The following is a 72089-nucleotide window of genomic DNA, read 5'->3' on the forward strand; positions in this document are numbered from 1 at the left end:
TAGATAATCAAGGGGAACTAATTAAGAGTACACGATACACACCTGAGACCAATCCCCTACAATAACAAACCAACTATAACAACAAAATGATATTATAGCCACAAACGAGAATACTAAAAACATAATAAAATCACTCTGATCTGATTGATGACGGCGAACCATATATTTTCCTTACATTGTAGCAGCTGAAAGGTCGATGGGGACATTGATGGGATGCAGATGTTGTATGTGCTGCTAATGGAATGAAGATCAATAGAGTTAAAACCAAATGCACATTGAATCCGAAATGGAGACCATCCATAGTACCTGTTTTGATCATTAAACCATTGAAATAAAATAATCAGGGTTGGAGACATGTTGTATAGCAAATATAAAATGCAAAAACAAATCGCAACTTAGACAAAAATATGCAAAAAAGACAGTCAAACGATGTTCAAAAGGAATTGGAAGAAATGTAAATAGAAGAAAGCAATGTATGATCGAACACTACAAAACAAATTAAAGGCATATAATCAGAATAAGATGGAGAAAGAAAAAAAAAAGTAATAAAAGGAAAATTCATTGAATCTGATATCACGAACAGAGCAAAAGTGAATCGTAGGACTAAACGAGGAAAATGGAGACAACAATTCAAAAGAAATGTCAGAATTAAGAAATCATGTTTACTATTGCACAAGAGAGGGGTTGATGTTGCTAAAAGCAACCCAACTCCCTCAAGGGTGCGTTAATGGAGATCAAAACGAAAAGGGAGAGAAGTTAATCAGAAAAAAAAAAATGAAAGAGGAAAGAAGAGGGACTCACTGAAGCGCTGCAGAAATCCGGATGAAGGAGCCGAGCTCTTCTCTTCTACTGTGGGGGCCTTCTAGCTTTTGCAGGGATTTTGATAGTGAGAAGAGGGTCTTCTTCGTTCTGGAGTGGAAACCTTCTACTACTAGAAAAGGGGACAAGGAAAAAAATAAGAGATCGAGAGGAAGATGATGGAATTCTGATGGAGAGAGAATGGTGAGAGGCCGATCGATAAAAGAGTGATGGGGTCGAGGATCGATCCCCACCTTCCTCCTACGTCCCCTTTTTAAAGAGGAGGGGAAGGCTCTGGAAGAGGCAGATGCCGTTGGGGATTGAATGGCTGAGGGAGGTGGGTTAGGGATCGATGGTGATCCGAGTGAGCGAGAGGGGAAGAATGCATAGGCTGTTGGTGATGGAGGACGGCGATTGAAAATGGCGATCGAGTGTGGCAATTGACGAATGGCCATCGAGCAGGAGAGAGAGCGATGGAGATGAGGGTCAAGCCTTTCAGGAAGGATCGAGAAGGATCGATAGAGAGAGAGAGCAGCTTTCTGTAACAGAAGTCGTTACGAAATGGTCCCTTTAATTTTCAATATTTTCATAATAGCGGTTTCTTCAAAAGCTTTCCCAAAAAGAAGGTTTTAACTACGCAAATTTTTACAAAAGAGGTTTTCATGCTATATATATATATATATATATATTTTTTTTTAATCTCTTTTTTTTCTATTTTTGTTCTTTTCTTGGCATTTTCTACATTTTTTTTTTGTATTTTTGAAATAGAAACTCTAGAACTAAAAGATTTTAAACTAATTTTGAGAAATTTAAAAATATTTACAAAAGAAGTGTTTCTTTGAAAATTCGGGTTTAAATTTAGAAATTTCTTTAGAAAACGGGTTTAAATATGGATTTTGAGGAAATATTCAAGTTTTTTGGACCTCAAATCGAGAAATATAGAACCATGGATCCAAATGGATACCGGATGGATTGTATGAGCCTTTTAGAAATTATTTTGATATTTTTGTAATTTCAATTTGAAAATTGGATAATAAGGCTCAGAATTGGATTCTGATATTGGATCCAGATCCGAAATTGAGCTAGATATAGAAAATTGATATGGTTCTGGTAAATCCAAGAACTAAACCAGAATTTTGAGCCAAAATGACTCAATTTGCTTAGAAAATGGGGTTAGGGACAAAGAGGAAATATTTAAAAAATTTTGAAAAATTTGGGGTGTTCACAGGTATAGACATGTGTGAGCTCACTCACGAACATGGGGCCATCGCCCAAAGACAACAGTTGAGTCGAAAAACCACAACAAGTGTATTGCTCATACCCTATGGTGTTCAAGCCTTTATCATTCTTTATATCACATGTGTAATGTGCACTTCACGCACTCATCTATGCCTCAAGCATGAGACCAAAGTGTACCTCTTGAGGTATGTACTAAATAGTACATGTGTCGAGATGTGTGAAGCTAAATGCCACATTTCTCAAGTCCTTTGCACAAGTAATGATACAGAGGTGAGATACGTATGCATATCTACAAAAAACACATTTCAACAAGTGATAATGTGCAAGTGAGTGTACCAGTTCACATTCTTAAGAGATATGCAAGTCTAATAGCAGAACGTAATTAGGATTGCATGAACATCATGCTATATTAAGTATCACATACTTGAGTGCGAACCAAAATTACAATTTTCCAAGCAAATGAACCTCAAATGTCATACATTGACAATTTCGCATAGCAGGACCATTTTCATAAGAAAGATCCATGATTTCGACACACTCACATATTGAGATTGAAATTTCAACTAATTCCATACTTATGGGAATTACATTGGCATTTCCATGGTGGATCGTCGCTCTTGCGAAAACCAAGGATGCCAAAACGATGGTAAAAAAAAACCTAAGACGAAGAAAAATTCTATATACATGTGGGCAAGGTACTGCTCACCCAACAACTTCAAATTAATGCTATCAAGATGGGACAACGAAGGGCCACGAGGTTTGCTCTGGGCCCACCACACATTCGGCTACCCGAATGTCTTAAACACGAGGCACAAAGTGCTGACAATCCCGAAGCACCAACGGTGATTTGGTAGGGCATAATCCATGGTCTGGACACTACACGAACCGTGCCAACTGTCCAACTGGGGCTGCTGGACAACGAACACGGAGCACCTAATTCACTAAGTTAAGGTTCTCATAACATGCTTTATTATTTTTTTAAAACTCACAAAAACAACCTAGCGGTTAGGGAGGAAGTTAATGCGAGCTAGGTGACTAAACAGCTAGAGAGCCCACCTTGACTTGGACCACACTGGAATCAGGTCCAAAGGGTTCACCCATGCCTCAGACCTGAACCGAGATGCTTCAGCCTGTTGGGGCCGCAAAGAAGGGAACCAGTGGACACTTGCCACAAACCGGTTATGATTCTAGAGGACCGCCCCTGAGTCTCTAAGGTCTATCCCTCTGACCAAACCTTATAGGTCTGACAAGGTACTGCAGATCTGAACTAAATACGTTCAGTCCGGTGCTGCATATTTTGTGCAGCAGGTTCAAAGACCAACACTATGGCCAACTAGGTACCTGGGTGTTCTAGCACCCGATGCCTACACCACACTAAGGCGTAACAGAGTGGAGAAAGGAGATCACGGGTCTAGTCCTCTGGACCAGACCACGGCCAAGGTATGGCCCTAGTCTGAACCCATGGGTTTAGACCAGGCTCTGTCGTGGGACAGAGGTCTGAACCAAACGCCCAGGATGGCAGGGCTACCCGGGTGCTGCTGGCACCCGGTGACCTACCACGCGCCAAGAGGGGGAAGCTATGTCAGACTGGGTGCACCTGGCCGAGCCCTGCTCGGACCAAGGTGCACCTGATTGAGTCTGTCTCAGTTGGTAATAGACCGACCAAAACAAGACAACCCTGCAACAAAAAAAAACTTAAAGACAAGAAAAAAAACAAAGAAAACCAAGCAACACTTTGGTGTTGCATGGCTAGGAAAGTAGGCATGTCGGACTGGGCTACAACCGAACCTAGTCTAACACTACAACCACCTCCAGGGCTCAAGAGATGCCCCAGCCAACCTCATAACAATGAGAGGGGTTGGGGGCAAGACACACACACACAAACACACACACACATACACACCGATTAGGGGAAAAAGCTAAAAGAAACCCGAAAATGCCTTTCGGTGGAAGGCAAATGACATTCAACAAAAGAAAATATTGCATTTTCAGATTGCATGCAACACCAGTAAAAAAAAATTAAAGAGAAGGAAACCCAAAAATGCATTCATCGGTTATAAGGCCTTTACAAAAGAAGGTCATAAGTTACACACACATATTTTTTTTTTTGCACTTAGCGTGGAACAAAATAAAACGTAAAACCAAAAGGGGAGATTCAGTTGCCTAGAAATCCCTCACATTTCATGGATTGAAATATAGGGGTTTTAAGCAAGAACCAGTCCAAACGTAATGCATGCCAAGATAGAGAGAAGAAAACAGATGCATTCACATTGTAAATGATTGCTTAAACAAACCGAGTGCATGGGTGCTCATGGTGAGAAGAAAAAAAAAACTATATGCATTTCATCAATGGAAGCCACTAATCCGCCTATGGTCCGTGCATGCAATGGATGCATAAGGATGCCAATGGATTCATACTCCATATCACATGTCATTTTTTCTCAAAAGAATGAAAAACATAAAGTTGAAGTCCTCACCTTGCTTCCGGATAGAGATGAAGGAGGAGACTTCAATGGAAGTGCTTAGGAGCTTCACGAAGGGGGTGTGCTAAACTCCTAAGCACCCACACCCACACGGTTTGGGGAAGAAGAGAATGAGAGGGAGAGAGAGAGAGCTCAAGAAAAAATCACTCTTTTGGGCTTCTCTCTCTTTCCAAAAAGCTTAAGTAGGGAGGGAACAACATGGAGGGTGGAGATCGAACAAGGAGGATGGAGGGTTGGGGATGATTCACACCCCCCATGGCCATGCATGGTCGCCCAGCTCCACCACTTATCCCTTAGAGTTCAAAAAGTCTCAAAAAAATTACAAGGGTGCCATGGGGCTGCCCCCCCATGCACCCAGTGAAGGCTCACCCCTCTCATAAATTCTCCCTCTTGAAAAAAGCTTTAGGGATTTCAAAAATCCCATGGGGCGCAGCCCCAAGCAAGTGCCTTGGAGGGGCGCCCCACCCTCATGATGATGCCCCATGCATCATCGTGAGGTCAGTTTTGGGTAAGGCCAATTGTGGCCCTCCCTTTAGATCTTGCTCCATCTCTTACGAAATTGCCACCACCCCAGCTGGTCAACTTGACCAGCTGGTCTTCGTGGTTAGGGTCGTCCAACGCAACACAAAAGGGTCGACCAAGGGCTTGGGTAAACCCCTAGGTCGTGTCTCAGGCTAAAACAATGTAATGCGTAATAATTACAATTTTATTTACACACTTGATTTCAACAAAATTTTAAGACAAATTCTTGCTTAAATTTTTAATTACAACTAAATTCTCAAAGCACAATCTTTAAATTTTCATTCCTTGCCAAAATCGCTCTCGTTATGTCCCATATCCTATCGATATACGTTTTCCAGTAATTCACATAAAATAACAAGGTTTTTTTCCTCGTTTGGGTCCCAAATTTGGGGATTGACTAGTCTTATATATTATGAAATTAACTTAGGATTCTCAGAAGTTGATTCATCATAAATTGTACTCATGTCCCTTCGTACATCTTACTTACGCGATTTTCGGACCTCACTCATCAATAGGTATATATATATATATATATTATGAAAAATCCTCGTAATCTTTCAAGAAATTTCATCTACTGAAACACATCATATATTATATTATCTCAGAAATATCATGGGCTTTACAATTTCAACCCAAGGTCCCATCAAAATTAATGTTGAGTAATTGTTTCATAAAGAATTCTTAAACATTTTGCCAATTTGCTAAAAACATTTGTTGATTCTAATATTTTACTACACAAAAGAATCACCTCAGATTATCTCTAGTATTCTTTCCTAAAAGGTGAAACTTGCTGAGAAAAAGAGCAAAATTCAAACATTTTCCCTTTTGATCAACCAAAAGGATAAGAAAAATATCCCTGGCATGATGAGCGAAGAAATTTTCAATGATTTTGAAAAGCCAGAAGCAAATTGAAATTGATTATGGCTATGGTGCATTTTGAAAGATGATTCTTCTGGCAAGAAAGCATTGGAAATATCTTGAGCAATAAAAAAAATCCACTCAAGTTCCCAATAAAGCAAGTATAATTAATTATCTGAAGAAGGGATCTCTCAACTATCGCTAAGTTGAAGACGAATATGCGAGTTAGACCCTTGGGGATAAAGAAGATTCGGATAACCTCAAAGTTGAAGGAGTGTGTGACATATCCTTCTAGGGAAAGTTCATATCATCGCCAAGTTCAAGGCCGATGCGATGATCCTCCCAACCGACCCTAAAAGATATTTGATTCATACTATCAAAAGATTTCAATCAAAAGAGACATCTTTATCAATTTCTGGGGACAAGGAAGACCTTGAGTACCTCCAAGTTATTCTTTGAGGGAAAATTGAAACATCTCCAAATTGAAGGTTGATGTGATGAAATTCTCGCCAAACCCCAACAAAAGAATTCATTTCTATGTCTCAGAAAGTGCACAAAGTATATCTCGGATATCAAATTGCCAAAATTGCAAGGAATCATCTTTTCTCATGCAAAATTCTTTTATCAATATCTTTTCACTACTTGCTTTTATGAAAATTGAGAATATCTCTTTTCTTTTCACATCAAGGAAATGGATAGCTTCCTTGAAGAAAATCATCAACACTAAAATTTGAATTTGACTCTTAAATCCATAGAGTTAACCTCGTTGGAGGAAATACTCTAGGTAAAAGAGGGAATATCTTTTGCACATACATGCACATTTTCAAGCATTTGAATCAACTACAGTTCCATCTTATTGGCAAAATTTTCTGGCTATTCAAAAATGAAATAAATACCCAATGTCTATCTTGATGGAACCTGGCATGGTTTACATCTTCAAAAAGAGTTGCCTCATTCTGATGAGGTATTTCTTTCAGTCCCATCATGGTTGTATCTTGACCTCGTCTCATAAGGTATTTTTCAAAAATGTCTCATCATGGTTTTCCTCATTCTGATGAGGAATTCATGTATTTTCATTTCCCATTCAGGTAAGGGTTAAAACCTGAGCCTCATTCCAATGAGGTATTTTCATTCCCCGTTCAGGTAAGGGTTAAAACTTGAGCCTCATTCCGATGAGGCATTTTCATTTCCCGTTCAAGTAAGGGTTAAACCTAAACTTCATTCTGACATATTTTTGTCCCATTCAGGTCAAGGGCTAAACCTGAGTCTTTTCAAAAAAACTTATTTTTGTCTCAGCCATGAGACTTCATCAAAATCTCTCTTTGTTACAATTTTGGGATATTCATCCAAAAGTCCCATCACGATTTTCTCATTTCCACTTATCCAATTATTTCATTATCGAGGATTTCATCTTTTTCCAAGCTATTCAAGACAAGGTGCTAAACCTGAGAATCTTTTTCACAAATCACTTCTTCCACACCCAGTTCAGATTTTCTCACTGGGCATTTTTGTTTTAAAAATTTGGTGTGTTTTCTTTGCTACTAAGTTCGGCTTTCAACCGGCCTAGCAGCAAAGAGGGGCATCTGTGAACACCCTAAATTTTTCAAAATTTCAAAAATTCCCTTCTTGCCCCTGGCCCTACCTTCTGAGCAATTAGGTCAATTTCTATTCATTTCTCGGATTCACTTCCTTGTTAAAGATCTGAAATCCAATTTCAGTTTCCATATTTGACCCAATCTCGGATCCAGATTTGATATCCGAATCCAATTCTAAGCCTGAATCTTCTATTTTTCAAAAATCAATTCTTTGTATTGACTCAGATATTTTATCCAGATCAGATCTCATCATGTTTTCTCAATTCGAGATCCAAACTCGGTATTTTTCTCAAAATTTCGGATCCAGATCCGTTTTGAAACCCAAATTTTAAAATCAATATCGCTATTTCATAAAACCCTTCTGTTTTTAAAACACTCAAAATTTCATATTTTCGTAAAACTTTTAAAAAAACCTCATCTGGATCCCATTTTCTAAATCCCTCGCATTTCTCTCATATTTTAGGGTTTTTCTTTCAAAAAACATAAAAGAAAAAATTCAGAAAAGCAGCTTTTACCCCCCCTTTTTTAAAAAACCTTATAAAGGAGCCCTCTTTTTAAAAATTTTGAAAACTTAAGGGACCCTTTTGAAAGATTTTGTAACGGCCTCTTCTTATTTAAACAGCCATCGCAGAGACCTTCGAGGATCCACTTCTCGCATCTCTCTTCTTCCTCCTCTTTTTCTTCATTTTCCCTCTATCTCTTCCTCGTCAGGGAAAGAAGTCGACCCAGTATTGGCATAAGGGCAAAGACTCCCTCTCTTTGGAATTCACGGTAAGGACTTCTGCTCCTCTTCTTATTCCCTTTCTTCTCTTCTTTCTATTTCTCTTTTACAAATTTTCTAGTTTTGTTCTTCATTGTTTAATGGCAGGCATCTTTGTAGTATCAATCTGCATATAGGAGTATCGATCTACATGTTGTAATATCATCAGAATGTTTATTCCAACATTTTCTTTTCTTTTCTTTGCAATTTGTTATTGAATTTCTCTACTTTACATATGTTTATACTGTTAAATTCGGTGTTCTTCTATAGCAGCACCCAACACTTCATTTGTAGCATAGCAGTCAAATTTGTTGTATTTTACTCCATGGATCATGTTGATTTCTGCATCAATCATGTTTCGGTTTTCAATTTGCATCCTCTGCGCTTCATTTGATCATCGTTTCATTTTTTTGGTGTTGCACACACTTACTGCGTGTTTTTTGTCTCTCTGCAATTTCATTAAGCTATATCTCTGTATTAGCATCAGATCACCAGCATCACTTCATTTTCCAACTTATCTGCATGTTAGTGATTCATGCTAAGTCTTTTTTTTTATCTCTGTTTTATATTTTCGCATAACATATTCAGCATCCCCATTTCATAAGTATTGCAGTTCATTTGCAATGTCCATAGCATCAATCATCCCTTTATTACGTTTGGGTAAGCATCAATGTATATCGTATTGCAATAATCATGCATATTGTTCATCAATTGCTTACCATCTTTTATATCATTGCATTTCATTTGTTACATGTTATTCTAATATTAGCTTATGTTGTGAGAATTCGTAATTGAATCGTATTCAATCCAAACTACTGGGCATCGATTGATCTGATGAGGATTCGCATGATTGAATCACATTCAATCTAATTTGTTGAGTATCAATCGATCTTATATTGTGAGGATCCATGTAATTGAAGCATATTCAATTCCATTTACTAAACATCTTCCCCCATCTGCAACACAACACTACATCCATTTCTATTTTCTGCATCCTCTGTGCATTTACATCCATTTCCTTAACAGTTGTATGCTTTAATTCGGTATAGTATCAGCTGCAACCTCTGTTTATTATATATTAGCTTTTCTTTCTTATACCCATCGTAGTTTTGTTCTTTATCTACCTGCATGCTTCGGTTGATGAATTCATTGTGTGTTGCATTTGCATTACATGTATATATCATACATTGTTCCTCTATGATTATCATTGGATTCCCTAGCACTTGTGTTGAGGCATCGTCACCTACACATTTGTGCATTTCAAACAGCACTACATCCATATTATATCTTGCATCCCACCACCCTCAACGAAGAATGCTTAGTGAGCTCATTAAGTTTTTGGGCAAGACATACAGTGTGTGGCACATTTCTTTGACACTTTTCGAAAGCCATGTTATTCGTGAATGAAATTTGGTGTGCTGAGGCATTTGCTGAGTTGTACCGATTACTAAATGAATAGGATATGAGGTGTGGTCTACGAAAGAAATGATCAATCACTGCAGAAACCAGAGCAAGACTTTTATTAATCCAGCATGGTTACTGGCGATGTACCCAGAGTCTGTTTCACTGGTTCAGCATAAGTGCTAGTTGATTCATTATTCTGCACAGTACCTTTGCAAGTGCGTATGCACAACACCTATGCACTAGTATGCCAGTCACAAAAACAACACATGCTACATACCATGTTCAACATCTCCTTCACCCAGAATATATACCTGTATTGCATAACCCCTTAACTCATTCGATTGTGTGTCCAAAATCTTCATTATATGTCATAATTCCTCTACATTTGCATATTAATAATGCATTTGCATTTATATAGCTACTGTAGTACCTTCACATTTTGCATTTACATGTCAACAACACGCCACTTACTACATACCTATCCCCTGCTTTTCCATTACATTCATTTTTTGTACATCCTTCACAAATGGATATTGTAAAGTGGAAACGAACAAAAGATGAGTGGTGGATAATGGTTGCTCCAGCCATCCTATTTCCTGCACTCTGTTATGCTGTTTGAAAAAGCACCTGGATGTGCTGACTGAAATAAGACTCGTTGGCACTGCTGATATTGTCAAATCTCATTCATTGATGCTATTGAAAGTGACTTGCTGAATTCAACTAGCAGAAATCAGTTGGCTGCAATTGATTTGCTGCAACTCCCAAGGCTGTTGCTCATGAAGTATACTAATCTACTATGGATTGATTCAGAAATTTGCATGGCTATGTGTTGCATCTCATCAGTCACCTTCACATTTTCCTGTAGTTTCATGTGCACACATCACCTTCACATCTCCCTATAGCTTCATGTGCACACAACACCTTCACATCTCCCTATAGCTTCAAGTGCACACATCACCTTCACATTTTCCTGTAGCTTCACATACACACAGCATCTTCGCATCTCCCACCTCACCTTCTTTATATTCACTACATTTTATTTTCCCCTATGTTACACATAGGTGTGTGCATTTTGCTCATTTCCTTCACACTCCTATAGCACCTATGCTTCTTCTATACCCTTCTGCACTTGCATATCAGCAACACATGTGCACTTGTATGACAGTCACCCTACAACATATCACTTACCTGCACTCCCAGCATATCATCTCAATGCACACGTTCACCTATACTTCAGTTTCGCAGCCGATCCATCGGCTGTTGTGTTATTCATCTACATTTCAGTTTTAACATAATATAGGCACATCATACCAAACTTTCACAGTGTATTGCTGTGAAAATGCACAACATATCACTCAAGTTTTCATAGTGAAGTGCTTGCATTTTCACAACATCTTTCATTTCCACACAGCACCTTTCACTTCTTCACAACATTTAATTTCATCTCTTCACATCATTTCACCACCTACCACTCCATTTCCACTGGTAACCAGTCACAATAGTGACTTTGTTTTACAGAGATTAGTTTGTAGCAAATCGGTTTGCTGTGTGCAGTCGATTTGCTGTGAATCAATTTGATTTTGTCAGAAGCAATTCAACAACTCATCATATGTAATCATCTGCTATACTCCACTCCCTGTAGTGTCATTTCAATGTATATCGATATGCATTTACCTCATTCACATCCAGCACCTATACACCATCATTTCCTGCAATTTGCATATTACCTATACATCGCACATTGCCTGCATATTGCTATTCACTACATTTGACTCATTTCTTGCAACTTATATATATACGGCCGTATGCACTACATCATATGCACAAATATCTTCCATTTTCATTTCAGTAAATACATCTTTATAGGCAATTTAGCAGATATAGTCTCATTCCAGCATAGATATCACATATACATTCTCACATGCATTCCTTCATGAGCATCTTACTTAGATGCATATGCTTTATCTCATTAGCGCAAGTGCTCTATTTAGGTATATTGCATGAGCATTGCCCTTAGGCAGTCTCGTGTGTATTCCCTCATTAGCATGAACATTCTATTTAGGTGTATTACATAATCATCCCTCCTTAGGCATTCTCATATGCAATTCTCCATTGGCATTACATGTGCATTATTCATTTAGCATAAGCATTGCACTTAGGCAAATGCATGTGCATTCTTCATTTAGCATAAGCATTGCACTTAGGTAATGGCATGTGCATTCTTCATTTAGCATAAGCATCACACATAGGTAGATGCATATGCATTTCTCTTATAGCATAAGCATGGCACTTAGGCAAATGCACATGTATTTTACTCATGCATTAAGCATTGTATCTTCAATAACATGTGCATTTTCATTATAGTTTAAGCATAACCACATGCATATTAGCTTTAACATGGTATTTTCAATTTCTTTTCTATATTTGGCATTTCTTTTGCCTTGTGTTATCTTGTGTTTGTAGGGAAACTTATAAAATGCTGATTTCTTTTCCTAGATTAGGAATTTAATATTTCAATTTCAATTTAAAACTGTAATAATCCTAAGATCAATGAGAATTTTCATTTTTTTGTTTAGAATAGAATGTATGAGCATATAGTTGCAATTTTATATTCTCATAAATTGCTTATGGCATTTCATTTTATTTTATTTTTTAAAGAAAAGCACTATGAGATAACATGAATGCCACATGCACCATTCTAATAAGAGGTAATTAGCCCTAAGTAAATGATTCACATTTATGGCCATAGTCAGAATGTGAACAATACTTAGAATTTTTATCTTTTATGGAATAACATTTGACCTATAGTTTTGGTCTTTTTCTGAAAATCATCATATTTTTCAAAAATACCTTTTCTTCTTTTATCAAAATTCAAAGTAAAGACTAAATCAAGATATATTTGCGGCCATAGTCATGGATATAATGAAATTTAATCTTGCCTTAAATTCTATAAAACACATTAATTTTATTCTTTCTTGGAATTTAAATGAAAATTAAATCAAAATATATTTGTGACCATAGTCATGAGTATATTTAAATTTAAATCTCATTTCAATTCTATTAAACAACGAAATTTACTTTTAAAATTCCAATTTTAAACAAATTCTTTCAAGGCATTCATCATTTTGCAACATTAATTGTCATCTTCTCAAATTATTTTCAAAATTCCAAGTGATATTTGAAATAACTTTCAAAAATAAAGTTTCATTTCTAAATTCAAAACAATTTTCAACTTCCATTTATATATTCAGATTCATCTTTTTATTTTTTTTATTTTATTATTATTATTATTATTATTATTATTCGGTTTTAAATTTTATTTCTAATTCCAAATTTCAATTTTTGAACTTTATATTCTTGGATTTCACATTTTAACTTCAAATTCATTATTTTCATTTCAAATTTTTGAATTTTATTATAAATTCAAATTCTGAGCTTTAATTTTCAATTCAATTCTAAGTCAAAGTTTTGAAATTCACTTTGAAATTTCAAATCAAAATTTTGAGATTTATTTTGAATTTCTAATCCAATTTTCAAACTCAATTTTGATTTCAAATTCCAAGTCAAATTTCAAAATCAATTCAAGATTCCATTCAATTTTCAAAATCAATTCTGATTTCAAATTCAAAGTCTAATTTTGAAATCTAAATTTCAGAGTTTATTTTTAAATTCCAAGCTTTCAATCTTTAAATTCATTTTTAAATTCTAATTTTAATTCCAAATTCTGAGCTTATTTCAATTTTCAATTTAATTATTGGCCAAAGTTTGAAATTCACTTTGAAACTCCAATTCAATTTCCATGTACAATTCGGATTTCCAAATACAAAACCCCAAAATCAAATCAAAGTCCCATTCTGATTCCATTTCAAGTTTTCATTTCAGAAACAAACTCAATTTCCAAATTCCAACTTCAAAATTCAATCTTTTAATTTCCAATTCCATTTTCAGGTTCAAATATTCACTTTCAATTCCTGATATCAAAATTTCAAATCCACTTAGTTTGAGTCAAATTTCAATCTTTTCAGGTTCAATTTCTGAACCACTTCTTCAAGGATGTTTTCAAAACCTCTTTCAAAGTCACTTGGGAAATCCAAATTTCTGAAATATTACCAAAACATGCATCATATTTCAAATCATCATTTTTGAAAATCATTGCCCAATATATGCATGATTGAATCACTATGATTTTTTTTACAACCTTAGAACACATATATCCATGATTGAATCACTATGAATTCTTTTTTAGAAAAAAAATAGAACACATATATGCATCATTTAATCATTATGAATTTTTTTGACAACCTTAGAACACATATATGCATGATTGAATCACTATAAAAAAAATTTGACAGCATAAGAACACATACATGCATGGTTGAATCACTATGATTTTTTTTGACAACCTTAGAACACATATATACATGATTGAATCACTATAAATTATTTTTTGACAATCCTAGAGCACATATATGCTTCAATGAAATCACTATGAATTATTTTTTATAGTCTTAGAATGCATATATGCACGATTGAATCATTATGAATTTTTTTTGAAAGACTTAGAACATATATGCTTGATTGAATCACTATGAAATTTTTTTGACAGCTTGAGAACACATATATATGATTAAATCACTATGAAATTTTTTTTACAACTTTAGAACACATATATGAATGATTGAATCACTATGAAATTTTTTTGAAAGACTTAGAACACATATATGCACCATTGAATCACTATAAAACTTTGTTGACAACTTTAGAACACATATATCCATGATTGAATCACTATGAATTTTTTTTGACAGCCTTAAACCTCATATATGCATGATTGAATCACTATAAAGTTTTTTGATAGCCTTATAACACATATATGCATGATTCAATCACTATAAATTTCTTTTGACAATGTTAGAACACATATATGCATGATTAAATAGTTATAATTTTTTTTTGAAAGACTTAGAACACATATATGCATGATTGAATCATAATGAAATTTTTTTGACAGTATTAGAACACATATTTTCATGATTGAATCACTATGATTTTTTTAATCAGCCTTAGAACACATATAAGCTTGATTGAATCACTATGATTTTTTTTTAACAGCCTTAGAAAACATATATGCATGACTGAATCACTATGAATTTTTTTTGACAGCTTTAGAACACACATATGCATTATTGAATAACTATGCTTTTTTTTTTAACATTCTTAGAACGTATATATGCATGATTGAATCACTATGAAATTTTTATGACAACTTTAGAACACGTATATGCATGATTGAATGACTATAAAATTTTTTGGACAGCCTTAGAACACATATTTGCATGATTGAATCACTTTAAATTTTTTTTAACAGCTTTAAAACACATATATGCATGATTGAGTCACTATAAAAAGTTTTTGACAACTTTACAACATATATATCCATGATTGAATCACTATAAATGTTTTTGAAAACCTTAGAACACATATATGCATGACTGAATCCATATATATATATTTTTAACAACCTTAGAATGCATATTTACATGATTGAATCTCTATGAAATTTTGTTGACAACCTTAGAACACATATATGCATGATGGAACCACTATGAATTTTTTTTGACTGGTTTGCAACACATATTTGCATGATTGAATCAGTATGAAATTTTTTTGACTGGTTTGGAACACATATTTGCATGATTGAATCAGTATGAATTTTTTTTTACAATATTAGAACACATATGTGCATGATAGAGTCATAATAATTTTTTTTTGACAGCCTTTGAACACATATACACGTGACTGAAATTTTTTTGACAGCCTTAGGACACTTATATGTATGATTAAATTACTATGAAATTTTTTTGACAGCATTAGAACACATATATGCACGATTAAACCACTGTAAAATTTTTTGACAACTTTAGAGCACAATTATGCATGATTGAATCACTAAAAATCATTTTTAACAATCTTAGAACACATATATGCATGAATGAAATCACTATGAAAGTTTTTTGAAGGCGTAGAACGCATATATGCATGATTGAATCACTCTGATTTTTTTTTGACAACCTTAGAACACATACATGCAAGATTGAATCACTATGAATTTTTTTTACTGCTTTAGAACACATATATGCAAGATTGACTCACTATGAATTTTTTTTGACAACTTTAGAACACATATATGCGTGATTGAATCACTATGAATTTTTTTTGACAGCCTTGGAACACATATATGCATCATTGAATCACTATAATTTTTTTTAGACAACATTAGAACACATATATGAATGATTGAATCACTGTGAAATTTTTTTGACGGCCTTAGAACACATATATGCATCATTATATCACTATAAAAAAAATTTGACAACTTTAGAAAACTTATATGCATGATTGAATCACTATCAAATTTTTTGTCAACGTTAGAACACATATATGCATGATTGAATCACTATGAATTTTTTTTAACAGTTTTATAACACATATATGCATGATTGAGTCACTATGAAATTTTGTTGACAACCTTAAAACATATATATGCATGATTGAATCACTACGAATTTTTGTTGACAACCTTATAACACATATATGCATGATTGAATCACTAGTAAATTTTTTTGACAGCCTTAGATCACAAATATGCATCATTGAATCACTATAATTTTTTTTTGACAATGTTAGAACACGTATATGCATGATTGAATCACTATGAAATTTTTGTTACGACAATGAAGCTGTACATGATACTTCAAGTACAAGGTTTTGATGATGAACAAGTGAATCAACTGCATTTCAGCTAAGGCAATGAAAAAAGATGACAAGCATTGAAGAATTCGATGAAGAATCTTTAAAGACTAGTGAGCAAATGTTAAATTCATTAAAAGTCTTAGATTCTTGTAAGAGCCGTACTTAGAGTGCATATTTCGGTTGCATTTCACCTAAAAAGTCTTTAGAAAAACTTTTCTAAAAGAACTCTTCAGGAAAATCTTTTTAGAAAACTCTTTATTTAATTTTTCGTGTTTATTAGTCAGCCAATAGACTCACCAGTCGACTAATCCTTTCGCGTCAAATTTTCTAAACAAAATGTCATTTTTGTCAAATTAGTCGACTTATGATTTTATCAGTCGACCAGACAGAATGTCTGTTTTCTGGAAATTTAGCAGCAGTCGACTAATGATTTTATCAGTCGACCGGACAAAACATGTATTTTCAGAAAAATTTAACAGCAGTCGACTAAAAAGTTTTTCAGTCTACTGATGATATTATCAGTCGACTAACTTTTTCTCTAGTCGACTAAGTTTCAAAACTTCAGATTTTCAAACGACTTGATAAACACATTAGTCGACCGACGATAACTCTCAGTCTACTAATAGCTAATTATCAGTCGACTAACTATTGTTCCAGTCGACTAATTTTGCTATTTTTTCTGAAACTTTTCAAAGGTGTGTCTTTTCATTTTTCAAACATTTTGATCGTTCAAAATGGACTGTTTTGACACCCTTTCATACCCTTAATGTATGAAATCTTGCAACTATAAATATGAGTGCATTCTACATTAAAAAAAACATCAAATTGAATGCAATTACATTGAATTACTCTTTGCTTTTCACTCATATTCATTTTCTCACTCACTTGATATTTTTCACTTCAGCTTTTCACTCAAATTCCTTTGAGAGACAGTGAATTCGTGAGTAGAGTATTTCAACAACCTCAAAATCCAATTGCATCTCATTTGCATTCATAAGAAGGGCTCATAGGTTGTTTTGTAAGTTGTTACTTATTTCATTTTTCTGTAAAAGGAAGGAATTCGTAGTTTAAAGGAGTTGTTTGCTTTCAGTAGGTGTGTTATTGAAAGTTGGACCAGATTTGGTCTGTAAGATCTTGTAGTTACACAAGCTTGATAGTGGAAATCTCAAGCTGGTTTTGCTTGGGGACTGGATATAGGTCGGGAAAGACCGAACCAAGATAAATTATTGTGTTATTTGTGTGTTTGCTTTGTGAATTACAAAATCCGTCAAAATTCTGAAGACGATATTAAAAAGCACTATTCACCCCCCCTTTAGTGCTCGTTGCCTCGATCCTACTGCACTTTCAATTTTGTTGACCACATTAGCACACATATATGCATGATTGAATCACTATGAAATTTCTTTGACCGCATTAGAACATATATATGCAAGATTGAATCTCTATGAATTCTTTTGACAACCTTAGAACACATATGCATGTTTAAGTCACTATGAAATTTTTTTGACACCCTTATAACACATATATGGATGATTGAATCACTATGAATTTTTTTTTACAACCCTAGAACACATATATACATGATTGAATCACAATGAATTTTTTTTTAGAAAATAAATAGAATACATATATGCATGATTTAATCACTATGATTTTTGTTTGACAACCTTAGAACACATATATGCATGATTGAATCACTATGAAATTTTTTTGACAGCATAAGAACACATATATGCATGGTTAAATCACTATGATTTTTTTTTGACAACCTTAGAACATATATATACATGATTGAATCACTATAAATTATTTTTTGACAATCCTTGAGCACATATAAGCTTGAATGAAATCACTATGAATTTTTTTTTATAGCCTTAGAATGCATATATGCATGATTGAATCACTCTGAATTTTTTTTGACAACCTTAGAACACATATATGCATGATTGAATCACTATGAAATTTTTTGACTGCCTTAGAATACATATATGCGTGATTGAATCACTATAAAAAAAAATTGGCACCCTCAGAACACGTATATGCATGATTGAATCACTTTGAATTTTTTTGACAACCTTAGAACACATATATGCATGATTGAATCACTATGAAATTTTTTGACTGCCTTAGAATACATATATGCGTGATTGAATCACTATAAAAAAAAAATTGGCACCCTTACAACACGTATATGCATTATTGAATGACTCTGAATTATTTTGGATAGCTTTACAACACATACGCATGATTAAATTACTATTAAATTTTTTGAAAACCTTAGAACACATATATGCATGATTGAATCACTATGAATTTTATTTCAGAACCTTAAAAAACATATATGCACAATTGAATCTCCATGAAATTTTTTTGATAGCCTTAGAATACATATATGCACGATTAAATCATTATGATATATTTTTGACTGCCTTACAACACATATATGCATGATTGAATCACTATGAACATTTTTGGATTGCCTTAGAACACATATATGAATGACTAAAACACTATTTATTTTTTTTGACAACCTTAGAACACATATATACATGATTGAATCACAATTTAATTTTTTTAATAGACTTAGAATAGATATATGCATGATTGAATCACTAATTTTTTTTTTTGACAGCCTTAGAGCATATACATGCATGATTGAATCACTATAAATTTTTTTTACAGCATTAGAACACATATAAGCATGATTGAATCACTATACATTTTTTTGGACAGCCTTAGAACACATATATGCTTGATTGAATTACTAATTTTTTTTTTGACATCCTTAGAACACATATTATATAAGATTGAATCACAAAGAATTTTTTTTGACAACCTTAGAATACTTATATACGTGATTGAATCGCTAAAATTTTTTTTGAATTGCTTTAGAACACATATATGAAAGATGGAATCACTATGAAATTTTTTTGACAGCGTTAGAACACATATATGCATGATTCAATCACTATAAAAATTTTTTGACAGCTTTAGAACACATATATGCATCATTGAATCACTATGATTTTTTTTTGATAACGTTAGAACACATATATCCAAGATTGGATCACTATGAATTTTTTTAGACAACTTTAGGACACGTATATGCATGATTGAGTCACTATAATTTTTTTTAGATAACCTTAGAACATGTATATGCAAGATTGAATGACTATGAATTTTTGTTGACAGCCTTAGAACACATATATGCATGATTGAATCACTATGAATTTTTTTTATAGCCTTAAAACACATATATGCATCATTATATCACTTTAAAAAAAATTTGACAGCTTAAGAAAACATATATGCATGATTGAATCACTATCAATTTTTTTTGACAACGTTAGAACACATATATGCATGATTGAATCACTATGATTTTTTTTTGACAGCTTTAGAACACACATATGCATGATTGAGTCACTATGAAATTTTGTTGACAACCTTAAAGCACATATATGCATGATTGAATTACTATGAATTTTTGTTGACAACCTCATAACACATATATGCATGATTGAATCACTATGAAATTTTTTTGACAGCCTTAGATCACAAATATGCATCATTGAATCACTATAATTTTTTTTTGACAATGTTAGAACACGTATATGCATGATTGAATCACTATGAAATTTTGTTGACCATATTAGAACACATATATGCGTGATTGAATCACTATGATTTTTTTTACTGCATTAGAACACATATATGCAAGATTGAATCTCTATGAATTTTTTTGACAACCTTAGAACACATGCACGTTTGAGTCACTATGAAAATTTTTTGACAGCCTTATAACACATATATGCATGATTGAATCACTATGAATCTTTTTTGACAACCTTAGAACAAATATATCCATGATTGAATCACTATGATTTTTTTTTGAGAAAAAAAATAGAACACATATATGCATGATTTAATCACTATGATTTTTTTTGACAACCTTAGAACACATATATGCATGATTGAATCACTATGAATTTTTTTGACAGCATAAAATACATATATGCATGATTGAATCACTATGAATTTTTTTTTACAGCATAAAATACATATATACATGGTTGAATCACTATAAATTATTTTTTGACAATCCTAGAGCACATATATGCTTGAATGAAATCACTATGATTTTTTTTTATAGCCTTAGAATGCATATATGCATGATTTAATCATTATGATTTTTTTTTGAAAGACTTAGAACATATATGCTTGATTGAATCACTATAATTTTTTTTTGACAGCTTTAGAGCACATATATATATACGATTAAATCACTATGATTTTTTTTTGACAGCTTTAGAGCACACATATGCATGATTGAATCACAATGAATTTTTTTTGAAAGAATTAGAACACATATATGCACCGTTGAATAACAATAAAACTTTGTTGACAACTTTAGAACACATATATCCATGATTTAGTCACTATGAATTTTTTTTGACAGCCTTAGAACTTATATGTGCATGATTGAATCACTATAAATTTTTTTGACAACTTTAGAACACATATATGCAAGATTGAATCACTATAAATTATTTTTGACAATCTTAGAACACATATATGCATGAATGAAATCACTATGAATTTTTTTTTTGAAGGCTTAGGACGCATATATGCATGATTGAATCACTCTGAATTTTTTTTGACAACCTTAGAACACATACATGCATGATTGAATCACTATGATTTTTTTTTTACTGTTTTAGAACACATATATGCAAGATTGAATCATTATGAATTTTTTTTGACAGCCTTAGAACACATATATACATGATTGAATCACTATAAATTTTTTTTGATAGCCTTAGAACACATATATGCATCGAGTCTCTATAAATTTTTTTGGACAGCATTAGAACACATATATGCTTGATTGAATCACTATTAAATTTTTTTGACAATGTTAGAACACATATATGCATGATTGAATCACTATAAAAAAATTTTAACAGCTTTAGAACACATATATGCATGATTGAGTCACTATGAAATTTTTTGACAACCTTAAAACACATATATGCATGATTGAATCACTATGATTTTTTGTTGACAACCTTATAACACATATATGCATGATTGAATCACTATGAAAATTTTTTGACAGCCTTAGATCACAAATATGCATCATTGAATCACTATGATTTTTTTTTTGACAATGTTAGAACACATATGCATGATTGAATCACTATGAAATTTTGTTGACCACATTTGAACACATATATGCATGATTGAATCACTATGAAATTTCTTTGACTGCATTAGAACACATATATGCAAGATTGAACCTTCATGAAATTTTTTTGACAACCTTAGAACACATATATGCATGATTGAATCACTATAATTTTTTTTGAGAAAAAAATTGAATACATATATGCCTGATTTAATCACTATGAATTTTTTTGACAACCTTAGAACACATATATGCATGATTGAATCTCTAGGATTTTTTTTTGACAGAATAATAATATATATATGCATGGTTGAATCACTATCAATTTTCTTTGGCAACCTTAGAATATATATATACATGATTGAATCACTATAATTTATTTTTTGACAATCCTAGAACACATATATGCTTGAATGAAATCACTATGAATTTTTTTTATAGCCTTAGAAGGCATATATGGTTGATTAAATCACTATGAATTTTTTTTGACAACCTTAGAACACATATATGCATGATTGAATCACTATGAAATTTTTTGACTGCCTTAGAATACATATATGCATGATTGAATTATTATAAAAAAAAGTTGACAGCCTTAGAACACTTATATGCATGATTGAATGACTTTGAAATATTTTGGATGGCTTTATAACACATACGCATGATTAAATCACTATTAATTTTTTTGAAAACCTTAGGACACATATATGCATGATTGAATCACTATGAAATTTTTTTGACAGACTTAGAACACATATATGCATGATTGAATCACTATGAATTTTTTTTGACAACCTTAGAAAACATATATGCACGATTGAATCTCAATGAAATTTTTTTGATAGCCTTAGAATGCATATATGCACGATTAAATCAACATGACATTTTTTTGACTGCCGTAGAACACATATATGCATGATTGAATCACTATGAACATTTTTGGATTGCCTTAGAACACATATATGGATGATTAAAACACTATTTAATTGTTTTTACAAACTTAAAACACATATATGGATGAATCACTATTTAATTTTTTTAACAGACTTAGAAGAGATATATGCATGATTGAATCACTAAGAAATTTTTTTGACAGCCTTAGAGCATATACATGCATGATTGAATCACTATAAATTTTTTTTACAGCATTAGAACACATATAAGCATTATTAAGTCACTACAATTTTTTTTGGACAGCCTCAGAACACATATATGCTTGATTGAATTACTATGAAATTTTTTGACATCCTTACAACACATACTATACAAGATTGAATCACTAAGAATTTTTTATGACAGCCTTAGAACACTTATATGTGTGATTGAATCACTATGAATTTTTTTGAATTGCTTTAGAACACATACATGCAAGATGGAATCACAATGAATTTTTTGTTAAAGCCTTAGAACTCATATATGCATGATTCAATCACTATAAAATTATTTTGACAGCTTTAGAACACATATATGCATGATTGAGTCACTATAAATTTTTTTAGATAACCTTAGAACATGTATATGCAAGATTGAATCACTATGAATTTTTGTTGGCTTCCTTAGAACACATATATGCATGATTGAATCACTATGAATTTTTTTTGAAAGCATTAGAAAACATATATGCATGATTGAATCACTATGAAATTTTTTTAACAACGTTAGAACACATATATGCATGATTGAATCACTATGAATTTATTTTTGACCACATTAGAACACATATAACCATGATTAAATATGTACATTTTTTTTTTAACAGCCTTATAACACATATATGCAAGATTGAATCACTGTGAATATTTTTTGACAACCTTAGAACACAAATATGCAAAATTGAGTCACTATGATTTTTTTTTACAGCCTTATAACACATATATGAATGATTCAATCACTATGAATTTTTTTTTGACAACCTTAGAACACATATATGCATGATTGAATCACACTGAAATTTTTTTGACAGCCTTAAAACACATATATGCATGATTGACTGACTATAAAAAAAATTTGACAGTGTTTGAACACATATATGCATGATTGAGTCACTATAAAAAAAAATTGACTGCCTTAGATCACATATATGCATGATTGAATCACTATGAAATTTTTTTGACAGCCTTAGAACACATATATGCATGATTGAATCACTGTGCAGTTTTTGTGATAGCCTTAGGACATATATATCCAAGATTGAATTACAATGATTTTTTTTTTGCAACCTTAGAACACATATATGCAAGATTACAACACTCTGAATTTTTTTTGACAGCCTTAGAACACATATATGCATTATTGAATCACTATGAAACTTTGTTGAAAACCTTAGAATGCATACATGCATGATTGAAACACTATGATTTTTTTTTACAGCCTTAGAACACGTATATGGATTATTGAATCACTATGAAATTTTTTTCTAGCATCAGAACACAAATATGCAATATTGAGTCACTATAAAAAAATTTGGACTGCCTTAGAACACATATATGCATGATTGAATCACTATAAAAAATTTTGACAGCCTTAGAACACATGTATGCATGATTGAATCACTATAAAAAATTTTGACAGCCTTAGAACACATGTATGCATGATTGAATCACTATGCAATTTTTTGGATAGCCTTAGAACATATATATGCAAGATTGAATCACACTGAATTTTTTTTTGCAACCTTAGAACACATATATGAAAGATTGCATCACTATGATTTTTTTTTCACAGCCTTAGAACACATATATGAATTATTCAATCACTATAAAAATTTTTTGACAGCCTTAGAATACATATATGCATGAATGAATCACTACAAAATTTTTTATGGCTTTTGAACACATATATGCTTGATTGAATCACTATGATTTTTTTTTACAGCATTAGAACACCTATATGCATGATAGAATCACTATAGATTTTTTTGACAACCTTAGACCACATATATCCTTGAATAAAACATTATCAAATTTTTTGAAGAGCCTTAGACCATATATATGCATGATTGAATCACTATAAAAAAAATTGACAACCTTAGAACACATATATGCATGATTGAATCACTATGACTTTTTTTTGACAACCTTAGAACACATATATGCACGATTGAATCTCTATGAATTTTTTTTGACTGCCTTAGAACACAAATATGCATGATTGAATCACTATGAATTTTTTTGGATTGCCTTAGAACATATATATGGATGATTAAAACACTATTAAATTTTTTTGACAATCATAGAACACATATATACATGATTGAATCACTATTTAATTGTTTTAATAGACTTAGAACACATATATTCATGATTGAATCACTAAGAAATTTTTTTGATAGACTTAGAACACATACATGCATGATTAAATCACTATAATTGTTTTATAGCATTAGATCACAAATATGCATGATTAAATCACTATAAAATTTTCTGGACATTTTTAGAACACATATATGCTTGATTGAATAACTATAAAATTTTTTGACAGCCTTAGAACACATATTATACAAGATTGAATCACCATGAATTTTTTTTGACAGCCTTAGAACACATATATTTACGATTGAATCACTATGATTTTTTTTGAATTGCTTTAGAACACATATATGCATGATTGAATCACTATGAAATTTTTTGGACAGCCTTAGAACACATATATGCATGATTCAATCACTATAATTTTTTTTTGACAGCTTTAGAACACATATATGCATCATTGAATCACTATGATTTTTTTTTATAACGTTAGAACACATATATGAAAGATTGGATCACTTTGAAATTTTTTGGACAGCTTTAGAACACATATATGCATGATTGAGTCACTATAACATTTTTTGGACAACCTTAGAACACGTGTATGCAAGATTGAATCACTATGAATTTTTGTTGACAGCCTTAGAACATAAATATGCATGATTGAATCACTATGAATTTTTTTTTACAGCATTAGAACACATATATGCATGATTGAATCACTATGTTTTTTTTTTAACAATGTTAGAACACATATATGCATGATTGAATCACTATGAATTTATTTTTTACTGCATTAGAGCACATATAACAATGATTAAATCTCTACAAAAATTTTTTGACAGCCTTACAACACATATATACAAGATTGAATCACTATGATTTTTTTTTGACAATCTTAGAACACATATATGCAAGATTGAGTCACTATGAATTTTTTTTATAGCCTTATAACACATATATGCATGATTCAATCACTATGAATTTTTTTTGACAACCTTAGAACACATAAATGCATGATTGAATCACAATGAATTTTTTTTGACAGCCTTAGAACACAAATATGCATGATTGAGTGACTATAAAACTTTTTTGACAATGTTTGAACACATATGTGTGATTGAGTCACTATAAAAAAATTTTTGACTGCCTTAGGTCACATATATGCATGATTGAATCACTATAAAAAATTTTTGACAGCGTTAGAATACATATATGCATCGTTTAATCACTATGCAATTTTTTTGGTAGCCTTAGGACATATATATGCAAGATTGAATCACAATGATTTTTTTTTGCGACCCTAGAACACGTATACCCAAGATTACAACACTATGAATTTTTTTTGACAGCTTTACAACACATATATGTATTATTGAATGACTATGAAACTTTTTTGACCGCCTTAGAAAGCATATATGCATGATTGAATCACTATGATTTTTTTTTTACAGCCTTAGAACACATATATGCAAGATTGAATCACTATGAAATTTTTTGATAGCAATAGAACACGTATATGCATGATTGAATCACTACAAATTTCTTTTGACTACCTTAAAATCAACATCTGCAAGATTGAATCACTATGAATTTTTTTTCACAACCTTACGACACATATGCAAGATTGAGTCACTATAATTTTTTTTTTACTAAGAATTTTTTTTGACAACATTAGAACACATATATGCGTTTTTGAATCTCTATGAATTTTTTTTGGCAGCTTTAGAACACATATATGCATGATGGAATCATTATGAATTTTTTTTTGAAAGACTTAGAACATATATGCTTGATTGAATCACTATGAAATTTTTTTGACAGCTTTAACACACATATATATATGATTAAATCACTATGAAATTTCTTTGACAGCTTTAGAACACATATGCAATATTGAATCACTATAATATTTTTATGAAAGACTTAGAACACATAGATGCACCATTGAATCACTATAAAACTTTGTTGACAACTTTATAACACATATATCCATGATTGAATCACTATAAATTTTTTTTGACAGCCTTAGAACTCATATATGCATGATTGAATCACTATAAATTTTTTTGACAGCCTTATAACACATATATGCATGATTGAATCACTATGAAATTTTTTGACAGCAGTAGAACACATATATGCATGATTAAATCACTACAATTTTTTTTGACTACCTTAGAACACACATCTGAATGATTGAATCACAATGAATTTTTTTTCATAACCTTAAGACACATATATGCAAGATTGAGTCACTATAATTTTTTTTTTACAAACTTAGAATGCATATATGCATGATTGAATGACTATGAAATGTTTTTCGACAACATTAGAACACATATATGTGTTATTGGATCTCAATTAAATTTTTTTGACAGCTTTAAAACATATATACTCATGACTGAATCATTATGAATTTTTTTTGAAAGGCTTAGAATATATATGCTTGATTGAATCACTCTAAAAATTTTTTGATAGCTTTAGAACACATATATATATGATTAAATCACTATAATTTTTTTTTTGATAGCTTTAGAACACATATATGCATGATTGAATCACTATGAATTTTCTTTGAAAGACTTAGAACACATATCCACTATTGAATCACAATAAAACTTTGTTGACAACTTTAGAACAAATATATCCATGATTTAATCAGTATGAAATTTTTTTGACAGCCTTAGAACTCATATACTCATGATTGAATCACTATAAATTTTTTTGGCAACCTTGTAACATATATATGCATGACTGAATCACTATGAAATATTTTGACAGCAGTAGAACACATATATGTATGCTTCAATCACAACAAATTTTTTTGACTACCTTAGAACACACATCTGCAAGATTGAATCACTATGAACTTTTTTTGACAACCTTAGGACACATATATGCAAGATTGAGTCACTATAATTTTTTTTTACAACCTTAGAATGCACATATGCATGATTGAATCACTATGAATTTTCTTTGAAAGACTTAGAACACATATCCACTATTGAATCACAATAAAACTTTGTTGACAACTTTAGAACAAATATATCCATGATTTAATCAGTATGAAATTTTTTTGACAGCTTAAGAACCCATATATGCATGATTGAATCTCTATGAAATTTTTTTGACAGCTTTAGAACATATATATGCATGATTGAATCATTATGAATTTTTTTTGAAAGACTTAGAATATATATGCTTGATTGAATCACTATGAATTTTTTTTATAGCTTTAGAACACATATATATATATGATTAAATCACTATGATTTTTTTTTTACAGCTTTAGAACATATATATGCATGATTGAATCACTATGATTTTTTTTTGAAAGACTAAGAAAACATATATGCACCTTTGAATCACTATTAAACTTTGTTGACAACTTCAGAACATATATATCCATGATTGAATCACTATGAATTTTTTTTGACAGCCTTAGAACTAATATATGACAGATTGAATCACTATAAATTTTTTTGATAGCTTTATAACACATATATGCATCACTGAATCACTATAAAAATTTTGACAGCAGTAGAACAAATATATGCATGATTAAATCACTACAAATTTTTTTTTACTACCTTAGAACACACATCTGCAAGAATGAATCACTATGAATTTATTTTCACAACATTAGGACACATATATGCAAGATTGAGTCACTAAACTTTATTTTTTACAACCTTAGAATACATATATGCATGATTGAATGACTATGGTATTTTTTTTACAACATTAGAACACACATATGCGTTATTGAATCTCTATGAAATTTTTTTGACAGCTTTAGAACATATATATGCATGATTGAATCATTACGATTTTTTTTTTAAAGACTTAGAATATATATGCTTGATTGAATCGCTATACAACTTTTTTTATAGCTTTAGAACACATATATATATATGATTAAATCACTATGAAATTTTTTTGACAGCTTTAGAACACATATATGCATGATTGAATCACTATGAAATTTTTTTGAAAGACTTAGAACACATATATGCACCATTGAATCACTATAAAAGTTTGTTGACAACTTTAGAACCTATATATCCATGATTGAATCACTATGAAATTTTTTTGACAGCCTTAGAACTCATATATGCATGATTGAATCTCTTTAAATTTTTTTGACAGCCTTATAACACATATATGCTTGACTGAATCACTATGAAATTTTTTGACAGCAGTAGAACACATATATGCATGATTGAATCACTAATAAATTTTTTTGACAACCTTAGAACACACATCTGCAAGAATGAATCACTATAAAAAAATTTTCACAACCATAGGACACATATATGCAAGATTGAGTCACTATAATTTTTTTTTATAACCTTAGAATGCATATATGCATGATTGAATGACTAAGAGTTTTTTTGACAACATTAGAACACATATTTGTGTTATTGAATCTCTATAAAAAAATTTTGACAGCTTTAAAACATATATATGCATGATTGAATCATTATGATTTTTTTTTGAAAGACTTAGAATATATATGCTTGATTGAATCACTATGAAATTCTTTTGACAGCTTTAGACCACATATATATATATATATATATGATTAAATCACTATAAAAATTTGTTGACAGCTCTAGAACACATATATGCATGATTGAATCACTATGAATTTTTTTGGAAAGACGTAGAACACATATATTTACCATTGAATCACTATAAAACTTTGTTGACAAAATTAGAACATATATATCCATGATTGAATCACTATGAAAATTTTTTGACAGCCTTAGAACTCATATATGCATGATTGAATCACTATAAATTTTTTTGACAGCCTTACAACACATACATGCATGACTGAATCACTATGAAATTTTTTTACAGCAGTAGAACACATATATGCATGACTGAATCACTACAATTTTTTTTCACAACCTTAGGACACATATATGCAAGATTGAGTCACTATAATTTTTTTTTTACAACAATAGAACTCATATATGCGTTATTGAATCTCTATGAATTTCTTTTGACAGCTTTAGAACACAGATCTGCATGATTGAATCATTATGAATTTTTTTTGAAAGTCTTAGAACATATATGCTTGATTGAATCACAATGGAATTTTTTTGACAGCTTTAGAACACACATATATAAGATTAAATCACTATAAAATTCTTTTGAAAGCTTTAGAACACATATATGCATGATTGAATCACTATAAATTTTTTCTAAAGACTTAGAACACATATATGCACCATTGAATCACTATAAAACTTTGTTGACAACTTTAGAACACATATATCCATGATTGAATCAGCATGAAATTTTTTTGAATGACTTAGAACACATATATGCACCATTGAATCACTATAAAACTTTGTTAACAACTTTAGAACACATATATCCATGATTGAATCGGTATGAAATTTTTTTGACAGCCTTAGAACTCATATATGCATTATTGAATCACTATAAATTTTTTTGACAGCCTTATAACACATATATGCATGATGCAATCACTGTAAATTTCTTTTGACAACATTAGAACACATATATGCATGATTGAATCGCTATGAATTTTTTTTGAAAGACTTAAAACACATATATGCATGATTGAATCATTATAAAAAAAATTTGACAGCTTTACAACACATATTTGCATGATTGAATCACTATGAAATTTTTTAGACAACTTTGGAACATATGTATGCAAGATTGAATCACTTTGAAATTTTTTTGACAACCTTAGAACACATATATTTATGATTGAATCACTATGAAATTTTTTTTATAGCCTTAGAAAACATATATGCATGATTGAATCACTATGAAATTTCTTTAACAGCCTTAGAACACATACATGCATGATTGAATCACTACAATTTTTTTTTACAACATTAAAACACATATATGCATGATTGAATCACTTTAAAAAAAAATTGACAAACTTAGAAAACATATATGCAAGATTGAATCACTATGATTTTTTTTTAATAGCCTTAGAACACACATGTGAATGATTGAATCGTTATGAATTTTTTTTGAAAGCCTTAGAAAACATATATGCATGATTGAATTTCTATAAAAAAAAATTTACAACCTTAGAACTTATATATGTAAGATTGAATCACTATGAAATTTTTTTGACAGTTTTACAACACATATATGCGTGATTGAATAACTATGAATTTTTTTTTATTGCCTTAGAACCCATATATGCATGATTGAATCACTATGAAATTTTTTTCACAGCTTTACAACACATATATGAATGATTGACTCACTGTAAATTTTTTTTGATAGCCTTAGAACCCATATATGCCTGATTTAATCACTATGAGATTTTTTTGACAGCTTAAGAACCCATATATGCATGATTGAATCACTATGAATTTTTTTTGACAGCTTTACAATACATATATGCATGATTGAATCACTATAAAATTGTTTTGATAGCCTTAGAATCCATTTATGCATGATTTAATCACTATGAAATTTCTTTTAACAGCTTTACAACACATATATGTGATTGAATCAGTATGAATTTTTTTTGACGGCCTTAGAACCCATATATGCATGACTGAATGACTATGAACTTTTTTTTACAACATTAGAACACATATATGCGTTATTGAATCTCTATAAATTTTTTTGACAGCTTTATAACACATATATGCATGATTGAATCGTTATGAATTTTTTTTGAAAGTCCTAGAACATATATGCTTGATTGAATCACAATGAATTTTTTTTTATAGCTTTAGAACACATATATATATATGATTAAATCACTATAAAATTCTTTTGACAGCTTTAGAACACATATATGCATGATTGAATCACTATAATTTTTTTTTAAAGACTTAGAACACATATATGCACCATTAAATCACTATAAAACTTTGTTGACAACTTTACAACACATATATCCACGATTGAATCACTATTATTTTTTTTAATGACTTAGAGCACATATATGCACCATTGAATCACCATAAACCTTTGTTGACAACTTTAGAACACATATATCCATGATTGAATCACTAAGAAACTTTTTTGATAGCTTTATAACACATATATGTTTGACTGAATCACTATGAAAATTTTGACAGCAGTTGAACAAATATATGCATGATTGAATCACTACAAAATTTTTTGACTACCTTAGAACACACATCTGCAAGATTGAATCACTATGAATTTATTTTCACAACCTTATGACACATATATAAAAGATTGAGTCACTAAATTTTTTTTTTACAACCTTAGAATGCATGTATGCATGATTGAATGACTATGGAATTTTTTTGACAACATTAGAACACACATATGCGATATTGAATCTCTATGAATTTTTTTTTACAGCTTTAGAACATATATATGCATGATTGAATCATTACGAATTTTTTTTGAAAGACATAGAATATATATGCTTGATTGAATCACTATGAAATTCTTTTGACAGCTTTAGAACACATATTTGTGTTATTGAATCTCTATAAAAAAATTTGGACAGCTTTAAAACATATATATGCATGATTGAATCATTATGAGTTTTTTTTGAAAGACATAGAATATATATGCTTGATTGAATCACTATGAAATTCTTTTGACAGCTTTACAACACACATATATATATATATATGATTAAAACACTATAAAAATTTGTTGACAGCTCTAGAACACACATATGCATGATTGAATCACTATAAAACTTTGTTGACAACATTAGAACATATATATCCATGATTGAATCACTATGAAATTATTTTGACAGCCTTAGAACTCATATATGCATGATTGAATCACTATAAATTTTTTTGACAGCCTTATAACACATACATGCATGACTAAATCACTATGATTTTTTTTTACAGCAGTAGAACACATATATGCATGATTGAATCACTACAATTTTTTTTCACAACCTTAGGACACATATGTGCAAGATTGAGTCACTATAAATTTTTTTTACAACATTAGAACTCATATATGCGTTATTGAATCTCTATGAATTGATTTTGACAGCTTTAGAACACAGATCTGCATGATTGAATCATTATGAATTTTTTTTATGCTTGATTGAATCACAATGCAATTTTTTTGACAGCTTTAGAACACACATATATATGATTAAATCACTATAAAATTCTTTTGACAGCTTTAGAACACATATATGCATGATTGAATCACTATAATTTTTTTTTTAAAGACTTAGAACACATATATGCACCATTGAATCACTATAAAACTTTGTTGACAACTTTAGAGCACATATATCCATGATTGAATCTGTATGAATTTTTTTTGAATGACTTAGAACACATATATGCACCATTGAATCACTATAAAACTTTGTTGACAACTTTAGAACACATATATCCATGATTGAATCGGTATGAAATTTTTTTGACAGCCTTAGAACTCATATATGCATTATTGAATCACTATAAATTTTTTTGATAGCCTTATAACACATATATGCATGATGCAATCACTGTAAATTTCTTTTGACAATGTTAAAACACATATATGCATGATTGAATCGTTATGAGTTTTTTTTGAAAGACTTAGAACACATATATGCATGATTGAATCATTATAAAAAAACTTTGACAGCTTTACAACACATATTTGCATGATTGAATCACTATGAAAATTTTTAGACAACTTTAGAACATATGTATGCATGATTGAATCACTATAAAAAATTTTTGACAACCTTAGAACGCATATATTTATGATTGAATCACTATGAAATTTTTTTTATAGCCTTAGAAAACATATATGCATGATTGAATCACTGTGAAATTTCTTTAACAGCCTTAGAACACATACATGCATGATTGAATCACAAATTTTTTTTTTACAGCATTAGAACACATATATGCATGATTGAATCACTTTAAAAAAAATTTGACAACCTTAGAACACATATATGCAAGATTGAATCACTATGATTTTTTTTAATAGCCTTAGAACACACATGTGAATGATTGAATCGTTATGAATTTTTTTTGAAAGCCTTAGAACACATATATGCATGATTAAATTTCTATAAAAAAAAATTTACAGCCTTTGAACTTATATATGTAAGATTGAATCACTATGAAATTTTTTTGACAGCTTTACAACACATATATGTGTGATTGAATCACTATGAAATTTTTTTGATTGGCTTAGAACCCATATATGCATGATTGAATCACTATGAATTTTTTTTTACAGCTTTACAACACATATATGCATGATTGACTCACTGTAAAAAAATTTTGATAGCCTTAGAACCCATATATGCCTGATTTAATCACTATGAGATTTTTTTGACAGCTTTAAAACCCATATATGCATGATTGAAACACTATGATTTTTTTTTGACAGCCTTACAACACATATATGGATGATTGAACCACTATAAAAAAAATTTGATAGACTTAGAACCCCTATATGCATGATTTAATCACTACGAAATTTTTTTAACAGCTTCACAACACATATATGCGTGATTGAATCACTATGAAATTTTTTTGACAGCCTTAGCACCCATATATGCATGATTGAATGACTATGAATTTTTTTGACAACATTAGAACACATATATGCGTTATTGAATCTCTATAAATTTTTTTTGACAGCTTTAGAATACATATATGCATGATTGAATCGTTATGAAATTTTTTTGAAAGTCCTAGAACATATATGCTTGATTGAATCACAATGAAAATTTTTTGACAGCTTTAGAACACATATATATATGATTAAATCACTTTAAAAAAATTTTGACAGCTTTAGAACACATATATGCATGATTGAATCACTATGAACTTTTTTATAAAGACTTAGAACACATACATGCACCATTGAAATACTATAAAACTTTGTTGACAACTTTAGAAAACATATCCACAATTGAATCACTATGCATTTTTTTTGAATGACTTAGAGCACATATATGCACCATTGAATCACTATAAAACTTTGTTGACAACTTTAGAACACATATATCCATGATTGAATCACTATGAATTTTTTTTGAATGACTTAGAACACATATATGCACCATTGAATCACTATAAAACTTTGTTGACAACTTTACAACACATATATTTATTGTATCCATGATTGAATCAGTATGAATTTTTTTTTACAGCCTTAGAACTCATATATGCATTATTGAATCACTATAAATTTTTTTGACAGCCTTATAACACATATATGCATGATGCAATCACTGTAAATTTCTTTTGACAATGTTAGAACACATATATGCATGATTGAATCGTTATAAATTTTTTTTGAAAGACTTAGAACACATATATGCATGATTGAATTATTATAAAAAAAATTTGACAGCTTTACAACACATATTTGCGTGATTGAATCACTATGAAATTTTTTAGACAACTTTAGAACATATATATGCATGATTGAATCACTATGAAATTTTTTTGACAACCTTAGAACGCATATATTTACGATTGAATCACTATGAATTTTTTTTTATATCCTTGGAAAACATATATGCATGATTGAATCACTGTGAAATTTCTTTAACAGCCTTAGAACACATACATGCATGATTGAATCACTAGAAATTTTTTTATAGAATTAGAAAACATATATGCATGATTGAATTTCTATAAAAAAAATTTTACAACCTTAGAACTTATATATGTAAGATTGAATCACTATGAAATTTTTTTGATAGCTTTACAACACATATATGTGTGATTGAATTACTATAAAATTTTTTTCATTGCCTTAGAACCCATATATGCATGATTTAATCACTATGAAATTTTTTTGACAGCTTTACAACACATATATGCATGATTGACTCACTGTAAAAAAATTTTGATAGCCTTAGAACCCATATATGCCTTATTTAATCACTATGAGATTTTTTTGACAGCTTTAGAACCCATATATGCATGATTGAATCACTATGAATTTTTGTTAACAGCTTTACAACACATATATGCATGATTGAATTACTCTAAAATTTTTTTGATAGCCTTAGAATCCATATATGCATGATTTAATCACTATGAATTTTTTTTAACAGCTTTACAACACATATATGTGTGATTGAATCACTATGAATTTTTTTTGACGGCCTTAGAACCCATATATGCATGATTGAATGACTATGAACTTTTTTTTATAACATTAGAACACATATATGCATTTTTGAATCTCTATAAATTTTTTTGACAGCTTTAGAACACATATATGCATGATTGAATCGTTATGAAATTTTTTTGAAAGTCCTAGAACATATATGCTTGATTGAATCACAATTAAATTTTTTTGACTGCTTTAGAACACATATATATATGATTAAATCACTTTAAAAAAATTTTGACAGCTTTAGAACACATATATGCATGATTGAATCACTATGAACTTTTTTAAAAAGACTTAGAACACATACATGCACCATTGAAATACTATAAAACTTTGTTGACAACTTTAGAACACATATATCCACTATTGAATCACTATGAATTTTTTTTGAATGACTTAGAACACAGATATGCACCATTGAATCACTATAAAACTTTGTTGACAACTTTAGAACACATATATCCATGATTGAATCACTATGAAATTTTTTGAACAGCCTTATAACACATATATGCATGATGCAATCACTATAAAAAAATTTTGACAGCGTTAGAACACATATATGCATGATTGAAGTGTTATGAAATTTTTTGGAAAGACTTAGAACACATATATGCATGATTAAATCATTATAAATTTTTTTTAACAACTTTAGAACACATATTTACATGATTGAATCACTATGAATTTTTTTTGACAACCTTAGAACACATATAAGCATGATTGTATCACTATGAATTTTTTTTTACAGCCTTAGAAAACATATATGCATTACTGAATCACTATGAAATATTTTTTGACAGCTTTAGAACACATATATGCATGATTGAATCACTATGAATTCTTTTTAGCATTCTTAGAACATATATATGCATGATTGAATCCCTATGAAATTTATTTGACAGCTTTAGAACACGTATATGCATGATTAATTCACTATGAAATTTTTTGGACAGCCTTAGAACACATATTTGCAAGATTGAATCACTTTAAATTTTTTTAACAGCTTTAGAACACATATATGCGTAATTGAGTCACTATGAAAAGTTTTTAACAGCATTAGAAAACATATATGAATGATTGAATCACTATAAATGTTTTTTGACAACCTTAGAACACATATATGCATGATTGAATCCATATAAATGTTTTTGGACAACCTTAGAATGTATATTTGCATGATTGAATCTCTATGAAATTTTTTTGACAAACTTAGAACATATATATGCTTGATGGAATCACTATGATAATTTTTTGATAGGTTTGAAACACATATTTGCATGATTGAATCACTATGAATTTTTTTTAATAATGTTAGAACACATATGTGCATGATAGAGTCACAATATTTTTTTTTTGACTGCCTTAAAACACGTATATGCAAGATTGGAATTTTTTTGACAACCTTAGAATACTTATATGTATGATTGAATTAGTATGATTTTTTTTACAGCATTAGAACACATATATGCATGATTGAATTACAGTAATTTTTTTTGACAACTTTAGAACACATATATGCATGATTAAATCACTAAAAATTATTTTTGACAATCTTAGAACACATATATGCATGAATGAAATCACTATGAAATTTTTTTGAAGGCTTAGAATGCAGATTTGCATGATTCAATCACTCTGAATTTTTTTTGACAACCTTAGAACACATACATGCATGATTGAATCACTATGATTTTTTTTTTACAACCTTAGAATACATATAGGCATGATAGAATCACTATGAATTTTTTTTGATAGCCTTAGAACACATATATGCACGATTGAATCACTATGAATTTTTTTTTACAACTTTACAACAGATATATGCATGATTAAATCACAATTAAATTTTTTTGACAAACTTATTACATATATATGTTTGATGAAGTCAGGATGAAATTTTTTTGATAGACTTAGAACATATATATGCATGATTGAATCTTTTTTATAGCCTTAGAACACGTATTGCTTGATTGAATCACTATGATTTTTTTTTACAGTATTATGACACATATATGCGTGATTGAATCATTATAAATTTTTTTTTACAACCTTAGAACACATATTCATTATGAAATTTTTTGGACACCTTAGAACATATATATGCATGATTGAATCACTATAAATTTTTTTTGACAACCTTAGAACACATATATGCATGGTTGAATCACTATAAAATTTTTTTGACAGCCCTAGAACACATATATGCATGTTTGAATCACTTTAAAAAAAATTTTATGGCCTTAGAACACATATAGGCTTGATTGATTCACTATCATTGTTTTTATGACAACGTTAGAACACATATATGCATGATTGAATCACTATAAAATTTTTTTGACAGCTTTTAAAATACATATATGCTTGATTGAATCGCTATGAATTTTTTTTTGACAGCCTCATAACCGATATATGCATGATTAAATCACTATGAAATTTTTTTGACAGCGATTGAACACATATATGCATGATTGAATCACTCTGAATTTTTTTTTACTGCTTTAGAACACAAATACACCTGATTGAGTCACGATAATTTTTTTTGACAGCCTTAGATCGCATATATGCATGATTGAGTCACTATAAATATTTTTTGATTGCCTCAGAACACATATAAGCATGATTGAATGACTATGAAATTTTTTTGACAGCCTTGGAACTCATATATGCAAGATTGAATCACTATAAATTTTTTTTGACAACCTTAGAAGACATATATGCATGATTGAATCCCTATACTTTTTTTTTGACAACCTTAGAATGCATATTTGCATGAATGAATCCCCATGATTTTTTTCTCACATCCTTAGAACACATATATGCATGATTGAATAACTATGATTTTTTTTTTGATAGGCTTGGAACACATACATGAATGATTGAATCACTTTAAATTTTTTTTGACAACGTTAGAACACATATATGCATTATAGAGTGACTATGAAATTTTTTTGATAGCCATACAACACATATATGCAATATTGAATCACTATGTTTTTTAGAGCTTTAGAACATATATATACATGATTTAGTCACTATGAAATTTTTTTGACACCCTTAGAACACATATAGGCAAGATTGAGTCACTACAAATTTTTTTGATAGCGTTATACCACATACATGCATGATTGAATCACTATAAATTTTTTTTTACAGCATTAGAACACATATATGCATGATTGAATCAATATGATTTTTTTTTTGACAACCATAGAAGACATATATGCAAGATTGAATCACTATAAAAATATTTTGACACACTTAGAACACATATATGCATGATTGAATCAATATGATTTTTTTTGACAGCTTTAGAACACATATATGCATGATTGAATCACTTTGAAATGTATTTGAGAACCTTAGAACACATATATGCATGATTAATTTTTTTTTGACAGCATTAGAATACATATATGCATGAATGAATCACTACAAAAAAAATTTGGCAGCATTAGAACACATATATGCATGATTGAATCACTTTACTTTTTTTTCACAAGCTCAGAACACATATATGTAGGAATGAATCATAATGAAATTTTTTGGACAGCCTTAGAACATATATATGCATGATTGAATCACTATGAAATTTTTTTGACAACCTTAGAACGCATGATTAAATCACTATGAATTTTTTTTGACACCCTGAGAACACATATTTGCATGACTAAATCAATATGACATTTTCTTACAGCCTTAGAACACATATATGCATCATTGAATCACTATGAAATTTTCTAGAAAGCCTTAGAACACTTATTTGCATGATTGAATGACTTAAAATTTTTAGACAGCCAAAGAACATATATATGCTTTATTGAATCACTATGAAATTTATTGGACAAACTTAGACGGATATTTGCACGATTGAATCACTATTAGATTTTTTGGACAACCTTAGAACACATATACGCATGATTCAATCACTATGACATTTTTTACACAGCCTTAGAACACGTATATGCATGATTATATCACTATAAATTTTTTTGGATAGCCTTAGAACAAATATATGCATGATTGAATCACTATTAAATTTTTTTGATATCCTTAGAATGCATATATACATGAATGAATCACTATAATAAAATTTTGGCAGCCTTACTACACATATATGCATGATTTAATCATTATGACATTTTTTTGACAGCCTTAGAACACATATTTGCATGATTGAATCACTATGAAATTCTTTGCATAGCCTTAGAACACATATATGCATGATTGAATGACCATGAAATTTTTTTGATAGCCTTAGAACACATACACGCATGATTAAATCACTACGATTTTTTTACAGCGTTAGAACACATATATGTATGATTGAATCACTATAAAAAAAAATTGACAGCCTTAGAAACCATATATGCATGATTAAATCACTATGAATTTTTTTTTACAGCCTTAGAACCCATATATGCATGATTGAATCACTATAAAAAAATTTTGACAGCTTTACAACATATATATGCATGATTGAATCACTAAGAAATTTTTTTGGCAGCCTTAGAACCCATATTTGCATGATTGAATTAGTATGAAATTTTTTAACAGCTTTTGAGCACGTATATGCATGATTGAATCATGATGAATTTTTTAACAGCTTTTGAGCACGTATATGCATGATTGAATCACTAATAAATGTTTTTGACAATGTTAGAACACATATATGCATAATTGAATCAATATGCAATTTTTTTGATAGCTTTAGAACACATATATGCATGATTGAATCACTCTGAATTTTTATTTTACAACTTTAGAACACATATACGCATGATTGAGTCACTATGAAATTTTTCTGACATCCTTAGAACATATATATGCATTATTGAATCACTATAAAAAATTTTTGATAGCCTTACAACACTTATATGCATGATTGAATCACTATAAAAAAATTTTGACAGCCTTAGAACACATATATCCATGTTTGATTCACTATAAAAAAAAATTGACAACCTTACAACACATATATGCATGATTGAATCAGTATGAAATTTTTTTGACAACTGTAGAACACATATATGCATGATGGAATCACTATGATTTTTTTTACAACCTTAGAACACATATATGCATGATGGACTCATATGACATTTTTTTGACAACATTAGAAGATATATATGCAGAATTGGATCACTACAAAGTTTTTTTGAGACCAATAGAACACATATATGCATGATTGGGTCACTATAAAGTTTTTTTGATAGCCTAAGAACACATATGTGCAAGATTGAATCACTACAATAAAAATTTGATAGCCTTAGAACACAAATACATGATTGAGTCACTATGATTTTTTTTTACTACTTTAGAACACTTATATGCATGATTGAATCATGATGAATTTTTTTTGATAGCCTCAGAACACATATATTCGAGATTGAATCACTATGAAATTTTTTTGACAATGTTAGAACACAAATATGCATGATTGAGTTACTGTAAAAAAAAAAATTGACAGCTTTAGAACAAATATATGCATGATTGAATTACTGTGAAATTTTTTTGACAGCCTTAGAACTCATATATACGTGATTGAATCTCTGTGAATTTTTTTTGACAATGTTAGAACAACTATATGCAAGATTGAATCACTACAAATCTTTTTTTGACAGCTTTAGAACACATATATTCATGATTGAATCACTATGAATATTTTTGACAGCCTTAGAACACATATATGCATGATTGAATCACTATGAAACTTTTATGACAGCTATAGAACACGTATATGCATGATTAAATCACCATGATTTTTTTTGACAACGTTAGAACACATATATGCATGATTGAATCACTATGAATTTTTTTTCACAGCTTTTATTACACATATATGCATGATTGAATCGCAACAAATTTTTTTTCACAGACTTAGAACACATATATGCATGATTGAATCACTATGAATTTTTTTTGCCAGCCTTAGGACTCATATATGCATGCTAGACATTTTTTTTACAGCTTTAGAACACATATATGCATGATTGAATCACAATAATTTTTTTTGACAGCATTAAAACTCATATATACATGATGAAATTACGATAACATTTTTTTGACTAACTTAGAACACAAATATGCATGAATTAATCACTATATGTTTTTTTGGACAGCCTTAGGACATATATATAAAAGATAGAATCACTATGAAACTTTTTTGACAACCTTAGAATGCAAATATGCACAATTGAATCACTATGACATTTTTTTGAAAGACTAAGAACACATATATGCATGATTAAATACCTATGACATTTTTTGAATAGCCTTAGAACACATATATGCATGATTGAATAAGTATGAAATTTTTGGATAGCCTTAGAACACATACATGCATGATTGAATCATAATAATTTTTTTCTGATAGCATTAGAATAGATATATGCATGATTGAGTCACTATGTAATTTTTTTAACTTATTAGAACACCTATATGCATGATTGAATAACTTTGAAATTTGTTTGAGAACTTGAGAACACATATATGCATGAATGAAGCACAATGAAATTTTTTTGGCAGCCTTAGGACACATATATGCATGAATGAATCACTATAAAAAAATTTACAACCTTAGAACTTATATATGTATGATAGAATCACTATGAAATTTTTTTGACAGCTTTACAACACATATATGCATGATTGAATCACTATAAATTTTTTTTACAGCTTTACAACACATATATGCATGATTAAATCACTATAAAAATTTTTTGACAGCCTTAGAACCCATATATGCATGATTTAATCACTTTGAGATTTTTTTGACACCTTTAGAACCCATATATGCATGATTGAATCACTATGAATTTTTTTTTACAGCTTTACAACACATATATGCATGATTGAATCACTATTTTTTTTTGATAGCCTTAGAACCCATATATGCATGATTTAATCACTATGAAATTTTTTGGACAGCTTTACAACACATATATGCGTGATTGAATCACTATGAAATTTTTTTGACAGCCTTAGAACCCACATATGCATGATTGAATCACTATGATTTTTTTTGACAACTTTAGAACACATATATGCATGATTGAATCACTATGAATTTTTTTTGACAACCTAAGAACACATATATTCTTGAATGAATCATTATAATTTTTTTTCGACAGCCATAGAACATATATATGCATCATTAAAGCACTATGAAATTTTTTTGACAACTTTAGAATCCATATATGCATGATTGAATCACTATGAAATTTTTTTGACAACCTTAGAACACATATACGCACAATTGAATCACTATGGCATTTTTTTGATAGCCTTAGAACACATATATGCATGATTGAATCACTATGAAATTTTCTGGATAGCCTTAGAACCCTTATATGCATGATTGAATGACAATTAATTTTTTAGACAGCCTTAGAACATATATATGCATGATTGAATCACTATGATTTTTTTTTGACAACCATAGAACGCATATGCACGATTGAATCACTATTAATTTTTTCAACAACCTTAGAACACATATGTGCATGATTGATTCACTATATTTTTTTTGGATAGCCTTAGAACACATATATGCATGATTGAGTCACTATGAAATTTTTTGACAACGTTATAAGACATATATGCATTACTGAATCACAACGATTTTTTTTTATAGCTTTAGAGCATATATATGCATTGATTGAATCTCTATGAAATTTTTTCGACAGCCTTAGAACACACATATGCAAGATTGAATCACTATGATTTTTTTTTCCATAGCCTTAGAACACATATATGCACGATTGAATCACTATGATCTTTTTTGGAGAACTTTAGAACACATATATGCGTGATTGAATCACTATGAAAATTTTTTGACACCTTTAAAACATATATATGCATGATTGAATCACAATGAAAATTTTTTGATACCCATATAACAGATATATGCGTGATTGAAATTTTTTTGACAACCTTAGAACATATATGCATGATTGGATCACTACTTAATATTTTTAATGGCCTTAGAACACATGTATGCATGATTGAATCACTATGATTTTTTTTCGACAACGTTAGAATACATAGGTGCATGATTAAGTCACTATGAATTTGTTTTGACAACCTTAAAACAAATAATGCATGATTGAATCACTATAATTTTTTTTTGACAATGTTAGAACACTTATAGATGATTGAGTCACTATGAATTTTATTTGGCAGCCTTAAAATGCATATGTGAAAGATTGAACACATATACACATGATTGAATCACTATAAATTTTTTTTGAGAACCTTAGAACACATATATGCAAGAATAAATCACCATAAAAATTTTTTAACAGCTTTAGAACACATGTACGCATGATTGAATCACTTTGAAGTTTTTTTAACATCCTTAGAACACATGTATGCTTGAATGAATCTCTATGTTTTTTTTTGACAATATTAGAACACATATATCCAGGATTGAGTTAGTATGAATTTTTTTTGTCAACCTTAAAACACATATAAGCACAATTAAATCACTATAAAAATTTTTTGACAGCCTCAGAACACATATATACTTGATTGAATCACTATGACATTTTTTTGACAGCCTTATAACACATATATGTCTGATTGAATCACTATTAAATTTTTTGGATAGCCTTAGAACACATATATCCATGATAGAATCACTATGATTTTTTTTAATAGCCTTAGAACACATACATGCATGATTGAGTCACTATAATTTTTTTTATAGCATTAGAATACATATATACATGATTGAATCAGTATAAAAAAAATTTGACAACCTTAGAGCTCATATATGCAAGATTGAATCACTATGAAATTTTTCGATAGCCTTAGAACACATATCTACAACATTGAATCACTATAAAAAAAATTTGACAAATTTTAGAACACCTATATGCATGATTCAATAACAATGATTTTTTTTTACAGCCTTAGAACACATATATGCATGATTGAATCACTATAAAAAAATATTTACAACCTTAGAACACATATATGTTTGATTGAATCACTATGATTTTTTTTTACGATGTTAGAACACATATATGCTTGATTGGATCACTTTAAAATTTTTGTGATAGCTTTAGAACTCATATATGCGTGATTTAATTACTATTAAATTTTTTTGACTGCTTTCAAACACACACACACACACACACACATATATATATATATATATATATATATATATATATATATATATATATATATATATGATTGACTCACTATGATTTTTTTTTACAACTTTAGAACACATATATGCGTGATTAAATCGTATGAAATTTTTTTGACAGCCTTAGAACACATATGCATGATTGAGTCACTAAAAACATTTTGATAGACTTAGAACACATGTATGCATGATTGAATCACTATGAAATTTTTTTGACAACCTTAGGACACATATACGCATGATTGAATCACTATGAAATTTTTTTGACAACTTTAGAACACATATATGCATGATTGAATCACTATTAATTTTTTTTGACAACCTTAGAACACATATGTACAAGATTGAATCACATTGAAATTTTTTTGACAACCTTATGACACTTATATCCAAGACTAAATCCTTTTGATTTTTTTTTTGACAAACTTAGAACACATATATGTTGGATTGAAACACTAAGAATTTTTTTTGACAGCCTTAGAACACATGCATATGCATGATTGAGTCACTATGAAATTTTTTTGACTGCCTTGGAACATATATATACATGATTGGATCGCATAAATTTTTTTTGACAACCTTAGAAAGCATATATGTATGATTGAATAACTCTGAAATTTTCTTGACAACCATAGAACGCATATATGCATGATTGAATCACTATGAAATTTTTTTCACAGCCTTCGAACAAATACATGCATGATTGAGTCACTATAATTTTTTTTTGACAATGTTAGAACACATATATGCATGATTGAGTCACTATAATTTTTTTTAAGAGCCTGAGAACACATATATGCATGATTGAATCACTATAAATATTTTTTGACAAACTTAGAACACATATATGCAATATTAAAATACTATAAAAAAAATTTGACAGCCTTAGAACACATATATGCATGATTGAATCACTATGAATTTTTTTTGACAGCTTTAGGGCACATATATGCATGATTGAATAACTATGATTTTTTTTTTCTACCGTAAAACACATATACGCATGATTGAAATTTTTTTCATAGCCTTAGAACGCATATATACATGATTGAATCACAACAAAATTTTTTTTACAGCATTAGAAGAAATAATTGCATGATTGAATCACTATAAAAAAAATTTGCCAACCTTAGAACACATATATGCATGAATGAATCTCGATAAATATTTTTTTACAGCTTTAGAACACATGTATGCAGGATTGAGCCACTATGAAATTTTTTTGATAGCCTTAGAACACATATAATCATGATCGAATCACTATAAAATTTGTTTGACAACTTTTAAACACCTGTTTGCATGATTGAATCACTATGAAATTTTATTGACAACGTCAGAACATATATATGCATGATTGAATCATTATGAAATTTTATTGACAACGTCAGAACATATATATGCATGATTGAATCACTATGAAAAATTTTTGATAGCTTTATAACACAAACATGCATGATTGTAGACTATAAATTTTTGTGACTGCCTTAGAGCACATAATTGCATGATTGAGTCCCTATAAAAAATATTTGACAGCCTTAGAACACATATTTGCTTGATTAAATCACTATGAATTTTTTTTGACAACGTTAGAACACATATATGCTAGATTAAAACACTATGAATTTTTTTTGACATCATTAAAACACTTCATGCGCAAGATTCAAAAGAAAAAAATTACAGAGGCTTTGAAGAAAATGAAATCAAGAAGGGCAGTTGGCCCAGATGGTATACCTATTGAGGCTTGAAAATGCTTGGGAGAGCAAGGTTTAGAATGGTTGACAAATCTTTTTAACAAGATTTGGCGGACAAATAAGATGCCTAATGAGTGGAGGAAGAGTATTTTGGTGCCTCCATATAAGAATAAGGGTGATATACAAGATTGCACAAACTATCATGGTATAAAACTCATGAGTCATACTATGAAACTTTGGGAGAGGGTGATTGAGTCTAGGTTGAGGAAGGTTATCATGATATCGGAGAATCAATTTGGTTTTATGCCTGGAAGATCAACTATGGAAGCTATACATCTTCTTAGACAACTTATTGAGAGAAATAGAGAGAGGAACAAAGATTTTCATATGGTTTTTAGTGATTTGGAGAAGGCATACGATAGAGTACCTAGGGATGTTCTTTGGTGGACAATGATGAAGAAAGGTGTTTCTCTCAAGTGCATTAGTATAATTAAGGATATGTATGGAGTAGTAACCAATGTCCGCACTTGTAGAGGTGTGACAACCAATTTTCCTATAACGGTTGGGTTACATCAAGGATCTGCTTTAAGCCCTTTCCTATTTGCTATAGTGATGGATGAGCTTACGAGATCAATTCAAGAAAATGTTCCGTGGTGTATGTTGTTTGCTGATGATATTGTTTTGATTGATGAGTCTAGAGCTGGGGTTAATGCTAAGTTAGAATTATGGAGATAGACATTGGAAGCAAGAGGTTTTAAGTTGAGTAAGAGTAAGACAGAATACATGGAATGTCGATTTAGTAAGCAACAAAGTAGTGATGGGAGTGTAGTGAAGCTTGGTGAGCAAGAAATACCGGTCGATGATTGTTTCAAATATTTGGGATCTATCATTCAAAAGTATGGAGAAATTGATGGAGATGTAAATCATAGGATAAAGGTTGGGTGGATGAAATAGAAAAGTGCAACTGGAGTGTTGTGCAATCGTAAAATGCCATTGCGGTTGAAGGGAAAGTTTTATAGGATGACTATTAGGCCCGCTTTACTATATGGTACAGAATGTTGGGCTGCCAAGAGACAACATATCCAAAAAATGAGTGTAGCTGAGATGCGTACGCTGAGATGGATGTGTGGAAATACAATAAAAGATAAGATTCGGAACAAGGAGATACGTAAGAAGGTAGGCATTGCACCCATTGAAAATAAGATGAGAGAGTATCGTTTACGGTGGTTTGGACATATTCGGCGAAGGCCTAATGATGCTCCATAAAAGAGGTCGGGGTAGGCCTAGGAAGACATGGATGGAGGTAATAGGAAAGGTTATGAATGCTTTGAACCTCATCGAGGACATGGCATTGGATAGAAATGATTAGAGGAGAAGGATTCATATGGAAGACCCAGAATGATTTTTTTTTTGGTTCATTTCGCCGACCCCAATTGTTTTGGGATGAAGGTGTAGTTGTTGTTGTTGTTGTATTAAAACACTTATATGCATGATTGAGTCGCTATAAAGTTTTTTTGACAGCTTTAGAACACATATATGCATTATTGAATCACTTAAAAAAAAATTGACAACCATAGAACACACATATGCTTGATTGAATCACTATCAAATTTTTTTGACAACCTTAGAATGCATATATGCATGATTGAATCACTATGAATTTTTTTTTACAACATTAGAACACATATATGCATGATTGAATCACTATGAATCTTTTTTTACAACATTAGAACACATATATGCATGATTGAATCACTATAAATTTTTTTGACAACCTTAGAACTCATATATGCATGATTGAATCACTATGAAATATTTTTGACAACCTTAGAACACATATATGCATGATTGAATCACTATGAATTTTTTTGAAGGCCTTGGAACTCATATATGCATGATTGAATCATATGAAATTTTTTGACTATATTAAAACACATATATGCATGATTGGATCACAATAAAGTTTTTTGACAACTTAGAACACATATATGCAAGACTGAATCACTATGAAATTTTTTTGATAGCCTTAGAACACATATGCATGATTGAATCAGTATGAATTTTTTTTACAGCTTTAGAACACATAAATTCATGATTGAATCACTCTGAAATTTTTTTAACAACGTTAGAACACGTATATGCATGCTTGAATTACTATGGTTTTTTTTTGACAGCTTGAGAACACGTATATGCATGAATGAATCTCTATGAAATTTTTTTGACGTCACTATGAAATTTTTTTGAAAACAATAGAACAACTGTATACAAGATTGAATCACTATAAAAAAATTTTGACAGCTTTAGAACACATATATGCATGATTGAATCATTCTGAATTTTTTACAGCCTTAGAACGCATATATGCATGATTAAATTACTATGAAATTTTTTTGATAGCTTTATAACATGTATATGCATGATTGAATCACTGTGAATTTTTTTTGAGAAAGTTAGATCACACATATGCATGATTGACTCACAATGATTTTTTTTTTATAGCTTACAACTCATATATGCATAATTGAATCACTATGAAATTTTTTTTATAGCCTTAGAACACATGTATGCAAGATTGAATCACTATGAAATTTTTTTGACAACCTTAGAACACGTATATGCAGGATTGAATCACTTTGAAATTTTTTTGATGGCTTTAGAACACATATATGGATGATTGAATGACTATGATTTTTTTGGGACAACTTTAGCACACATGTATGCATGATAGAATCACTATCAAATTCTTTTAATAGCCGTAGAACACATATGCATGACTGAAATTTTTTTGACAGCTTTTGAACACGTATATGCATGATTGAATCACTATAAAAATATTTTAACAGCCTTGGAACACATGTATGCATGATTTAATCACTATCATTTTTTTTACAACGTTAGAACACTTATATGCATGCTTGAGTCACTATGAAGTTTTTTTGATAGCCTTAAAACAAATAATGAATGAATGAATCACTATGAAATTTTTTTGACAACGTTAGAACAAATATATGCTTGATTGAGTCACTATGAAATTTTTTTGGCAGCCTTCGAACACTTATATGCATGATTGAATCACTATAAAGTTTTTTTGACAGCCTTAGAACACATATATGCATGATTGAATCACTATGAAATTTTTTTAACTGCCTTAGAACACATATATGCATGATTGAATCGCTGTAAAAAAGTTTTGACATCCTTAGAACACATATATAAATGATTGAATCACTATGATTTTTTTTTTACAACTCTAGAACATATATATGCATGATTGAATCACTATGAATTTTTTTTATAGCCTTAGAACACATATATGCAAGATTGAATCACTGTGAATTTTTTTTTACAGCCTTAGAACTCGTATATATGCATGATCGAATAACTAGAATTTTTTTTTACAACTTTAGAACACATATATGCATGATTGAATCACTATGAATTTCTTTTGACAGCTTTAGAACACATATACGCATGATTGAATCATTATGAATTTTTTTTAGAGCTTTAGAACACGTATATGCATGATTGAATCACTATGAATTTTGTTTGACAGCTTTAGAACACATATATGCATGATTGAATCACTATGAAATTTTTTTACAGCCTTAGAAGACATATATGAAAGATTGAATCATTATGAATTTTTTTTGACAAACTTAGAACATATATATGCACGACTGTATCAATGTGAATTTTTTTTTACTGCTTTAGAACACATATATGCATCATTTAATCACTATGAAATTCTTTTGACATCTTTAGAACTCATATATGCATGATTGAATCACTATGAAATTCTTTTGACAGCCTTAGAACACATATATGCAAGATTGAATCACTATGAAAATTTTCTGACATCTTTAGAACACATATATGCATGATTGAATCACTATAAAAATCTTTTAACAACCTTAGAACACATATATGCATGACTAAATTGCTATGAAATTTTTTTGATAGCCTTAGAGCACATATGCATGATTGAAATTTTTTTGACAGCCTTAGAACATATATATGTATGATTGAATCAATATGAAATTTTTTTACCTGCGTCAGAACACATGTATGCATGATTGAATCACTACAAAATTTTTGTGACAACCTAAGAACACATGTATGCATGATTGAATCACTACAAAATTTTTTTGACAACATTAGAACAAATAATGCATGACCGAATCACTATGAATTTTTTTGACAAAGTTAGAACACATATATACAAGATTCAGTCACTATAAAAATTTTTTGGCAGCCTTAAAACATATATATGAATGATTGAATCACTATAAAAAATTTTGACAGCCTTATTACAGATATATACATAATTGAATCACTATAAAAAAATTTTGACCACATTAGAATACATATATGCAAGATTGAATCACTATGAAATTCTTTTAAGAGCCTTAGAACACATGTATGCATGATTGAATCACCATGAATTTTTGTTAACGGCCTTAAAACACATGCAAGATTGAATAAATCACTATGATTTTTTTTGACAAGATTAAAACACATATATGAAGGATTAAGTCACTACAAAATTTTTTTGACAACCTTAGAAAGCATATATGCTTGATTGAATCACTATAAAAAAATTTTGACAGCCTTAGAACACATATATACACGATTGAATCACTATGATTTTTTTTTACTGCGTTAGAACACATATATGCATGATTGAATCACTATGAATTTTTTTAGATAGCCTTAGAACATATATGCATGATTGAATCACTATGAATTCTATTTGATAGACTTAGAACACATACATGCATGATTAAATAACTATAAATTTTTTTTATAGCATTAGAACACATATATGCATCATTCAATCATTATAAAAAAAAATTGACAACTTTAGAACTCATATATGCAAGATTGAATCACTATAAATTTTTTTTGATAGCCTTAGAAAACATATCTGCATAATCGAATCATTATGAAATAATTTTGACAGCCTTAGAACACATATATGCAGGATTGAATCACTATGAATTTTTTTTGACACCCTTAGAACACATATATGTATGATTGAATCACTATGAAATTCTTTTGACAACCTCAGAACACATATATGCGTGATTGAATCACTATGAATTCTTTTTGGCAGCCTTAGAACACATATTTGCATGATTGAATCACTATGAAATTTTTTTGACAACCTTAGAACACATATATGAAAGATTGAATCACTATGATTTTTTTTTTGACAACCTTGGAATACATATATGCAAGACTGATTTTTTGACAACCTTAGAAAACTTATATGCAAGATTGAATCACTATAAAAAAAATTTGACGGCCTTAGAATACATTTAATTGCATGATTAACTCACTATGGATTTTTTTTTACTGCCTTAGAACACATATATGCATGATTGAGTCACTATGAAATTTTTTTGACTGCCTTAGAACACATATATGCATTATTGAATCACTATAAAAAATGTTGACAGCCTTTGAACAAATACATGGATGATTGAGTCAGTATAAATTTTTTTTGACAATGTTAGGACAACTATATGCATGATTGAGTCACTATGAATTTTTTTTGGCAGCCTTAGAACACATACATGCATGATTGAATCACTATAATTTTTTTTGACAGCATTAGAACACATATGGATCATTGAATCACTATAAAAAAATTTTGAAAACCTTAGAACACATATATGCAAGATTGAATTACTATACAATTTTTTTGACAGCCTTAGAATACATATATGCATGATTGAATTTTTTTTTATAGCCTTAGAACAGATATATGCATGATTGAATAACTACAATTTTTTTTGACAACATTAGAACACATAATTGCATGATTGAATCACTATAATTTTTTTTTACGATGTTAGAACACATATATGCACGATTGAATCACTATGAATGTTTTTTGACAACTTTAGAACTCATATATGCTTGATTGAATGACTATGAAATTTTTTTGATAGCTTTTGAACACATATATGAATGATTGAATAACAATGATTTTTTTTTACAGCATTAAAACAAATATACCCATGATTGAATCACTATGAAATTTTTTTGACAGCCTTAGAACACATATATGCATGATTGAATCACTTCAAAAAAAAATTGACAACCTTAGAACACATACGCTTGATTGAATCACTATGAATTTTTTTTTACAGCCTTAGAACACATATATGCATGACTGAATCACTTTAAGAAAAAATTGACAGCCTTAGAACACATATACGCTTGATGGAATCACTATAAATTTATTTTGACAGCCTTTGAACACATATATGCACGCTTAAATTACTATAAATTTTTTTTGACAGCCTTAGAATGCATATATTCATGATTGAGTCACTATGAAATTGTTTGGACAGCCTTATAAAGCATATATGCATGATTCAATCACTAGGAAACTTTTTTGACAACCTTAGAACACATATATGCATAATTGAATCACTATGAAATTTTTTTGACAACCTTAGAACAAATATATGCATGATTGAGTAAATATATTTTTTTTTTTACAAAGTTAGAACACATATATGCATGATTGAGTCACTACAAATTGTTTTTGACAGCCTTAGAACACATATATGCATGATTAAATCAATATAAAATTTTTTTCACAGCATTTTAACACACATATGGACGATAGAATTACAATAAATTTTTTTCGACAAACTTAGAACCCATATATGCAAGATTGATATACGATAATTAAAAAACTATGATTTTTTTGACAGCTTTAGAACACATATATGCATGATTGAATCACTACGAATTTTTTTTGATAGCCTTAGAACACATATATGCATGATTGAATCACTATAATTTTTTTTCATAGCATTATAACACATATATGGATGATTGAATCACTTTAAATTTTTTTCGATAACCTTAGAACACATATATGATTTAATTAAAGAACTATGATTTTTTTCTGACAGCTTTAGAATCCATATATGTATGATTGAATCACTATGATAATTTTTTTACAGCCTTAGAACACATATATGCAAGATTGAATCCCAATAAAAAAATTTTGACAGCTTTAAAACACGTATGTGCATGATTGAATCACTATGAACTTTTTTTGACAACGTTAGAACACATATATGCATGGTTGAATCACTATACATATTTTTTGGCAGCTATAGAACACATATATTCTTGATTGAATCACTATGAAATTTTTTTGGCAGCCTTAGAACACATATATGCATGATTGAATCACAATGAAATTTTTTTGACAACCTTAGAACACATATATGCAAGTTTGAATCACTATGATTTTTTTTTGGACAACCTTAGAACACATATATGCAACACTGAATCACTATGAATTTTTTTTGACAACCTTAGAACATATATGCAAGATTGAATCACTATGAAAATTTTTTGACAGCCTCAAAACACATCTATATGTATGATTAAATCACTATGAATTTTTTTTGCCATCCTTAGAACACATATTTGCATGATTGAATTACTATGAATTTTTTTTGACAACCTTAGAACACATATATGCAAGATTGAATCACTATGCTTTTTGTTGACAACCTTGGAATACATATATGCAAGACTGATTCACTATGAAGCTTTTTTGACAACCTTAGAAAACTTATATGCAAGATTGAATCAATATGAAATTTTTTTGACAGCCTTAGAATACATTTAATTGCATGATTAACTCACTATGGATTTTTTTTTACTGCCTTAGAACACATATATGCATGATTGAGTCACTATGAAATTTTTTTGACTGCCTTAGAACACATATATGCATTATTGAATCACTATAAAAAATTTTGACATCCTTTGAACAAATACATGGATGATTGAGTCAGTATAAATTTTTTTTGACAATGTTAGGACAAATATATGCATGATGGAGTCACTATGAATTTTTTTTGGCAGCCTTAGAACACATACATGCATGATTGAATCACTATAATTTTTTTTTTGACAGCATTAGAACACATATGAATCATTGAATCACTATAAAAAAAATTTGAAAACCTTAGAACACATATATGCAAGATTGAATTACTATACAATTTTTTTGACAACCTTAGAATATATATATGCATGATTGAATTTTTTTTGATACCCTTATAACAGATATATGCATGATTGAATAACTTCAATTTTTTTTTACAACATTAGAACACATAATTGCATGATTGAATCACTATAATTTTTTTTTATGATGTTAGAACACATATATGCACGATTGAATCACTATGAATGTTTTTTGACAACTTTAGAACTCATATATGCTTGATTGAATGACTATGAAATTTTTTTGACAGCTTTTGAACACATATATGAATGATTGAATAACTATGATTTTTTTTTACAGCATTAAAAAAAATATACCCATGATTGAATCACTATGAAATTTTTTTGACAGCCTTAGAACACATATATGCATGATTGAATCACTTCAAAAAAATTTTGACAACCTTAGAACACATGTACGCTTGATTTAATCACTGTGAAATTTTTTTGACAGCCTTAGAACACATATATGCATGACTGAATCACTTTAAAAAAAATTTGACAGCCTTAAAACACATATACGCCTGATTGAATCACTATAAATTTATTTTGACAGCCTTTGAACACATATAAGCACGCTTAAATCACTATAATTTTTTTTGACAGCCTTAGAACGCATATATGCATGATTGAGTCACTATGAAATTGTTTGGACAGCCTTATAAAGCATATATGCATGATTGAATCACTAGGAAACTTTTTTGACAACCTTAGAACACATATATGCATAATTGAATCACTATGAATTTTTTTTTACAACCTTAGAACAAATATATGCATGATTAAGTAAATATAAATTTTTTTTTACAATGTTAGAACACATATATGCATGATTGAGTCACTACAAATTGTTTTTGACAGCCTTAGAACACATATATGCATGATTAAATCAATATAAAATTTTTTTCACAGCATTATAACACACATATGGATGATAGAATTACAATAAATTTTTTTCGACAAACTTAGAACACATATATGCAAGATTGATATACGATAATTAAAAAACTATGATTGTTTTGACAGCTTTAGAACACATATATGCATGATTGAATCACTACGAAATTTTTTTGGTATCCTTAGAACACATATATGCCTGATTGAATCACTATAATTTTTTTTCATAGCATTATAACACATATATGGATGATTGAATCACTTTAAATTTTTTTCGATAACCTTAGAACACATATACGATTTAATTAAAGAACTATGATTTTTTTCTGACAGCTTTAGAATCCATATATGTATGATTGAATCACTATGATTATTTTTTTACAGCCTTAGAACATATATATGCAAGATTGAATCACAATAAAAAAATTTTGACAGCTTTAAAACACGTATGTGCATGATTGAATCACTATGAACTTTTTTTGACAATGTTAGAACACATATATGCATGGTTGAATCACTATACAATTTTTTTGGCAACTATAGAACACAAATATTCTTGATTGAATCACTATGAAATTTTTTTGACAGCCTTAGAACACATATATGCATGATTGAATCACTATGAAATTTTTTTGACAACCTTAGAACACATATATGCATGATTGAATCACAATGGAATTTTTTTGACAACCTTAGAACACATATATGCAAGTTTGAATCACTATGAATTTTTTTTGGACAACCTTAGAACACATATATGCAACACTGCATCACTATGAATTTTTTTTGACAACCTTAGAACATATATGCAAGATTGAATCACTATGAAATTTTTTTGACAGCGTTAGAACATATATATGCATCATTGAATCACTATGAATTTTTGTAACAGCCTTAGAACAGATATATCCAAGATTGAATCACTATGAATTTTTTTTGGACAACCTTTGAACACATAAGTGCAGGGTTGAATGACTATGAATTTTTTTTTACAACCTTAGAACACATATATGCAAGATTGAATCACTATGAAATTTTTTGCTCCTCCATAGAACACATATATATGCATGATTGAGTCACTATAATTTTTTTGACTGCCTTAAAACTGAAACATGCAGGATTGAAACACTCTAATTTTTTTTTTAGAGTCTTATAAAGCATATATGCATGATTGAATAACTATGAAATTTTTTTGACAACCATAGAACACGTATATGCATGATTGAATCTCTACAATTTTTTTTTTACAACATTAGAACATATATATGGATGATTAAATCACTATAAAATTTTATTGACAACCTTAGAACACATAACACATATATGCAAGATTGAATTACTATAAAAAATTTTGACAGCCTTAGAACACATATATGCATGATTGAATAACTATGACTTTTTTTTACAGCCTTAGAACATATATATGCATGATTGAAAATTTTTTGATAGCCTTAGAATACATATTTGCATGATTACATCACTATAAAAAACTTTTGAGAGCATTAGAACACTTAATTGCATGATTGAATGACTATAAATTTTTTTTGACAACCTTAGAACACATATATGCATAAATGAATCTCTATGAATTTTTTTTGACAGCTTTACAACACGTATATGCATGATTGAATCACTTTGAAATTTTTTTGATAGCGTTAGAATACATATATGCATGATTGAATAACTATGAAATTTTTTTGACAACTTTTGAACACATATATGCATGATTGAATCAGTACGACATTTTTTTGACAATGTTTGAACTCATATATGTATGATTGAATCACGATGAATTTTTTTTGACAGCCTTAGAACACATATATTCATGATTGAGTTGCTATAAATTTTTTTTGACAGCCTTAGAACACATATACGAGTGATTGAATCACTATGAAATTTTTTTGACAACGTTAGAACACATATATGCATGATTGAATAGCTATGAATTTTCTTTAACAGCCTTAAAACACTTATATGCATGATTGAGTCACTATGAAATTTTTTTGACAGACTTAGCACACATATAAGCATGATTGAATCACTATAAAAAATCTTTGATAGCCTTAGAACATATATGCATGATTTAATCACTATAAAATATTTTTGAAAACCTTAGAACACATATATGCACGATTGAATCACTATCAATTTTTTTTGATAACCTTAGAATGCATATATGAATGATTGAATCAGTATCAAAATTTTTTGACAACCTTAGAACACATATATGCATGATTGAATCATACAATTTTTTTTTGACAACCTTAGAACACATATATGCTTGATTGAATCATACAATTTTTTTTGACAGCCTTAGAACACATATATGTATGATTGAATCACTACAATTTTTTTTTTACAACATTAGAACTCTTATTTGCAGGATTGGATAACTACAAAGTTTTTTTGAAAACTTTGAACATATATATGCAAGATTGAATTACTACAAATATTTTCTTATAGCATTAGAACATGTACACATGATTGAATCACTATGAAATTTTTTTGATAGCTTTCGAACACATATATGCATGATTGAATCACTATGATTTTTTTTATAGCCTCAGAACACATATATGCATGATTGAATCATTGTGGATTTTTTTTGACAACGTTAGAACACATATATGCATGATTGAATCACTGTGAAATTTTTTTGACAGCTTTAGAACACATGTATGCATGATTGAATCAGTGTGAAATTTTTTTGACAGCTTTAGAACTCATATATGCATGACTGAATCACTATGAATTTTTTTTGACAACGATAGAACACATATATGCAAGATTGAATCACTATGAATTTTTTTTTACGGCTTTAGAACCCATATATGCATGATTTATTCAATATGATTTTTTTTTGACAGCTTTAGAACATGTATATGCATGTTTGAATCACTATAAATTTTTTTGACAATGTTAGAACACATATATGCATGATTGAATCACTATGAAATTTTTTTGATCGGTTTAGAAGACATATATGCACGATTGAATCACTATAAATTTTTTTTGACAGCCTTAGAACAAATATATGCAGGATTGAATCATTATAAAAAAATTTTGACAACCTAAGAAGACATATATGCATGATTGAGTCACTATGAATTTTTTTTGCCGGCTTTAGAACATATATATGCATGATTGAATCACTATGAAAATTTTTTTATGGCTTTAGAACACATATATGCATGATTGAATTACTATGAAATTCTTTTGAAAGCCTTAGAACCCATATGCATGTTTGAATTTTTTTGAAAGCCTTAGAACACATATATTTATGATTGAATTACTATGAAATTTTTTTAACAGCCTTAGAACACATGTATGCATGATTGAATCACGATGAAATTTTTTTGAGAACGTTATAACACATATACGCATGATTGAGTCACTATGAAATTGTTGTGGGCATTGTAGAATAAATAATGCAAGATTGAATCACTGTGAGTTTTTTTTTACACCGTTAGTACACATATATGCATGATTGAGTCACTATGAAATTTTTTGGCAGCCTTAAAACACATATACGAGTTGTTGAATTACTATAAAAAAATTTTGAAAGCTTTAGAACACAGATATGCATGATTGAATCACTATAAAAAAAAATTGACATCCTTAAGACCCAGATATGCAAGATTGAATCACCATGAAAGTTTTTTTACAGACTTAGAACATATATATGCGTGATTGAATCACTATGATTTTTTTTAATAGCCTTAGAATACATTTATGCATGAATAAATCACTATGAATTTTTGTTGACAATATTAGAACAATTATATATTATATTGAGTCACTATGAAACTTTTTTGATAACCTTAGAACACATATATGCATCATTGAATCTCTATGGAATTTTTTGAATAACCTTACAACACATATTTGCATCATTGAATCACTATGATTTTTTTTGACAGCCTTAGAACACATATATGCAAGATTGAATCACAATGAAATTTTTTTGACAACCATTGAAGACAAATATGCATGATTGAATCACTATGAATTTTTTTTATGGCTTTAAAACACATATATGCATGATTGAATCACTCTGAAATTTTTTTAACCGCTTTAGAACACATATATGCATGATTGAATCACTATGAAATTCTTTTGACAGCCTTAGAACCCATATGCATGTTTGAATTTTTTTTTACAGCCTTATAACACATATATGCATGATTAAATTACTATGATTTTTTTAACAACCTTAGAACACATGTATGCATGATTAAATCACGATGAAATTTTTTTCAGAACGTTATAAGACATATATGTATGTTTAACAGCTTTAGAACACACATGTATGAAATTTTTTTGAGAACCCATATGCATGTTTGAAATTGTTGTGACAGGCTTAGAACAAATAATGCATGATTGAATCACTGTGAATTTTTTTTGACACCGTTAGAACACATATATGTATGATGGAGTCACTATGAAAATTTTTGGTGGCCTTAAAACACATATATGAATGATTGAATCACTATGAATTTTTTTCAATGCCTTAGAACACATATATGCATCATTCAATCACTATGAATTTTTTTGATAGCCTTACAACACAAATCTGCATTAATGAATCACTATGAATTTTTTTTATATCTGAAGAACACATAACTGCATCATTAAATCACTATGAATTTTTTTTTACCGCTTTAGAAGACATATATGCATGATTGAATCACTATGAAAGTTTTTTGACATCCTTAGAACACATATAAGCATGATTAATTCACTCAAATTTTTTTTTATAGTCGCAGAACACTTATATGCATGATTGAATCACTATGAACTTTTTGTGATGATGTTAGAACACATATATGCATGATCGAATCACTATGAGCTTTTTTTGACAACTTTAGAACACATATATGCATGATTGAAACACTAAGAATTTTTTTTGACAACGTTAGAACATATATATGCAAGACTGAATCACTATGAATTTTTTTTTACAACCCTAGAACACATATATGAATGATTGCATCACTATGATTTTTTTTTACAGCTTTAGAACACATATACGCATGACTAAATTACTATTAATTTCTTTTAACAACGTTAGAACACATATATTCAAGATTGAATCACTATGAATTTTTTTTTACAGCTTTAGAACACATATGCATGATTGAATCACTATGAATTTTTTTTTATACCCTTAGAACACATATATGCATGATTGAGTCACTATAAAATTTTTATGACAGCCTTAGAACACATATATGCGTGATTGAATTACTATGATTTTTTTTTGACAGCCTTAGAACACATATATGCCTGATTGAATCACAATGAATTTTTTTTTACAACCTTAGAACACATATATGCAAGACTAAGTCACTATGATTTTTTTTTGACAACCTGAGAACACATATATGCAAGACTGAATAACTATAAATTTTTTTGACAACCTAACAACATATATGCAAGATTGAATCACTATGAAAATTTTTTGACAGCCTTAGAACACATGTATATGCATGATTAAATCGCTATGATTTTTTTTTGACAACCTTAGAACGCATATATGCATGATTGAAACACTATGAATTTTTTGTGACAACCTTAGCACACATATATGCCTGATTGAATCACTATAAAAATTTTTTGACAGTCTTTGAACAAATAAATGAATGATTATGTCACTATAATTTTTTTTTGGCAATGTTAGAACACATATATGCATGATTGAGTCAGTATTAATTTTTTTGATAGTCTTACAACACTTATATGCATGATTGAATCACTACAAAATTTTTTTGACAACATTAGAGCACATATATGTATGATTAAATTGCTATAAATTTTTTTTGACAACCTTAGAACATAAATATGCAATATTGAATTAATTTAAATTATTTTTGATAGCCTTAGAACATCTAGATACATGATTGAGTCACTATGAATTTTTTTTATAGAATTAGAACACATATACGCATGATTGAATCACTTTAATTTTTTTTTGACAGCCTTCGAACACATATATGCATGATTGAAATTTTTTTGATAGCCTTAGAACACATATATGCATGATTGAATCACCACAAAGTTTTTTTGACAGCATTAGAACACGTAATTGCATGATTGAATCACTATAAATTTTTTTTGATAACCTTAGAACATATATGCATGAATGAATCACTATAAAATTTTTTTGATAGCCTTAAAACACATATATGCATGATTGAATCACTATGAATTTTTTTTTATTGCCTTAGTACACATATATGCATGATTGAATCACTATAAATTTTTCTTGACAGCTTTTGAACATATATATGCATTATTGAATCACTATGATTTTTTTTTATAGCTTTAGAACACATATATGCATGATTGAGTCATTATAAAAAAAAAATTGATAGCCTTAGTACACATATATGCAGTATTGAGTTGCTATAAAAATTTTTTTGACAACCTTAGAACACATATATGCATGATTGAATCACTATGATTTTTTTTTGACAACGTTAGAACACATATATGCATGATTGAATCACTATGAACTTTTTTTGATAGCCTTAAAAACCTTATGTGTATGATTGAGTCACTATGAATTTTTTTTGACATCCTTATAGCACATATATGCAAGATTGAATTGTTACGACAATGAAACCGTACATGATACTTCAAGTACAAGGTTTTGATGATGAATAAATGAATCAACTACATTTCAGCTAAGGCAATGAAGAAAGATGACAAGAATTGGAGAATTCAATGAAGAATCTTTTAAGACTATTGTGCAAATGTAAAATTCATTAAAAAATCTTAGATTCTTGTAAGAGCCTTACTTAGAGTGCATATTTCGGTTGCATTTCACCTAAAAAGTCTTTAGAAAAACTTTTCTAAAAGAACCCTTCATGAAAATATTTTTAGAAAACTCTTTATTTAATTTTTTGTGTTTATTAGTCGACCAATAGACTCACCAGTCGACTAATCCTTTCACGCCAAATTTTCTAAACAAAATGTCCTTTTTGTCAAATTAGTCGACCGAAGGTTTTATTAGTCGATCGGACAAAATGTCTATTTTTTGGAAATTTAGCAGTAGTCGACTAATGATTTTATCAGTCGACCGGACAAAACATGTGTTTTCAGAAAAATTTAGCAGCAGTCGACTGAAAGGTTTTTCAGTCTTTTGATGATATTATCAGTCGACTAACTTTTTCTCTAGTCGACTAAGTTTCAAAACTTTAGATTTTTAAACGGATTGATAAACACATTAGTCGACCGATGATAATTGTCAGTCTACTAATAGTTAATTATCAGTCGACTAACTACTGTTCCAGTCGACTAATTTTGCCATTTTTCCTGAAACGTTTAAAAGACGTGTCTTTTCATTTTTCAAACATTTTGATGGTTCAAAATTGACTGTTTTGACACCCTTTCATACCCTCAACGTATGGAATCTTTAAACTATAAATATGAGTGCATTCTACATTCAAACAACATCAAATTGAATGCAATTACATTGAATTACTCTTTGCTTTTCACTCATATTCATTCTCTCACTCACTTGATATTTTTCACTTCAGTTTTTCACTCAAATTCCTTTAAGAGATAATGAATTCATGAGTTGAGTATTTCAACAACCTCAAAAGTCAATTGCATCTCATTTGCATTCATAATAAGGGTTCGTAGATTGTTTTGTAATTTGTTACTTATTTCATTTATCTGTAAAAGGAAGGACTCCTTGGTTTAAAGGAGTTGTTTGCTTTCAGTAGGTGTGTTACTGAAAGTGGGACCGGATTTGGTCTGTATGGTCTTGTAGTTACACAAGGTTGATAGTGAAAATCTCAAGCTGGTTTTGCTTGGGGACTGGATGTAGGTCGGGACAGACCGAACCATGATAAATTATTGTGTTCTTTGTGTGATTGCTTTGCGAATTTTTAAAATCCTTCTAAATTCCAAAGACGATATTTAAAAGCACTATTCACCTCCCCTCTAGTGCTCGTTGACTCGATCCTACTGCACTTTCATTTGGTATCAGAGCAAGTTTGCTATTATTTTGATTTGACCATCATCTAGCATGGCAACAACATCATCTCAGCACAAAGAAGGATGCTCCTCTGTTCATCCTCCTCTCTTCGACGGAACAAACTATGGATACTGAAAAGTGAGAATGACAATATTCTTACAATCCATGGATCTCGAAATTTGGAGAGTTGTTTCAGAAAAGTACCAAATGCCATCAACTGATTTCAGTCAATGAATCGATGAAGAAAAGAAGACTGCTTCACTTAATGCCAAAGCTATGAATTCATTATATTGTGTCGTTGACAAGGTAGAGTTCAATCATATCTCTCAATGCTCTACAACAAATGAAATCTGGCATACTCTTCTCGTGACTCACGAAGGTACGTCAAAGGTAAAGGAATCTAAAATCGCTTCTTTAGTTCATAAATTTGAATTGTTTAAAATGAAGCAAAATGAATCTATATCGGACATGGTAACAAGAATGACCGATATCACTAACACTCTAAAATCCCTTGAAAAAGAATATTCACAAGTGGATTTAGTCAAAAAAATCCTAAGGTGTTTAACTCCTGAATGGGAGAGAAAAACCACAGCTATAGAGGAAGCAAATGATTTAAACACTCTCACTCTTGAAGATTTGGTTGGTAACTTAATGGCATATGAAGTCCAACTTCAAGACAGACAAGAAGAAGAACCCAAGAAGAAATCTCTTGCTTTTAAGGCTACTTCTGACTCTGAAAATTCAGAAGAAGATGAAGATGAAGATATTGCTCTCATCACAAGGCAATTTAAAAGATTTATCAAAAAGGGAAGATTTCAAAGAAAGGTAAAGAAAGCGGATTCTTCCAATCCTGATGAAGTCAAGTGCTTTAACTGCAAAAAGGCAGGACACATCAAGAAAGATTGTCCTCTTCTCAAAATCAAGCCCAAGGACCAATTCAAGAAGAAAAAGACATTTCAAGCATGTTGGGATGATAGTGACTCATCTTCCGATGAAGAATCAAATGAAGAAGTCGCCAACATGTGTTTTGTAGCTCAAGAAGACTCGGTAAGTCAATTTGAGTATGATGATTTATTAGAAGCATTTAATGATTTATATGCTAAATTTAAGAGTGTAAGTTCTAAAAACAAAGAGTTAAAAACTGAAAATTCAACTCTTGACTTTCAAAACAATGTGTTACTTCAAGAGATAGAAGATCTCAAGAAGGAAAACTCTTGTCAGGCATTTGAGATAAAAGAAATTGGAATTAGAACCAATCTCTTACAAAAAGAAATAACTAGTCTAAAAGAAAAATCAAATGATCTTCTTTCTATAGTGACAAAATTCACAAATGGTCAAGAGAATCTAGAAAGACTTCTTGGTTCTCAAAGATGCTCGGTTAATAAAACCGGATTCAGATATAGCTTCTTTGATACTCAAAATAGACCAAACTATGTGGTGAAGAATCAAAGACAATATTCTCAACCATTTGTTCAAAGAACTAAATTTTCTAGTTATAATAGAAATGCATCTAATCATGAAACTTATAATGCTTATAAGCCTAGACATGATTACTTTAGAAATGCTAAATCTTTTTATAGAAAGAATATTATTATAAAAAAAAACCAAAATCCAAATGGATATGGGTTCCTAAGACTAACTCTCATGGACCCAAAAATAGAAAGGGGTCAAATGCTTTGTCTTCTAATGTTGTTGTAGGTACACAAAATAAGGAGAAAATGGATATTGGACAGCGGTTGTTCCAAACATATGACTGAAAGGCCGGAGTTATTTTCCACCCTTCAAAGTAAGGATGGAGGAACCGTCACCTTTGGTAACAATAACAAGGAAAAAGTAATCGGTATCGGTAACATTGGTAATCCAAAATTTCCCTTGATAGAAAATGTTCTTTTAGTAGCTGGTTTAATGCATAATTTATTATCCATTAGTCAATTATGTGATAAAGGTTTTCTTGTTTCTTTTGAACATGATTTATGCTTAATTTCTGATTTTCAATCTAAAAAGATCATTTTTAAACGTAAAAGAAGGAACAATGTGTATAAACTTTATTTAGATGAGTTACTCACTTTTAATGAAAAAATGTCTTATTGTTTCAAATGAAATTCAATGGTTATTGCACAAGAGACTTGGACATGTTAACTTTAAAATTATTTCCAAGTTATCCAAGAATGATCTTGTTAGAGACCTACCTAAAATACCATATAAGAAGGATCACTTATGTGATGCTTGCCAAATGGGTAAACAAATCAAGAGTTCTTTTAAAGCAAAAGATATAGTTTCAACAAAATGTCCTCTTGAACTTTTACATTTAGATCTATTTGGGCTATCTAGAATTCAAAGTTTGAATGGTAGCAAGTATGCTTTTGTTATAGTAGATGATTATTCTCGATTTACATGGGTAATTTTTTTAAAAAGAAAAAATGATGCTTTTTCTGAATTTTCCAAACCTTATAGAAAAATTACAAATGAAAAATCTACATCTATTATTAAAATTCGTAGTGATCATGGTGGTGAATTTGAAAATGAATCTTTTCTAAAGTATTGTGATTTACATGGTATATCTCACAACTTTGCTTTTCCTAGAGCGGCTCCACAAAATGGAGTTGTTGAAAGAAAGAATAGAACTTTGCAAGAATGTGCTAGAACCATGCTTCAAGATAAAAATTTACCAAAATACTTTTGGGCTGAAGCAATAAATACAACATGTTACGTTTTAAACCGTGTTCTTATTCGACCAATCTTACATAAAACATGTTTTGAATTGTATTATAATCGTATACCAAAGATCTCATATTTCAAAATTTTTGGTAGTAAATGCTTCTTGTTAAATACCAAAGATAATCATGATAAGTTTGATTCAAAATCAAATGAATTAATATTTCTTAGATATTCTTCTAGAAGTAAAGCTTATCGTGTTTTTAATAAAAGAACATCTTGCATTGAAGAATCTTTACATGTTGCATTTGATGAGAATTGTGAGCATGTTATTCCTCTAAGCGAAGGAGAAGAAGTAATACTTCAAGAAAAACCTTTGATAGAGAGTACTTCTCAAGAAAATGTTCCTCTTCAACCAGTTTGGAAAGTTCCCAATCATCCACATGAACAAGTTATTCGAGAAATAAAGAGTGGTGTCCAAACTAGAAGGCAATTGCAATATATTGCAAATATTGCTTTCATATCTAAAATAGAACCAAAGAATATCAATGAGGCTTGTGATGATGAATTTTGGCTTTTGGCCATGTCTGAAGAACTTAACCAATTTACTAGGAATGATGTATGGGATCTAGTTGATAGACCAAAGGAATTTCATATTTTAACTTTGAATTTCATTTTCAAATTCAAATGTTAAGTATAAATTCTTTATTCCTTTTCAAAATTCCAAATTTTGAATTCTATTTTCGTTACAAATTCAATTCAAATTCTAAATTTTGTTCCAAACTTCAAGTCTGATTTCAAGCATCAAATCAAATCTCCAAATCAATTCAAAGTCTCAAAATCAAATTCTAATTCAATTTTAAGTTCCATTTCGGAAGTGAACTTACTTTTCAAAACTCTAATTCATCAATTTCAAAATTCAAAATTTCAAAATCCCATCTTCATCCACTTCAAACTTGGATTCAAAGTTCAATTTTCCAAAACAAGTTCAATTTTTGAACCACTTCTTCAAGGATATTTTTCAAACCTATTTCAAAATCACTTGCGAAATCCCAATTTCTGAAATATTTCCAAAAACATACATCATAACACAAGCTTGATTCTATGTGCATTTAGGATTTTCAGAATAATCTTAGTCAAATTTAGGTAAAGCAAAAACATGAATTCAATCATTGGTTTAATTACCCCTGGTAAAGGTGCCAAGAACGGTTGAACCTCGTACTGACAAGCGAATGCCGTCTCTCCATTTTCTCGCAATTTTTTCAAAACGGAGGCAAGTAAATTTCAAAACATCTTTTTCAAAAGGTCAAGTGAGACCTTGTAAAGAGTTTTTCTTCTCTCTTTCTTTTTCCCCTAAAAAGGAAAGGGAAAGGAAAAGAGAAAAAAATTTACCACGATCAAAGTTGTCAAAAAAAATTGATAATGATTCAATCATGCATATATGTGTTTTAAGGCTGTCAAAAAAATTTCAATCTTGCATATTTATATTCTAAGGCTCTCAAAAAAAATTCATAGTGATTCACTCTTGCATATATGTGTTCTATGGCTGTAAAAAAAATCATAGTGATTCAATCATGCATATAAATGTACTAAGGTTGTCAAAATTCTTTTATAGTGATTCAATCATGCATATATATGTTCTAAGGTTGTCAAAAAAATTTTGTAGTGATTCAATCATGCATATATGTGTTCTACGGCTGTAAAAAAAAATTCATAGTGATTGAATCATGCATATATTAGTTCTAATGCGGTCAAAAAAATTTTGTAGTGATTCAATCATGCGTATATGTGTTCTAAGTATGTCAAAAAAAAATTATAGTCATTTAATTAAGCATATATGTGTTCTAAGGCTGTCAAAAAAAGAAGTTAATGTAGAGCAACCTCCAGGCTTTGAAGATGAGAATTGTCCAGAAAAAGTCTACAAATTAAAAAGAGCTTTGTACGGACTTAAACAAGCACCAAGAGCATGGTATGAAAGACTACGAAATTTTCTAGAACAATCTGGTTTTTCCATTGGTCGGGTAGACTCCACTTTATTTATTAAAAATCTTAATTCAGATATTCTTATTGTGCAAATTTATGTTGATGACATAATATTTGGTTCTACTAATGATTCTCTTTGTAAAGAATTTGCTAAAGCTATGCAGGAAGGGTTTGAAATGAGCTTGATGGGCGAATTAAACTACTTCCTTGGACTTCAAATAAAGCAAACTGAAGAAGGAATCTTCATCAACCAGGCTAAGTATACAAAAGAACTTCTCAAGAGATTTGGGATGGACTCATCGAAATCAAGAAGAAATCCTATGAGCACAACTACTTCTCTTGATAAAGATGAAAATGGTAAAAATATAGATACTAAGCTCTATTGAGGTATGATCAGATCTCTATTATACTTAACTGCTAGTCGACCTGATATAATGTTTAGTGTTTGTATGTGTGATAGATTTCAAGCTAATCCAAAGGAATCTCATTTAACTGCAGTAAAACAAATTCTTCGTTACCTGAAAGATACTTCAGATTTTGGTTTGATTTACCCAAAATCATTTTCCTTTGATTTAGTTTCATATAGTGATGCAAATTTTGCAGGAAGTAAATCTGATCGCAAGAGTACTAGCGGAACTTGTCATTTTTTAGGAAATTCCTTAGTCTCTTGGTTTAGTAAAAAGCAAAATCTAGTGTCACTCTCAACAACTGAAGCAGAATATATAGCAGCTAGTTTAGCGTGTTCACAAGTACTATGAATGAAACAAACCTTAAAAGATTTTGGTTTGAATTACTCCACAACAACTATTTATTGTGATAACACTAGTGCTATAAATCTTTCGAAAAATCCTGTTCAGCACTCAAGGACTAAGCATATTGAAGTTAGACATTATTTCTTAAGAGATCATGTGTTAAAAGGAGATATTTCGTTAAATTTTATATTTACTAATGAACAACATGTCGATATCTTCACTAAACCACTTAAAAACGAAGATTTTATGAGAATTAGGAGAGAACTAGGCATTTGCTCATTTTTAGATTTATAAAATGCTAATTTTTTGAACAAAATCTCAAAATCGCACCTTATTAGTCGACCAATAAACTTCTAGTCGACTGATGTTTTAAAAATTTTTTACTGAAGGAATCACACCTTATTAGTCGACCGATAATATTCTAGTCGACTGATGTTTTTTTTTAAATTTCAACTGAAGGGACACGATACCCCTTGGATTTTTTTTTCGATTTTTAACACCCGTTTTTTTTTTACGCACTCTTTCATTTTTTTTCCCTTATGTTTTCCTCTTTTCATAAACGAAACCCTCTCTCTCTCATCTGTCTCTTCCGAAAATCCCTCGGAGTGCCAGACGAACTCCTCCTCGTCGGAATCCTCTTGCCGTGACAGGGTGCCTCTTCAGCCATCGACGCTTGTGTCAGTCTCTTCTCACCTGCCGTCATCCACCGCGTCATCCTCTATTTCTATAGCAGACGGACTCCTCCTCGCCTCTTCCATCTTGCCTAAAATCTATGGAAACTCGACATCCCTTTTGGTGGGTTGTTACTGTCGATTGTTTTGGCCACTACCAACGACCTTGATCGTAGAAGGCACAGTGTATGCATCGCACAAAGTGTTTCTGTTGCATTGGTTCTACGCCACGATGTCGGACAATATCTTCCTCCCACTGGACGTCATTTTTAAAGCATTTGAAAGCCGACATCTACAACGTCTCCACTTGTTGATCAATCACTCTCACTAGACGTCATTTGAAAGTCGACATCAATTGCGATTCTTCTTTGACAGGTGAATCTGTTTCGTTCTTATCAACCATGCCTCGTCAGAAGACTGCATCCGCACAGGGTTCTCCTCCAACTACACCACAAGCATGTCATGGATTTTCTCTCAGACTACTCAGAAATCCTCTTTTATAAGATACTTTTGGATCGATTTCTGCACTTCCTATTTTACCAGGCCGAAATGTCCTGTTTTACCTATTTTCTCATTACAAAATCAAAGAATTATTCCCAGGCATTTCCCACCTTTTTGTTGCCAGTGCAGACCCCCTTCATTGTGGGCAAGAATTCATCCAGCAATGCGTGCGCGAGTTTGAAGATTGGTATTTTTGAAAGGAGGACAATGAGGTGCACCGGGAAGAAGAATTTGTTCAAAAATTCTTTCATCATTAAGTGTTTTAAAAAAAAATGGTCCTTCAAAGTGATTCAATCATGCATATATGTGTTCTAGTGTTTTAAAAAAAAATTATAGTGATTCAATCATGCATATATGTATTCTAGGGCTGTCACAAAAATTTCACAGTTATTCAATCATCCATATATGTGTTCCAAGGCTGTCAAAAAAAATTCATAGTTGTTCAATCATGTATATATGTGTATTATGGCTGTCAAAAAAAAATCATAGTTATTAAATCAAGCATATATATGTTCTAAGGCTGTCAAAAAAATTTTATAGTGATTCAATCATGCATATATGTGTTATAAGGTTGTCAAAAAAATTTCATAGTGATATAATCATGCATATATGTGTTCTGAGGCTATAAAAAAAAAATCATAGTGACTAAATCATGCATGTGTTCTAGGCATCAAAAAAAATTCATAATGGTTCAATCATGCATATATGTGTTCTAATGCTGCCAAAAACATTTCACAGTTATTCAATTATCCATATATGTGTTCTAAGGCTGTCAAAAAAATTTATAGTGATTCAATCACATATATATGTGTTCTAAGGCTCTAAAAAAAATCATAGTTATTCAATCATGCATATATGTGTTCTACTGCTCTAAAAAAAAATTCATCGAGATTGAATCATGCTTACATGTGTTTTAAGGCTGTCAAAAAAAATTCTTAGTGATTCAATCTATCATATATGTGTTCTAGGGCTGTCAAAAAAAATTCAAATTCAATCATGCATATATGTGTTCTAAGGCTATCAAAAAAAATTCATAGTGATTCAATCAGGCATATATGTATTCTAAGGCAATAAAAAAAATTAATATTGAGTCAATCACGCATATATGTGTTCTAAGGTTGTCAACAAATTTTCATAGCAATTAAATCATGCATATATGTGTTTTAAGGCTGTCAAAATTTTTTTATAGTGATTCAATCATGCATATATATGTTGTAAGGTAGTCAAAAAATTTATATAGTGATTCAATCAAGCATATATGTGTTCCAAGGCTGTCAAATAAGTTTCATAGTGATTCCATTGTGCATATATGTTTTCTAATGATATCTAAAAAATTTGAGAATTCTATCATACATATATGTGTTCTAAGGCTGTCAAAAAAATTTCATAGTGTTCAGTCATGCATATATGTGTTCTAGGCTGTCAAAAAAATTTCATAGTGATTAAAACACGCATATATATGTTTCAAGGCTGTCAAAAAAAATTCATAGAGATCCAATCATTCATATATGTGTTCTAAGGCTGTAAAAAAAAAATCATAGTGATTCAATCATGCATATATGTGTCCTGAGATTTGCAAAAAAAAATCATAGTGATTCAATAATGCATATATGTTTTCTACGGTTGTCAAAAAAAAATCATAGTGATTTATCCATGCATATGTGTTCTAATACTGCCAAAAAAAATTCATAGAGATTCAATCATGCATATACGGGTTCTAAGGCTATCAAAAAAATTTCATGGTGATTCAATCATGCATATATGTGTTGTAAGGCTATCAAAAAAATTT

The sequence above is a fragment of the Nuphar pumila genome, chromosome 10 (assembly GCF_984573655.1).
Source record: "Nuphar pumila chromosome 10, dmNupPumi1.hap1.1, whole genome shotgun sequence".
Lineage (NCBI taxonomy): Eukaryota > Viridiplantae > Streptophyta > Magnoliopsida > Nymphaeales > Nymphaeaceae > Nuphar > Nuphar pumila.